This window comes from Tachypleus tridentatus, chromosome 10 (assembly GCF_004210375.1).
Source record: "Tachypleus tridentatus isolate NWPU-2018 chromosome 10, ASM421037v1, whole genome shotgun sequence".
Taxonomy (NCBI): Eukaryota; Metazoa; Arthropoda; class Merostomata; order Xiphosura; family Limulidae; genus Tachypleus; species Tachypleus tridentatus.
The window spans coordinates 127,827,716-127,899,804 of record NC_134834.1 but is presented as its reverse complement, the minus strand read 5'-3'; the positions used below and the strand labels follow the sequence as shown (position 1 = coordinate 127,899,804).

The window sequence follows — 72,089 nt, the reverse complement described above, 5'->3', positions numbered from 1 at the left end:
ACAACAGGAAACGTTTAATCAGGCCCCATTGAGTAACGGGGCCTGTGCCGTGTACCCTGCTGGTATCGAATCCTGACTTTTGACAGTAAGCTTCTGCTACTAGGAGGTTGGTTAAACGTTCTGAAGGTGAGGAGAGACACAGTAAGAATTAGAAAAATTAATGAGTTTGTAAGAAAGAAAGAAAATTACTAGAAGCTGGTAAAACCCAAATAAAGAAACTGAATCCAAGTGATCTTTAGAAGTCGCTAGTGCTGCTGGACATCTAATAACAATTAGTGTCACAGTTTCTACCAGACGAAGTTTGGCCAGAGAGTCATTGCTGGGAAGAAGTTTTAAAACGTTAGTCACGTATTACAACAGAACACCAGGTGGTCGTTATCTCGCGTGATTGAGTACTTACGATAGTTTCCGGTCCTCTTCAGATCGGTAAGTGAAGAGCTAATACCGGAGGTTAAATACTAAATTACTGACCGCTACCTGAAAGTTAAATGGTAGAGAAGTAGCCGCTTGTCACACGTTCTCAACAAAGTGTTTGTAACATTTATAAAAGAAGAAGATGTAAAGAGATCTTCATTCAGGTGCCTTCTTCATCACTGATGCAAAACCTCTTCACACAAACAAATGGGGCGAAAGGAGTTGTTGTTTTTACTGAATTTCGAGCAAAACTACTCGCAGGTTATCTGCGCTTGCCGTTCGTAATTTACATGTGACAAACTAGAAGGAACGCAGCTAGTTGAAACTGCTTAACGCCAACTCTTGGGCTACTCCTTTACTAATGAAAAAGTGAGATTGACCGATACAATCTAACGAGCCTCCACGACGAAAAGGGGCGAGTACATTCGGTGGCGGAATTCGAAGCCACGAACAGTTGATTGCAATTTGGGCGCCCTTACCACAAAATTACTTGCTTGCTGAAAGATTCCTGAATCCCCGAGCCCCACGAGGAAATAGTTATTTATCGAATTAATATCTCCCAAATACCTTCTGAATTTGAAATTACTTATTTTAGCTCAAAGATACACAATGGGCTAGCTAGTTTCTGTTCTCTATGAAGAATCGAACTCTGCATTTTAGCGTTGTGATTCAGTAAACGAACCGTTGATTCAGCGCGCGCGTGTGTGTGAGTGTGTGAGATGAAGAAAGATCACAGTATAGGATGAGTGGTAAACTCTTCCCTGCAGGCAGAACTCAGCCAGCAGGATGTTGGAGAAGAGGGTGGGTGGAACCAAGCTAATGAAATACCTCAACCGGATACTAAGTGGACAGTGCTATCAAGTATGGTATCCTTTTCACAACAGTATAAACACCACATAACCAAAATAACGTCAAATATGTTGAAACAATTGCTACAACTATCAAAGCAAACTGAACTAGCTCGAATACAAGTCGAGTTGCTAGTTACCTGATCTAAAAATATATTTATCGCAAAATATTTATGTCAATGTTATTTGACGTCAACCTGCCAACTCCAACATTTGGTAGAACAAGTTCATCAAGTAGATTTCTAGTTGAAACTTCACGCGTCCTTAACTCTAGAAAACAATTTTGTATGTCTTATGAAAATAACATTGATTATTTTTATACACACTACGCTAATAATTTATCTTAATAGTATGGAAGTACGCAATTTGATAAGAAAGTTATATATTACATTAAATAATTCATCTGCTCAGATTTTGAAGTATTATTTATAATACTAAACATAAGATGGCGCCAGTATCGACACTACAACAGTTCTACTTTTTCTTTCACGTGCCGGACCAAATAATGATGGATTACTCGACGTTTCGAGCCATAAAACTATACGATATCGGATTACAATGTCTCCAATGAAAAGATACGTTCCATAAATCACAATAACTAGCACTCTTTACTCGATAATGTGTTCTTTCACAAGTGAAAAGTTTTGTAATTATCTCAAAGCAAATGTTTTTTCTTCTCCAGCAACGTTCGTTACGGAAAAAAAAACACAATAAAAACAAGTTAAACAATATTTATTTTAAATAAAACTCCTCAAGCTTACTATCCTGTGAGCGACCTAAGCTAAACAATGTACTGGAACCAAGACTCTTACTGCTACAATCAACCTTGTTGTTTAACATTAAAACCAAGATTCTTACTGCTACAATCAACCTTGTTGTTTAACATTAAAACAAAGATTCTTACTGCTACAAGATACCTTGTTGTTTAACATTAACATTAAAACCAATATTCTTACTGCTACAAGCTACCTTGTTGTTTAACATTAAAACAAAGATTCTTACTGCTACAAGCTACCTTGTTATTTAACATTAAAATCAATATTCTTACTGCTACAAGCTACCTTGTTGTTTAACATTAACACCAAGATTCTTACTGCTACAAGCTACCTTGTTTTTAACATTAAAACCAATATTCTTACTGCTACAAGCTACCTTGATATTTAACATTAAAACCAAGACTCTTACTGGTACAAGCTACCTTGTTATTTAACATTAAAACCAATATTCTTACTGCTACAAGCTACCTTGTTGTTTAACATTAAAACCAAGATTCTTACTGCTACAAGCTACCTTGTTGTTTAACATTAAAACCAATATTCTTACTGCAACAAGCTACCTTGTTATTTAACATTAAAACCAAGACTCTTACTGCTACAAGCTACCTTGTTGTTTAACATTAAAACCAATATTCTTACTGCTAGAAGCTACCTTGTTGTTTAACATTAAAACCAATATTCTTACTGCTACAAGATACCTTGTTGTTTAACATTAACACCAAGATTCTTACTGCTACAAGCTACTTTGTTGTTTAACATTAAAACCAATATTCTTACTGCAAGACTCTTAACAAGCTACCTTGTTATTTAACATTAAAACCAAGACTCTTACTGCTACAAGCTACCTTGTTGTTTAACATTAAAACCAATATTCTTACTGCTACAAGCTACCTTGTTGTTTAACATTAAAACCAAGATTGTTACTGCTACAAGCTACCTTGTTGTTTAACATTAAAACCAAGACTCTTACTGCTACAAGCTACCTTGTTATTTAACATTAAAACCAAGATTCTTACTGCTACAAGCTACCTTGTTGTTTAACATTAAAACCAATATTCTTACTGCAACAAGCTACCTTGTTATTTAACATTAAAACCAAGACTCTTACTGCTACAAGCTACCTTGTTGTTTAACATTAAAACCAAGATTCTTACTGCTACAAGCTACCTTGTTGTTTAACATTAAAACCAATATTCTTACTGCAACAAGCTACCTTGTTATTTAACATTAAAACCAAGACTCTTACTGCTACAAAGCTACCTTGTTGTTTAACATTAAAACCAATTTTCTTACTGCTACAAGCTACCTTGTTGTTTAACATTAAAACCAAGATTGTTACTGCTACAAGCTACCTTGTTGTTTAACATTAACACCAAGATTCTTACTGCAACAAAATACCTTGTTGTTTAACATTAAAACCAATATTCTTACTGGTACAAGCTACCTAGTTATTTAACATTAAAACCAAGATTCTTACTGCTACAAGCTACCTTGTTGTTTAACATTAAAACCAAGACTCTTACTGCTACAAGCTACCTTGTTATTTAACATTAAAACCAAGATTTTACTGCAGATTCTTACAAAATACCTTGTTGTTTAACATTAAAACCAAGATTGTTACTGCTACAAGCTACCTTGTTGTTTAACATTAAAACCAAGATTGTTACTGCTACAAGCTACCTTGTTGTTTAACATTAAAACCAAGATTCTTACTGCTACAAACTACTTTGTTGTTTAACATTAAAACCAATATTCTTACTGCTACAAGCTACCTTGTTATTTAACATTAAAACCAAGATTGTTACTGCTACAAGCTACCTTGTTGTTTAACATTAAAACCAAGACTCTTACTGCTACAAGCTACCTTGTTATTTAACATTAAAACCAAGATTGTTACTGCTACAAGCTACCTTGTTGTTTAACATTAAAACCAATATTCTTACTGCAACAAGCTACCTTGTTATTTAAGATTAAAACCAAGACTCTTACTGCTACAAGCTACCTTGTTGTTTAACATTAAAACCAAGATTCTTACTGCTACAAGCTACTTTGTTGTTTAACATTAAAACCAATATTCTTACTGCAACAAGCTACCTTGTTATTTAGCATTAAAACCAAGACTCTTACTGCTACAAGCTACCTTGTTGCTTAACATTAAAACCAATTTTCTTACTGCTACAAGCTACCTTGTTATTTAACATTAAAACCAAGATTGTTACTGCTACAAGCTACCTTGTTGTTTAACATTAAAACCAAGACTCTTACTGCTACAAGCTACCTTGTTGTTTAACATTAAAACCAATATTCTTACTGCTAGAAGCTACCTTGTTGTTTAACATTAAAACCAATATTCTTACTGCTACAAGATACCTTGTTGTTTAACATTAACACCAAGATTCTTACTGCTACAAGCTACTTTGTTGTTTAACATTAAAACCAATATTCTTACTGCAACAAGCTACCTTGTTGTTTAACATTAAAACCAAGACTCTTACTGCTACAAGCTACCTTGTTTTTAACATTAAAACCAATATTCTTACTGCTACAAGCTACCTTGTTATTTAACATTAAAACCAAGATTGTTACTGCTACAAGCTACCTTGTTGTTTAACATTAAAACCAAGACTCTTACTGCTACAAGCTACCTTGTTATTTAACATTAAAACCAAGATTGTTACTGCTACAAGCTACCTTGTTGTTTAACATTAAAACCAATATTCTTACTGCAACAAGCTACCTTGTTATTTAAGATTAAAACCAAGACTCTTACTGCTACAAGCTACCTTGTTGTTTAACATTAAAACCAAGATTCTTACTGCTACAAGCTACTTTGTTGTTTAACATTAAAACCAATATTCTTACTACAACAAGCTACCTTGTTATTTAACATTAAAACCAAGATTCTTACTGCTACAAGCTACTTTGTTGTTTAACATTAAAACCAATATTCTTACTGCTACAAGCTACCTTGTTATTTAACATTAAAACCAAGATTGTTACTGCTACAAGCTACCTTGTTGTTTAACATTAAAACCAATATTCTTACTGCACTCTTACAAGCTACCTTGTTATTTAAGATTAAAACCAAGACTCTTACTGCTACAAGCTACCTTGTTGTTTAACATTAAAACCAAGATTCTTACTGCTACAAGCTACTTTGTTGTTTAACATTAAAACCAATATTCTTACTACAACAAGCTACCTTGTTATTTAGCATTAAAACCAAGACTCTCACTGCTACAAGCTACCTTGTTGCTTAACATTAAAACCAATATTCTTACTGCTACAAGCTACCTTGTTATTTAACATTAAAACCAAGATTGTTACTGCTACAAGCTACCTTGTTGTTTAACATTAAAACCAAGACTCTTACTGCTACAAGCTACCTTGTTATTTAACATTAAAACCAAGATTGTTACTGCTACAAGCTACCTTGTTGTTTAACATTAAAACCAATATTCTTACTGCAACAAGCTACCTTGTTATTTAAGATTAAAACCAAGACTCTTACTGCTACAAGCTACCTTGTTGTTTAACATTAACACCAAGATTCTTACTGCAACAAAATACCTTGTTGTTTAACATTAAAACCAATATTCTTACTGGTACAAGCTACCTAGTTATTTAACATTAAAACCAAGATTGTTACTGCTACAAGCTACCTTGTTGTTTAACATTAAAACCAAGACTCTTACTGCTACAAGCTACCTTGTTATTTAACATTAACACCAAGATTTTTACTGCAACAAAATACCTTGTTGTTTAACATTAAAACCAAGATTGTTACTGCTACAAGCTACCTTGTTGTTTAACATTAAAACCAAGATTCTTACTGCTACAAACTACTTTGTTGTTTAACATTAAAACCAATATTCTTACTGCAACAAGCTACCTTGTTATTTAGCATTAAAACCAAGACTCTTACTGCTACAAGCTACCTTGTTGTTTAACATTAAAACCAATATTCTTATTGCTACAAGCTACCTTGTTATTTAACATTAAAACCAAGATTGTTACTGCTACAAGCTACCTTGTTGTTTAACATTAAAACCAATATTCTTACTGCAACAAGCTACCTTGTTATTTAACATTAAAACCAAGATTCTTACTGCTACAAGCTACCTTGTTGTTTAACATTAAAACCAATATTCTTACTGCTACAAAGCTACCTTGTTGTTTAACATTAAAACCAAGATTCTTACTGCTACAAGCTACCTTGTTGTTTAACATTAAAACTAAGATTCTTACTGCTACAAGCTACCTTGTTGTTTAACATTAAAACCAATATTCTTACTGCTACAAGCTTTCTTGTCGTTTAACATTAAAACTAAAATTCTTACTGCTACAAGCTACCTTGTTATTTAACATTAAAACCAATATTCTTACTGCTACAAGCTACCTTGTTATTTAACATTAACACCAAGATTCTTACTGCTACAAGCTACCTTGTTGTTTAACATTAAAACCAATATTCTTAATGCAACAAGCTACCTTGTTATTTAACATGAAAACCAAGATTCTTACTGCTACAAGCTACCTTGATATTTAACATTAAAACCAAGACTCTTACTGGTACAAGCTACCTTGTTATTTAACATTAAAACCAATATTCTTACTGCTACAAGCTACCTTGTTGTTTAACATTAAAACCAAGATTCTTACTGCTACAAGCTACCTTGTTGTTTAACATTAAAACCAATATTCTTACTGCTACAAGCTACCCTCTTGATTAACATTAAAACCAAGACTCTTACTGCTACAAGCTACCTTGTTGTTTAACTTTAAAACCAAGACTCTTACTGCCACAAGCTACCTTGTTATTTAACATTAAAACCAATATTCTTACTGCTACAAGCTACCTTGTTGTTTAACATGAAAACCAAGATTCTTACTGCTACAAGCTACCTTGATATTTAACATTAAAACCAATATTCTTACTGCTACAAGCTACCTTGTTGTTTAACATTAAAACCAAGATTCTTACTGCTACAAGCTACCTTGTTGTTTAACATTAAAACCAATATTCTTACTGCTACAAGCTACCCTCTTGATTAACATTAAAACCAAGACTCTTACTGCTACAAGCTACCTTGTTATTTAACTTTAAAACCAAGACTCGTACTGCCACAAGCTACCTTGTTATTTAACATTAAAACCAATATTCTTACTGCTACAAGCTACCTTGTTGTTTAACATGAAAACCAAGATTCTTACTGCTACAAGCTACCTTGATATTTAACATTAAAACCAAGACTCTTACTGCTACAAGCTACCTTGTTATTTAACATTAAAACCAAGATTCTTACTGCTACAAGCTTTCTTGTTGTTTAACATTAAAACCAAGATTCTTACTGAGTCATTGGGACTCAGCACATGAAACAAACCAAAACTCAACATACTAAGAAACCAAATAAACACAGCCATAAAACTATGCTCACCAGATAAAATTAACGATGAATTAGACAAAATAAAACAATACTTCATCAACATCAATAAGTTTCCTCCACAAACCGTAGAAAACATTATACGCACACACCTAGACAGAAAGCAAAATCAACCAACTAAAGTAAATACAGCTCACGAATCAAAAAACCACAAAACCATATACTGCTGTATACCATATATTCCTAACATCAGCAAACAAATAACCAACATTTGGCAAAAATTAGTAACAAAATATGACATTCCAGTTAATACCAAATTTATTCAAAATCCCGGCACAAAACTGAGGTCTATACTATGTAAAAACTACACTGACAAACACCACACCAACATTATTTATAAAATACAATGTGATAACTGCCACGACTTCTTTATTGGAGAAACAAGTAGTAAAATGGAAACCAGATTCAAAGAACATAAAAAGTCACCTTCACACGGTTTCGAACATTGCAAGTCAAATAAACACAACATAACCATAGAAAACACTCAAATACTAAATAAAGAAACAAACATAAACAAACGCAAAATTAAAGAAGCCTTACTTATACAACTTAAACCCAAAATAAACCAATATAAAGGAACGCCTTTATACCTATATTAATATAATAAAATAAATAAAATTATATATTCAAACATCTAATACCGCCCTCTACATTTCGACACACAGTTACACAACCCCTTTCAAACATGTGGTCAGCTTCCGGTCAGTTACCTCTTTCTTTGTGAACCTGACGATGACCGAAGAAGGTCGAAACGTTGTTCGCTCTTCTATGTAAAATATTTTCTCAACCCAAACGAGCCGTTTTTGCATATAAGCTTCCTTGTTGTTTTACATTAAAACCAAGACTCTTACTGCAACATGCTTCCTTGTTATTTAACACTATAACAAAGACTCCTACCGTTAAAAATTACGTTGTACTTACCCCTAGAACCAAGATTCTTACCGTTAAAAAACACGTTGTACTTACCACCAGAACCAAGTATCTTTCCGTTAAAAATTATGGTGTACTTATCACTAGAACCAAGACTTTAACCGTTAGAAATCACGTTGTACTTATCACCAGAATTAAGATTCTTAACGTTAAAAACCACGTTGAACTTATCACTAAAATGAAGTCTCTAACCGTTAAAAACCACGTTGTACTTATCACTAGAACCAAGGCTCTTACCGTTAAAAACCACGTTGTACTTATCACTAGAATCAAGACTCTAACCGTTAAAAACCACGTTGTACTTATCACTAGAATCAAACTTCCTACCGCTGACAGTTGTCTTCAATGAAGGAAGATTTTTCAAATATTGTATATGATTACAATTCGGCTAATTCGTCAAGTTATCTCGTTCAACTAAGATATTACAGAAGCAGGGCAACAGATAAGCCTTAACTCTCAGAACCAAGATAACTAGAAAATATCACTGTGGCTAAAGTTCTGATGCGACTAGACGATCAAGTAGACAGAATCAAAAGGAAAAAATACTAAAACAAACGGGTGGAAAAAGTGGTTACATTAAAATGGATAGATAAGACGATAGCAAGCGATAAACATACACAAGGAAGATAAAACAGAAAATATGCAGATCATGTGTGGTTTAAATATATCCACGTTTTCAAATTAAACACTCTCTACGAGCTAATTAAACCCTATGTAATACTTAACTACACCGTACAATTTTCTATCACAACTGCAGGCTTACTGTGACATTACTCATATTCAAGATACTAAACAACGTAGTATGTATATCATTTTATGTAACATAGATTGTAAGTCATAGACAGCTAGGAGAAACCAAAGTTTTATCAAATAAATATTTTAATTTTAAAATATTCTTGCGTGAAAGCAACAAAATCGTGAGTGTTTCGAGATTATTTGTTTTAATACTGTTTATTTCTGTGAGGTTCCGTTACGATAGTTTTCAACTGGTTTCTATACGACCATACGTGTTATGCAAATATTAAATAACTCTATGAAGAAATAACTGGGTTTTCACGAACGAAATTATATAAAAATATGGCCAGTAACAGTTACTTGTAAACTTACCATCAAATTAAATGAACCGAACTTTACCAATAAAACGGATAACGTTACTTTCAGACTAAGAGGATTTAAATAAAAAAATAAATTTAAATAAATAATTATCAGAAGCATCCATCAACGTGTGATAAGCAGATATACTGAAACAATTAACACTGACAAACTGGAGAATAAAGAAGGGTGGTGTACAACCAAATGTTTCCAAACTTCCAGGTATTATGAAGACAGGGATGAAAATGGATGAAATATGTGGAAAAGGGCGTGAGTTTTCTTCAAGGAAGCGACGTACTAGATCAGTAGACTGAAACACGAAGTCAGAAGTTTACAGGCCCCACAGAAGTACTAGCACTGCAGTGAAGTTTCACATTGTAAAAATATGCCTAACGCATACCAAATATAGTATGTTATAAAACAATTCGTTTTTATTTTGTTTTCCAGATATTCGCACCAACCTAGTTAAGGGCTACCTGCACGAGAATTTATCAATTCTAAACTGATAGACAAGAGAGCAGATAGTCAACAGCACCCACCGCCAATTTTAGGCTACTTTTGACTGAACGAATATCGTATTTGACTTTCACCCTTATCATCCACAAACTGGCATGCGGACCACACTCAGTTCCTGTTGTCAAACGTACCCTATTACTGACGAGAAGGTGACTGTCACTTGGTCTACGTGATGCACTGACACGTGCTCTATATGATGTACCGACGAGTAATCACGTTACACACAAGACCTATATCGAAGTACAAACTTCAACATCTGCGTTCCATGGAATATTCTTATCTTTGCTAACATACCCGAAAATTATATAAATAACTGTTAGCTTACGAACCTTTATAGACTGTTCGTTTATAAAATTTACACAATAGCTGCAAGATAACCATTCAGTCATGAACACCAAGATAATCATTCAGGTACTAATTCCAAGATAACCAATCAGATACTAACACCAAGATAATCATTCAGGTACTCATTCTCAGATAACCAACCAGGTACTAATTCCCAGATAACCAATCAGGTACTAATTCCCAGATAACCATTCAGGTACTAACTCCAATACAACCATTCAGGTACTAACTTTTAGATAATGTATTTTTCATTGTATAAGATAATCCTGGACTTTTTGACCAAAGAGTATTTCTTTGGTTTTTGGTATATAGGATGGGCTCTATTGTAAAGCAGGCCTAAGATGTTACATTTGTAAATAAATTCTAAGAAGTTACACTTAAACTGTGTCTGATGTAATCAATATAACCACAGGTGTGTCTATTTTATAATCTTCACATGTCAGAGAGAGTTTGATACAGCATAACCTAAATCACAAACATGTAACAAACAGCTTTACAATGTTTTAATGACATTTCAACTCCTTTTGCAGACACTACACCTTAATATACAGCGATCTATTTTAAAAAAACATGTTTAAACTATTAGTGTACGTTACAGAAACCAATCAATATGTTAGTATGAAAGATGAGATTCATAGACCTCACCTAAAAATGTCTTCATTAACTGTAACTAACATGTCAGATAAAGAACGTCTGGTTACGGAGAACTGATTCAATTACAAATACGTTATTGTAACACAGTAGGTGGTATGACGTCCAGTTATAAAAGCAATCATAAGTAAAAGGAACAACGTAGTTTGGGTTAAAAGTGCTATCAATCGGACATTTCTTATCGGAACTCTATCTTTGAACTTGTGTGAAAAACGAGGGTGAAACCAGACATTGTTTTAAGTTTGTTTGTTTGTTGTTTTTGAATTTTGCGCAAAGCTACACGGGGGCTATCTGCGCTAGCCGTCCCTAATTTAGCAATGTAAGAATAGATGCCAGGCAGTTAGTCATCGCTACCAACTACCATCTCTTGGGCTACTCTTTTTACCAACGAATAGTGGGATTGACCATCACATTATAACGCCCCCACAGCTGAAAGGGCGAGCATGTTTGGTGCTACGAGGATTCGACCCCGCGACCCTCAGATTACGAGTCGAACGCCTTAACCCCCATGGCCATGCCGAGCCTATTGTTTTAAAAGTAAACACCGTACACCGGAAAATACGGTAATCATTTATATTACTAAGTTATTTTACGGTAATTTCAGGGTCAGTACTCTTAAACTCCATTTTTAACTCAAGTTCTATACATTTCACTTACAAAAAGGCCCTAAGCCTTTTGTTTCATCCGTAATATATATTTGGGATAACTTTTATTTAGGGTTCATTTCCTAGTAACTATCACAACTGCTAGTTAAAAAACAAAGTAGTAATAGGAGTAAAACACTACTTTCCTTTTCTAGAGCTTTCCTGATGGAAAACAGTTCGTGATGTCCACAACGAAAGGTTCTCCCGTTGACAAAACAAACAAATTTGAACTTGTTTCTACCGGAGTTCTCAATTTTCTAGACTTATCAGTTCCACGTAGTTTCTCTCTTTCGTATAAACTTGAAGTAATTTTAGTTTAAATAACATATTCGCTATTTCTTCAGAAATAAACTTTCCTGGTTATCTATGGGCTTTTTAAACATCAACTGATGTGGTTAGATGGAAACTACCACCACGATGTTTTTCTAACTTTCTTGTACTTCTTCACAAAAACAATTATTTTTACCAACTACCAATTCGTAACTGATGTATATGAAACCTAACTTAACTTATTTAATAAGTTGTTAGATTCATAATCCAAAATTATCAGAAGTAATCCAAAAGAAAATAGATAACGCACGAACCACTCCCTTAATGATCTAATGGTGTTCATCCCGCTGTGAAAATAAACGTGGAACCTGAACTATTAGGTTAATTAACCGGCCATTGAATTATAATAATTTCAAAGAAATTTAACTCCTCATTAATAAAGGTCAAACTGACAGAACAAGACTGGACTTCTTGAAGTATATACGTGTGGTAAACTTATACTAAAACATAGGTAGCGCTTCTAACTAGAGTTCATTTCGACTCTTCGTTCACTGGTTAAGAAAGAAACAGTCAAAAAGTTCGAGCTATGGAGTCCTTTTATTAACTACTTGCTGATATATCACAGGTAATATGCTGCATGTAAATTAATATAGCTAGTTTGTACCTTGCTAACAACAAAACATGAATGAAAGGATACGCACGTGCCTTCAAGTCAAATATTTGCTTTAATTGGAATCTTTAAGCTACAACTCGAACTAATCGTTAGAAACTTACCTTTAGGGCTATTTTTCTTATTACACGTAAAATTCCATTAGACGTAACCCTCATTAATGTGATGTTTCTTTCACGCAATCCTCTCACCTATACACCCAGTAATTCCAAACAAAATTACTTGTGGCCTAATAAGACACGGTATCTCTTAACGGAACAACTAGTAACCTAGTAACGTAGGAAAATGTACACACCTAATTCTAATATCACGCCTACATCGTGGACTCGAAATAGGACAATTACTGGGACTTCCACTTCCGGCGTACGAAAGGAAGTAATTCTAAGAATCCACGCGCGGAAGCAATGGAGAAAATATATAATAACGTGTCAATCGTACAACTATATCCAACGCCGACGGGGTTTTTCGTATAATACCAGGATTCATCATGTCGGCTGGGATACGACATAGTAGTGGTTCATTACATAACAACTGGTGTCATATGGACATTATCATGCACGTGAATTTTAATTATTATAAATTCTTTTAATGTCTTATGAACATAGGATTTTAAAACTAAGAATAATAATTACACCTGTTTACCTCTTGTTCGTGACTTCAACAAACAAGGACAACTGAATAACAACATTCCGTCACTATGTAATAACGTTAATTATAAGAGGAACAGTGGTTCACCCGGACTCAACAAGGTTAAAGCCATTAACAATTCCATTTAATTTTATCCAATCAAGAAGCACATTGTTTTCATATTGATTAACAAACTAAATTAGCTTTTCTAATAAAATTTTTATAAAGATTTTAATTGAAACTGTTTGGTATCAGACAAATGTTTGCTGAGTATTTTCTCCTAGAAACAAATCTCATCATTTTTCGTATTTTGTGGTCAGAACATATTTGCTTTTTAGTCTACTGGTATGTTTTTGTAAGGATATTCTAGTATAATACGTTTTTCTGTTGGTTTGTTGTCAGAACATACTAGTTTTCGTAAGGATATTCTAGTATAACATGTTTTTTTTCTTTAGTCTTTTATTGACAAAATATGTTAAGTGTATTCTGGTATAATAGATGTTGTTTTTACATGTTAGTATTAACTTACAATCAGTGTAAGCTCTGTACTTAGAGAGAACTAAACTTAATCTGGCAAACTAATTAACCTGATCACATCTACTCTTTTCCAGTTGAAAAGGTTTCATTCACAGAACTCTGATAAAATACGATATTGATTAGGGAGCAAACTGTTAAAATATGATATTTATTAGAGAGTTAACTGGTAATATATGATATTCATTAGGGAATCAACTGTCAAAATATGATATTTATTAGTGAATCAACTACAAAATATGGTACTGATTAGGGAACCGATAGATAAAATATGATATTGATTAGAGAACGAACTGTTAAAATATGATATTCCTTAGAAGGCATCTGATAAAATATAATGTTAATCACAGAGTCAACTGGTAGAATATGGTATTGATTACAGAACTAGCTGTTAAAATACGATAATCCTTAGAAAGCCATATGATAAAATATAATGTTAATTACAGAGTCAACTGGTAGAATATGGTATTGATTAGAGAACGAACTGTTAAAATATGATAATCCTTAGAAGGCATCTGATAAAATATAATGTTAATCACAGAGTCAACTGGTAGAATATGGTATTGATTACAGAACTAGCTGTTAAAATACGATAATCCTTAGAAAGCCATATGATAAAATATAATGTTAATCACAGAGACAACTGGTAGAATATGGTATTGATTACAGAACTAGCTGTTAAAATAAGATAATCCTTAGAAAGCCATATGATAAAATATAATGTTAATTACAGAGTCAACTGGTAGAATATGGTATTGATTAGAGAACGAACTTTAAAATATGATGTTCCTTAGAGAGCCATCTGATAAAATATAATGTTAATTACGGAGTCAACTGGTAGAATACAGTATTGATTAAGGAACCAACTGGAAATATTTGATATTGGTTAAGGAACCATCTGGTAAAATAATAGTGCTATCTCCTTTGTGGCTGTTTCAAACGTTTAAACAAAGTTTAGAGTCCTACAGGATGACTGTAAGAAATTATCTCTGTTTCTACTGAGAATCTTCTACAAGGTAATAAGTCCGGAACAACAGTTAATTTTGAAGTCTAAAGGGTTCTGATACACACCGACTGTCTCATTCTTGTAGCTCAGAAACATTTTTCTTGATTACACACTAAAACACTCAAAGCTGATGTAATTAACAAACCGCGTTTTTCCTTTGACGTATCACTATAATAATTCAAACATGGCGACTCACCAACTCCACCTGCTTATTTTTCTTGTTCTTCACTGGTTTCGGCTTCTGTCCAATTTTTTCTACATTTCTGTATCTACAAGGAGTAAAGTAAATTGTATATATACATGTGTGTGTTTGTGTGTAAGAGAGACTTCAGGTTTTATTAAATATTAACTTCCTATAATAGAGGGCGCTGAGAAAACCAGAGTGATGCACTTAAAAGTTAAAAAAAAAGAAAACAAAGAAGGAGCAGGAATATTGAAATCTATCTATAAATAAGTAAGTATGAAATACATGAAAATAACCATGATTGTTCTAGTTGTAAGGGTAAAGCATTTCTATCTAAGCTATATAAAGAACTAGTGAAAAAAAATATTAATTATATTTTTTTTCGCTAGGATGACTGGAACTGAATTGTTTATTTCACATATATTATTAAGTACCAATTAATTACGAGGAGGGGGTTAGTGAGGGAAATACAACATTATAATCGAATTTCGGATTTCTTTGAAACTTGATAATAGTTTCTCAGCATGAAAGAGAGTGGAACATATCTGTGTTTTTAATAAAGTGCTATTATATTTTTCATCAGTTGAAGGTCTGGCCGACACAGTCGGTGTTTATCTACCAATAAGAACGCAGTCTTTATCTTTATCTACCAATAAGAACGCCGTCTTGTAATTAGTACCGGAAAACTCCATCTTTCCATCACACATTAGGTTTATTCTACTGTTTACTTATATCTATACAAGTCTACAAATAACCAACAGGTCTAAAATTTATGATGGGTTCACTGTCAAGCACAAAACCATATAACGGGCTATGTTCAGGTCACCGTGGGTAAAGAAACTCCATTTCTAGCATTACGAGCCCAACGACTTATCGCTGAACAATCGAAGATGGCACAAATTATTTTGATAAAATGCACTTTCCCTTAATACGTTAAGTGCGGGTTACAGTTTGTATTCGCCTTTAATCCCGCAATAGCTAAATTAAAATAAATGTGTACAATAATTTGTCAGTATTACGTAGTTCTCATGACACATTGTAGGCTTACTGATTTCGGTTTTCAAGTCGTAAGTTCTTCAGATACTTTCCTACAAACTGCGCATTTTTAACACTTAACAAATTATTTAGCAAGCACTAAAATAAGCGTGTGTATTTGTGTTTTTCTTATAGCAAAGCCACATCGGGCTATCTGCTCAGCCCACCGAGGGGAATCGAACCCCTGATTTTAGCGTTGTAATCCGGAGACATACCGCTGTACTAGCGGGGACCTAAAATAAGCAACTTCAGGTTTGTTAGTTAGAAAAACCATGACGGATTAAAATAACATGTCACGAAAATAACTCCACATAGAACTCATGTTACAATCATCAGTTTGACATACTTTGAAAGTTTCTCATATTAGAAATAATTTGAAAACTGAGACCACAGATGGATCACTATTGTTAAAAGGTTTTGCGTGTATATATTTACAACATGGTGAATATAAACAGGTTACATAAACCTACCTTTTGTGTGTATATATTTACAACATGGTGAGTATAAACAAGTTACATACACCTACCGTCTGGTAAAGATTCCATCAACCAATTCCATTCCCTTATCACATTCTTCAACTTCCCTTTCGGTATAGTTAAGGTCGCTAGGCAACGATTGGACATTCACTAACGAACGACTCTCCTCTAGAGGGCGACACAGTCATCTTAATTATGTAAAGTTTAAACAACTAAAAAACAATATCTAGCTAAAGAATCATAAAATTTAAAGTAAAAAAATCTTTCATCACTTTATGTCACAAAATCAACAAGTGTGTTCTTGTGGTGTTTGTTATAAATACCCTATTGGAAACAAAATCTTGAACTAGTATCGGACACTAGGTGTTCGAAATAAGTTCTTCCTTGTAAGTACACCTGCTTGGTTGTATTCGTTTTTGTTGTTGTGGGTTGCGTAAGTACACCTGTTTGGTTCTATTCTTTGTTGTTGTTGTGTAAGTACATCTGTTTGGTTGTACTCCTTGTTGTTGTTGTGGGTTGTTAAGTACACCTGTTTGGTTGTACTCCTTGTTGTTGTTGTGGGTTGTGTAAGTACACCTGTTTGGTTCTATTCTTTGTTGTTGTTGTGGGTTGTGTAAGTACACCTGTTTGGTTGTATTCCTTGTTGTTGTTGTGGGTTGTGTAAGTACACCTGTTTGGTTGTACTCCTTGTTGTTGTTGTGGGTTGTGTAAGTACACCTGTTTGGTTCTATTCTTTGTTGTTGTTGTGGATTGTGTAAGTACATCTGTTTGGTTATATTCCTTGTTGTTCTTTGGGTTGTGTAAGTACACCTGTTTGGTTGTATTCCTTGTTGTTGTTGTGGGTTGTGTAAGTACACCTGTTTGGTTGTATTCCTTGTTTTTGTGGGTTATGTAAGTACACATGTTTGGTTGTACTCCTTGTTTTTGTTGTGGGTTGCATAAGTACATATGTTTGGTTGTATTCCTTGTTGTTGTAGGTTGTGTATGTTCCAGAAACTTTCAACGGATTCAATAAAAATGGGATTATCTCTTGTATGTTTCACGAGCTCGAACGTACAGCACTCATATCTCTACGTATAGCAAAAATGAAATGAATTCATAAATAATTTGAAGTTTCACTTTATTCTTCCCACACCAATTTTATGGATTCCAAATAGAATTACCGCGTGGTTGTTGAGGTCAGAATACTCCTGTTTATTATACATGCTATTACTGACTGGTTGTACACAGTAAATATTCAATTTTCATTTCTTGTTTATATACGAATAAAACAAAGTATGCAGCGATAACGATATTACAGATGTCACTATAGTTACAAAGCAGCGGACTTTTCCATCGTCAGAGAAAACAAGTATTTGGTGTTTTTAAACTGTACGATAGATACCCCTGGTTAAACATTACTCAAGCAGCCAGGCTGAGAAGCCTCTCCAACCAGCCCCCACCCCTCAAGGCTCAGGTCAGACAGAGCCATCGATAATCTATAATTAATCACTTATGAGAAGTCAACCAGTTAGCATTGCCCGCCGCTTACAAGGCTACCTTCATCCGTAAATAGAGGCTGACTGTTACATCTATAACGCGACCATGACTGAAAAAGTAGAGTATGTTCAAAAGCACGTCGACGATCGAACGTTAGCCGCTAACTAAACTCTCAAACCCGGTCCACAGACACCAAGAGTCGTTTGTCTCTCCTGCAGACATAAAAGTTGCCACCCTTACAAGGGAAACGGATTATTCGTTTTCGTGATGAGTGCTGGGATTCTTTATAACACTTGCAAGTTGTTTGTTATTATAACTAGAGGGTCACTCAGTAGACGACATATACACACACACAAAACGTGTCTAACGTGACAAGGCAATAAAGAAAATTATTTCTACACAAGTCCACCAAGTTCCAATATTGACTCATTTATACAGCACAAAGAGTATGAAAAGTTGACAGTATTAACAGATAGATTTTTATTTGTATTTCCTGATCCTCCAAAATATATTCACTGCTAAGTTGGGTCATAGTCTAAATGTTTACCGAATATTGTCAACATCCATTCAGCCGTTCTCGAGAAATCTCGCTGACAAACACAAGCAAAAATGTTAACTCCCATTAGCGGAGGTCAACAATTCTGAACTTGTTTCTCAGGTTATAGTACCTGCATTGTTGCTCTTTGTAATAAAATGTTGAAGTTGTCCCTCGAGTTATTAAACCCTGAACATTTTCGACTTCTTAAACAAACAAACAAAAAAGAGTGAGGGCGGCATGTTTGACTAAGAAGCACAATCAAACTGAAAAGAAAGTCACGGGTTCCCCATGTAAATTGAAGTAACAGTCACCATGGGGCGAAAGTTATATACGTCACAGTGATGACAGAAATTGCAAGTATTATTAAGCCTTGGTTTTACATCTATCTGCCTAATAATAGCTTTGTATCAACATTCCCTATCTATCCTATCCAGTTTTGTTTTCAAGTATTCCATTTACACTGGGTTTTTATAATAGCACGAGTGTGGTACAACTTTTGATACATATCTTAACAAAACACAGTAAGGCAGTAATGTAGGCTAGTATATTATAAAGTCTGTTATCCTGGGTTTGAGGTTTCTAAAAACACAGTTGTAGATCTTTACCAGGACATTAATTCCTCTATCTTCAACAGTTAGACCTATACTCACATAAGTTACATGTTTCAATACCTTCACACATTGATGCGTATTCTAAACATACAATTATTTTTCTCAAGCACCAAAAAAAGCATTCGTTCAAATATCACGCAGAGAGACGAAACTCACTGAAACCTACGTTTAAGGTATGTGCGCAAGCCCGAATTTTGACCTTGATTAATATGATAATCAAACGAGGTTTAACCTATTAGTAAACACACTATTCTAATCATTACATCAAAATATAGATAAGACAGTTGTTTCTGGAATTTGATCCAAAAAACAGATGTCATTTGAGAAATAAAATTTCTTGTACGTTCATATCTCACTTAAGGTATCACATGCACCTGTCTGGGAGAAGGGTACTCGTAATGTTTCAGGATTATTTAATTCATTTATGAAAATGGATCAATAACATTAAATTAGATAATTTAACTGAAATGTGAATCCGTTGTATCATTTTTATTACCATCTTAATTTCCAGAATCAAACAGTTAGATCAGCTTATCCTTCTATAGGGTATACACTGAGATGTCTTATACATGAGTGACATATTTCAAAAGCAAGTAAGGGTAAGTATCGTTTTAATGGGACTGGGGCCTATTTTCCTTATCACAAATAGTACGTTTTGTTTTTTCTTTTATCTTCACCGTCTTAATCTACAACTATTTTAGTTTCCCAGTAGGACAGCGGCAAGTTCACAGATTAATAACGCAAAAACAGAGGTCACTTCTCTCTGGAGAACACAGAAGATAGCCAGTGTGGCTTTGCTCTAAAAGAAACAACCAGACATTTTAAGCAATACGTTAGTGACGCATGGTTTCATCCTTAAACTTATTACAATATATTTCCCTACATATGTAAAGTTTTCTTTACTTCAGAACTTTCTGTGTATACCATTTTTTCAGTCTACGCACAGAACTATCCACATACATACATACAACGTTTTTAAGTCAACATATGCAAGTTATTATCCAACAATTGTCTAAGTATACCTCTTTTTTACTTTCTTTTTTACGTATGTACAATTGTTCCGAAAATTTCTAGGTATACGTTTTTCTATATACAGTTTTTGTGTTGTTGTTTTTTCAGAAATTCTCACACGTATCGGTTTTTGTTTTGTTTTTAACTCTCTGTGCACATGCAGTTTTGTTATTCCAATGCTCAGATGTATAACGTTTTCACTTTCCTCAACCTTGGGTTTGGTTTCACCCATAGCTTCCGCTTCGCTATTTTCATCACTCCCACTAATTCTGTGGAGCTTATATTGATTTTATAATTTTCTCTTTTGTTTTTCTTTTTCTGAGATTGGTGAGATAGACTTTCTGGGTTGTTACAAAGTGATATACGAAGAACATAAGCGTTTATTTGATCGTCCTAGTTAGGTTTAAACCCACCGGTTCTGAGGTAGATATAACCTAGTAAAAGGTACTACTTGACGTTAATTATGTGGTATTTTAACAACTGGTCCACTTGCTACGAATTGCTTTTCTAAGCTAACGGGCTGACGTTACGTTAAATCTTTTATTTTCAAAACATTAACTAACGAGAACAAATACATCAAATCAACTTTACATACGTAGAGCCTCAAACTTCTAAAAATACGATTACAGGGGAGGAGGTCTTAAAAAGAAACAGTAACCTACCTGGTACTACGTCTCGGAGCTCTTTCTCTAAGGGTAGCTGATGATTAGAGGTCGCTACTTCGCCAGGAGGTAACGACAGAGAAATAGTGGTCGAGGTAACACTATCTGCCTCCTTTGTCTAAATAAAAATCACACAAATTATAACAAAAACTCCTTTCTCCTACACAATAACAGATACTTCCACGGTACGAATTATTTTCTGTCTCTCACACGTTGAATTTCATATTCAGAAATATCAATATTTTTCAAATAGCTATCAAGACCAACATAGACATTTACCGAAGTACAGATGTAAAATTATTCACTACGATAAAAATTCATGTTTAAAGGGTAGCACATTTAATGATACATGAACATCATACTACGATAAAATTCATGTTTAAAGGGTAGCACATTTAATGATACATGGAATATTTTTATTCAATGTAAAGTGTAAATTTGTTTAAATCAACTTGTGGACACGCTAGACAGATACATTTACGGCTAGTGGAGAAAACTAATTGTCTGTTACTTTCAGTAAAATAAAAACAAAAATCAATCAATAGACTACAATAGAAACGTTCTACAAATGCAGGATAGTTGATTAAGAGAAAACTGTATTTGTTATTACTTAATTTATACGCACTAAGCCTAAATTAGGTGAAATGAGACAAGTGTGTTTGGTTTTAAGCCTTTTGCTACTAATTATTTCAAAGTCATATCAAGGTACTAAAACAAACTATAATGATCGCAGAGTTAAAAAAAAACACAAAAATTAAAAAAATAATTGAGAACCAGTTAATTATTTTTAAAACAAATGTAAATGAAACAGTTTGTGTTTGCAGTGAACAAAAGACAGCAGAGGATAGACGATGACCTTTTGACATAATCGTTCGTCAGATACAATTAACTCAGTATTTAACTGGTGGCAATAGATATGGAGAAAAAATCGTGGATGTATTACTGTTATCATATATTCTTCTAATTACTGAAAATCCCTATAGGGCTAAATAAAGAATTCTGTGTTTAAAAATATAATAGGCCTAATAGTAATGTCTTATGACAAATGTAACAATAATTATGTTTCAACAGCTTGTAAAAGGAGTTCTCACCCTTGTTGTAACAAATGCTTATATACATACAGTGTTCCGTTCACTACTGTGTATGAGTGTTTTATATATTATATATAAGCGTTATATTGTTATGGTAATACAAATTTCAAAATTATACGTTTATACACAACAAAGAATTCCATTCCGTCTCAAAACGTGTTTTCTTACATTTCACTGGATTTTTTTTTTATCACAGCACACCTTCCACATTTCGATCTCTTATCTCTCCCAATAAGCCATACAAACCAGCCAGACTTTAACCCAAAAACAGCTGATTTAATGTCAGTACACTAAGCATTTCAGCAACGAAATTACTGATGATTTGGTGTTGTACGAGTTTAAAATGTTGTAACGTAGCTATCACGTTACAGGAAAACACCTTATTTGTAACTACTAAGTAAAACCAATTATTCACTACACGTAAATCGCTGGTTGCTACTAAAACTGATTTTTTGTTCTAAGTGTTTACTAGTTTAAAGTGCTATCTGGTGATGACGGATATATATAACTAGAAAACGAATTACTTCAGTAGGTTTTGAAAAAATATCTTCATACTCTAAAAGGCCTTTTGAACGAGGCCTAAGACAGGAAAGTTAGTGTATCTTAAACTGATTCATCGAAAGAAAATATACAGAGTTACGCCAAACGTTACGTAAGTCGACCTAAAAGTTACTATAGCATTACGATAATGGCACATGGGTGTGACCTCATTCGTAATTTTTTGAAAATAAAAATATATAACATCACTTTTCGTGATATATGATATTCAAACTTAATGACAATTATTAATAAATATTGTATGGAAAGACAATAAATAGTGACGTCGATTTTCACAAATGTTATGACATTTCAGAAAGGATATTCTACTCAAATTCAAAAACTAACAATATTTGAGAATTACTACAGAAAACCACAAAATAATCTTAAAGAAATACCGTTTCTATTTAAGCGTGTTACTTCAATCACAACGTTCCAGTTCAAGATAATATGAACACACTTTAACAGAATGCTAATTAGGGAAAAGAATGAATGTATTGCTACTTCAAATTGAAGAGGAAATTTCGCTTTTCACTCTTCTAGTGATGGTAACTATTGACTTGTGCTTCAATACAGTGCTCAAACATGTGTGTGGCAGTTTATTGGTGACTGAAATAATTTATTTTACTTGTTATCCCCCTGGTGGTCTATTTGTAATAAGCTGTTTTAATTTTTTTTTCTCCTATTTTTAAGATGTGTTCCCATGGGGTCAGCGGTACGTTTACGAACTTCCATTGTTATAATTCACATTTTGATTCCCACAGATAGCCCATTGTTTTAGATTTTGACGAATGGAACATGTATTTATAATTTTAAGGTCACATAAAAACTTGCGAGAGGTTTTGTTAGTTCTTAGACTACACAATGGACTGTCTACGCCTTGTCAATAACGGTTATCGAATGCCGATTTTTAGCGACATAAACCCTTAGGCTTACCGCTGAACCACCATGGGCTCAACTTCTCTACGTACTTTCCTTGATTCTACAGAGTATGTCTTCCTCTCTGTTGTTGTAGTTCGTAATCTACCTGTCTTTGATTGTCTTTTACACGTTCTAGCTTTAGTTGTATTATATTTCTATGAGACTTAGCTTAAACAAAACACATTAAGTAGCTCAACAAAAACAGCCTTTAAAACTAACCTAAAATAATAGCGGTAATTTGTTTGGTAGGAACTGTGAGCGCGTAGTAGACATATGGACTGAAATTAAGTTATGTTTCTGAATTTTTAAAACGTCCTTTGTCAGACTTGACATTTTGTGATCTTTATATGAAGCAGCATCATTAGTTTTTATGTAGATGATGGTGAGAGTTGTAAATAAACTTATCTCTACAGGTTGTGAGAAATAGATTAACTAACTGGATAGAAGAGTGGCTTATAGAAGAAAGTAGAGGGTTCTTATACATGGGGTTCAGTCAAAATGGATTAATGTCACAAGTGGTTCAACTTCAGGGCTCAGTCTTAGGACTGTTGCTCTTTTTGATTTACATCAATGACATGTATAAAAAAATGGTCAATAAATTACTTAAGTTTACAGATGATATCAAGGTCTTGGGTGTTGCTGGTTGTGAAGAGGATGTTACTGATTTACAAAAGGATTTAGATCATTTAGTGAGTTGGACAAATAAATGGTAGATGGGTTTTAATTATGATGGTAAATGTAAGATATTGTATGGATGTTATCATAATTTGAATTATAAGTATAGTTTGTGTCATGAAAGAAAAGGATCTTGGTGTAATGGTTGATCAGTGATGTTGTTGTTAGTGATAGAGAAAATAGTATTTTATGTTGTATCAGCAGAAATACTGAATATAAATAAAAATAGATTATAATTTCATTGCATAGATCACTGATTAGGCCACATTTGGACTACTGTGTTCAGTCCTGGGCCCCTTACCTTGAATTATTGTAAATGGTTTAGAAGAGAGTAACTAGAATGGTACCTGGAATGGAGAGATTGTCTTGTGAGGAGAAGTTAAGATCCTTAAAACTGTTTTATCTTAAACAAAGAAGAGTTAGAAGGGATCTGATTGAAGTGTTTAAGATTGTAAATGAATTGATAATGTTGATGCATCAACGTTTTTCTTACATACTAGCAGGAATGAAAAAACTAGGGGACACACACATAAATTTAAGCAAGATAGAAGCTGTCTGCAACTAAACCAGTTTTATTTTTTAAATAAGGTGGTTGGCTTATAGAATGGGTCATTTTCAGATGATGTGGAGGCGGTAAATTTGAGTGACTTTAAAAGAAAACTTGATAAATATATGAATTATAAGGGTTATATTTAAATTTTTTATTTAATAGCTTTTAGTTTGACTTAGAGAGTGGGAAAGCCGATATGGATCGACGGGTCCTTTGTTTTCCCTAAACATTATATTATGTCATCCATCAAAACAGGTACGTATTGTAAATTACATTAATAATAATAGATACTCTTACGTTATATGTAAGATATATCAAACTCCGACGGCAATTAGTTTCATCACTAATGAAGACAGATTAATTTTGAAAGGGTTTCTTGGTCATGTTAGTTGTTGTACAAGAAGTATAACCCTTTACACACTACTTTACTAACCTTCAAGTTCATGTTTGTTTGTTGGTCAGTTAGGTGCTGTACAAGAAGTATAACCCTTTACACACTACTTTATTAACCTTCAAGTTCATGTTTGTTTGTTGGTCAGTTAGGTGCTGTACAAGAAGTATAACCCTTTACACACTACTTTACTAACCTTCAAGTTCATGTTTGTTTGTTGGTCAGTTAGGTGCTGTACAAGAAATATAACCCTTTACACACTAATTTACTAACCTTCAAGTTCATGTTTGTTTGTTGGTCAGTTAGGTGCTGTACAAGAAGTATAACCCTTTACACACTACTTTACTAACCTTCAAGTTCATGTTTGTTTGTTGGTCAGTTAGGTGCTGTACAAGAAATATAACCCTTTACACACTACTTTACTAACCTTCAAGTTCATGTTTGTTTGTTGGTCAGTTAGGTGCTGTACAAGAAATATAACCCTTTACACACTACTTTACTAACCTTCAAGTTCATGTTTGTTTGTTGGTCAGTTAAGTGCTGTACAAGAAGTATAACCCTTTACACACTACTTTACTAACCTTCAAGTTCATGTTTGTTTGTTAGTCAGTTAGGTGCTGTACAAGAAGTATAACCCTTTACACACTACTTTACTATCAATAAAATTATTTTATTTATCCTGTATCAACTACCACCGTATCATTTCCTCACCCCACTATAAAAGCATGTTTCTACCCTCATACTGTTCACTGTTTCACCCCACAATAAAATCATGTTTCTACACTTACACGGTTTCACACCAACGTAAAAGCTTGTTTCAGCACTCACGTTGTTCACTGTATCACCCCGCTATAAAAGCGTGTTTCTACACTTACGTTGTTCGTTGTTTCACCCCACAATAAAAGCGTGTTTCTACACTTAGTTGTTCACTGTTCCACCCAACTATAAAAGCATGTTTTTAGACTTACCTTGTTCAGCGTTTAACAACTCGATGAAAGCATGTCTCTAAAGTTTGTTTTTGTTTTTAATTTCGCTCAAAGCTACACGAGGGCTTTCTGCGCTAGCCGTCCCTAATTTAGCAGTGTAAGACTAGAGGGAAGGCAGCTAGTCATCACCACCCACCGCCAACTCTTGGGCTAATCTTTTACCAACGAATAGTGGGATTGACCGTCACATAATAACGCCCCCACGGCTGGGAGGACAAGCATGTTTGGTGCGACCCTCGGATTACGAGTCGAATGCCTTAACACGCTTGGCCATGCCGAGCCGTCTCTAAAGTTACTCACCGCACAATAAAAGTATCTTTTTTACCATCGTTGTTCATTTGTTGCGCCCCACAATAAAAGCATGTTTCTACATTTAGACTGTTCACTGTTACACCCAACTATATAAGCGTGTTTCCAAACTTACTCACCCCAGAATAAAACATTTTTTAAACTTACTTGTTTACTGTTTTATCCAACTATGAATGCATGTTTCTAAACTTACGTTATTCACTGTTTCACCCCACTATAAAAGCATGTTTATATGTCTACGTTGTTCACTGTTTCACCCCAATAGGAAAGCATGTTTCTATGCTTACGTTGTTCACTGTTTCACCACACGATGAAAGCTGTCTCTAAAGTTACTCACCCCCACAATAAAAGCATCTTTTTAAACGTACTTTTTCATTGTTTTACCCCACAATAAAAGCATGTTTCTACACTTACTCACCCCACAATAAAATCATGTTTCTAAACTTACTCACTCCATAATAAAAACGTGTTTCTAAACTTACGTTGTTCACTCTTTCACTGTGTTGGTCCTTCCGTTGGCTCCACCTGAATTTTATGTACGTTCCGGACTGCTTCCGGAAGCTGTTATGTCGAGGTTTGACCTCACAGCGGCCGGAAGAGCTTGCCGTAGAATGTAGCAAGCTGCTTTGTACAAAGGCCAGAGGATCCATGACCGCGTGTTTTACCCTTGGCCCTTTCTAAGGACTTGATCTTACTTACTCTCTGTTTAGTAGTTCCTTTTATATAAGTTCGCAAAGAAAACACTTGGGAGTTAGTGATTACAAGGCTTTATGTGGACAAGTTCTTTATACCCTGGCGAACAATAAGATGGGGGTTTTAAAACTGGTTCTGCGATATTTTTACAAGTTTATTGGTTTATTACAATATTGGGAAGGTACACACAAAAAACAATGATAGCCACCAGTCACACAAAGTCACTTAAACAGCGAGTCTAAACCAACCTTATACTATCGCGTCCATTTTGTACAGTTGATACTGTAACATTCATATGGGCTCGTCAACCTAAATTAACTGTTTATGTTATGATAAATTGTTACTTATGTGATAAGTGAACCCTCGACCTCATTGATAGTATCATAGCAACCACATTACCTGAACATTGCAATCTGATAATTATATTATTTGCAGACAATAACTGTTAAGAAACCAGTGTGAGGGCGTTCCAGTCTTTATCAGAATATCCCATACAGAGATACAGCTGCATGTCTAATAGTATTTCAACCGGCAAATACGTCAATAGAAATATAAATCGTCATAAAAATTTGTGAATGTTTCAACATAGTCTAGAGTAGTTTAGTTTACAGGCAATTAAAACCCAACTAATCCCAGCACTTGTTACACTGTAGCTTAGTTTTTGACAGTAAAAACCCAACTAATCCCAGCACTGTTATTCTGTAGATTAGTTTATTCACAATGAAAACCCAACTAACCTCAGCACTTGTTACACTGTAGCTAAGCTTAGTTTACTGACTGTTAAAACCTAACTAATCCCAGCACTTGTTACACTGTAGCTTTGACTATGGTCAGTTAAAGCCGAACTAATTCCAGCACCTGTCACACTGTAGCCCAGTTTATGGACAGTTAAAGCTCAACTAATCCCAGCACCTGCTACATCGTAGCCCAGTTTATTAACAATTAAAACCCAACTAATCCCAGCACTTGTTGTACTGTAGCTTAGTTTATTGACAATTAAAACCCAATTAGTCCCAGCAGCTGTTAAACAGATAGAAACCTCCTAGGCCGTGGTCACGTACTCCATCTTACTTCCACACAGAGGTGTATCTGCACCTTGTGTTTGGAGTTTGTAGATGTTGCCCAGCATGTGGGAACTGATCCACAGACAGAGAGAGAATAATATTCACGCTTATAAACAGTGACCCAAAAGAAGATATCCAGTTGTATATGGATTTTGTCTTCTGGGTAGTACTCAAGGGCAATGTGTAAGGTAGGAAATTACGGAATGTTGAGAAAATGGAAGGATACATCACAGACGCTCTTACGTAACTTGATGGACAGACAGACTATGTCAGTAAGTTTGAATAACTGTATTGTTTGAAAAGTATCGGATTTCACTTTGATACCTGCGGGATTAACTTTCCCATAATTACATGCCACGTGTAAAATGCTGTAAAAGACATTATCAAGTAAACACCTAGTTTTGATCGTATTTATTCTTCTATTGATCTACCCATTTCTTATTTTCATTTCATATCTTACTATTTTTCTTATGTTTTATTGGTTAGGCGTGTGTTTGGTGTTGACACCTGTCTGCTACGTTTATCAGAAGCCACCTATTTCAAGGTTGTTTGATACTACGTCGACTGATTCACATTGAAGGCGGTATATTAACTTCCTCGTAACATTGTCCCAATCTCCTCCTTACAATAAAGAGTTTAACACTATTTATTAAGGTTAGCGTACATAGGTCAGTATGACAGATGTCATTTTTTTATGTCGTTGTTACATCACTGGAATATTATCAAAATCTACCAGGCAGGCTAGAAGACGTCAACCATTGGTGCTTATGGTTCCGCGTTTACTACTGTTGTTATTTAATAGAAGATAATCTGGCCAACTTTGAGTTGAATAGCAAGTATATTCCTGCTATTGTGACAGTTCGGTTTAGGACATGAAATAACTTGACTGGCAGGTAAAGTCCCTATTTTAGAAGTGACAAACTAGATGGAAAAGCAGTTAGTCAACATCGTTCACCGCCAACTCTTGGGCTACTCTAATCGAATTGTGGAATTGGACAACACATTATAACGGTGAAGGGATACGAACCCGCGACCATGTACGTCTTGAAGTCTACATGCACTTGAAAAGGTCAAAAGATTTTTCAAACAAAATAAAAAAAAAGGCGGAAGTTTAGATAATATGATTCCTACATATGAATGATAGGGTTAGAGAGGTCAGAATATGAAGAATAGGTTATAAAAGGTAATGCAGTGTAAAGAAGTCAAAGTATCACAGTTATCAGATAAATTCCCACGTAATACAGTTGCACCAGTTAAAGATACGTCCAAAGTAGTACATATATGTAAGTAGAATACGTTACAACACTTCAGCCACACTACATCTGTAACACAAGGTACCGAATAGCCCTTCAGTTAATACCATTGCTCGCACTATTGCTTGAATAAAAAGAAAACAAACTGGTGTAATTTCGATGAGTACAAAATTGCACAAACACTTGTTAATGAAATCAACATTAGTTATATTGTGCTAGATGAGTGAAACAAGAAATAACAGAAGAAACCTCTTAGTAAAACTCATCTGTCATGTTAGAAATATCCCTTTAGCGTATGGAAAAGGTACAAAAATTCTGGTTAACATAACAACAACCATGAAGTTAGCAGACGTGATTTTTCTATAAGAAACTACACATCCGTTATTTCGCTAACAGCATGCATATTTGCATGGAGACAGACACTAGTTTACTCTTACCATTGTTTCAAAACTGCACAATACAGATAACTTTATACGCAACGTTTGTGATACTAATCATAGAAGACTATATATATAGTCAAACTTTTCAAACGTTTTTTTTTCCTCTATCATTAGTCAGATCCACCTCGTTGGTTCATCGTATTGTTTGTACGAAAGGCCTTCTAGGAAAAAACCTGTGCAACTTACAAGATATATCTGGCGTTCTGTTTTTTACATGCCACCGATATGCGATTCGCTATAAAAACATTTTAAAACAATATAAGAAAATATCTCTAGCATGGCCTGATTTTATAACAACTACAAAGCCTAATGGTTTCTACTACTTTGTCACCTTTCGACATTAAAACCACTTTGAAACACATTTGTTCAGAAATGTACAATATTGTTGAGCAGACTCTATAGAAACTATACAATACTATTCAACAGATATCTCTGTACCGAAATTACACAATACTGTTCAACAGATACCTATATATTGAAACTATACAACATTGTTCAACAGATATCTATATATGGAAACTATACAATATTGTTCAACAGATACCTATGTATCGAAACTATACAATATTGTTCAACAGATACCGCTGTATCGGAACTATACAATATTGTTTAACAGATACCTATATACTAAAACTATAGAATATTGTTCAACAGATATCTCTGTATTGAAATTATACAGTTGTATTCAACAGATACCTCTGTACTGAAACTATACAGTATTGTTCAACAGATACCTATGTACTGAAACTATACAGTATTGTTCAACAGATACCTCTGTACTGAAACTATACGGTATTGTTCAACAGATACCTCTGTACTGAAACTATACGGTATTGTTCAACAGATACCTCTGTACTGAAACTATACGGTATTGTTCAACAGATACCTCTGTACTGAAACTATACGGTATTGTTCAATAGATACCTCTGTACTGAAACTATACGGTATTGTTCAACAGATACCTCTGTACTGAAACTATATGGTATTGTTCAACAGATACCTCTGTACTGAAACTCTAAAATATTGTTCAACAGATACCTATATACTGACACTATACAATATTGTTCTTCTGATAATCATTATACTACAATAATGAGAAGACGAACTTTACTTTGTCACAACTGACAGGTAATATTTAATGCCTATCAGTTATTTAACCTCCGAATGAACCAATAGCTTATAACAAAAACAAACATTTAAGAAGTGCGAGTACAGAACAACTAATGAACGAATCAACCACAAACAACTTCACTAAAGGGTGTGCTTGGAACACCATGATTTTCATTATTAGATCGTCAAGAAATTATGTTCTTTTCAAAGTGTTTTCTAGCAGAAAGGTGTAAAAGTTAGCCTGAAAATGAAATATATTACTGTGGTACGAACAATCTAGAAACTTGTACGAAATGAAACTTACCTTTCCACCAATCTTATTGTTGTCTCTCGTATCACAACTAATTTATGTAACTATATTATAGCATCAAGTAGTAGGGCTTGTTTTGTTGTCCACTTTACTTTTTAAATGGCTATATATATAAGGGTAGATACTCTCAGTTTCATCTGAACCCTACTATGCTTCTGTAACTTATGATTCTCGGTCAGCCGAAGTGAAGCAATGTTGTCAAAAACTATCCTTCCTTTCTTGTGAATAAACCCTGTTGTGATCATGGACTCTACACTCGCCAGAATATAATACTGTAGTTTCAAGTAGTGCTAAAGAAAAGCATGACACGTGCCTCCTATTAGGAAACACTACAGTAAGTTTGAGATATTGATTCTACAGTACAGGGGGATTTGCTGTGGGATTACAGCTTTCAGGTCATCTCCACTTCCGAGTTCCTATACCGAAGACTGATTACAACTGGTTGTATGTTTTTAAAGCATCGTTACGTTAATTCAACTTTTAACAATCTGCTGCTAATAAGGTTGAACTTCCCCAAGTAAACATTCTTCATCGTATCTTACGTAATCAATACTAATTATACGTCACAATTCGCTGCTATAAATTAGGCTACTATATTTTAAAAACTAACTGTTGATAGAACAGATATGATGTGTTTGTCTGCATGTGACATCACTGGAAAGAAAAGTTACAAAAAGAAATAAAAATAATTGTCAATTATCCAGAATAGTATTTCTACCAACATTCATGAGGAGACGTTTACTTGATTGGACAAAGAAACACACGTGATACGTCTACGCTTCGAAAATCCAATAAATTTAAAGGTAGAGCGCGAAAAAACAAAAACAAATTTTTTCTACCAAATATTTATTTTCTACGAAAAATGCCCCAACAGATAGCTCGTTTAACGTTACTACGATGTCACAATTGTTGAGCGGTAACCAAGAGCTACATCGCGCGTGAGGTTTACGTTCTTATAAAAGGTCCAACATGTATTCTCACTGTATATTTTCCAGTCACTAGAGAATGCTTATTTAAGGTAGTAAACAAATGATAAACGATAAAATCATTGTGAAACAAGCACGTAGAGCTCACGTTCTTAAAACATATTACACGTAATCTCGTTATACACTTTCCAGCCACTCGAGGGCGCCACTAAACCTACAATTTACTTCTTTCTGTTTACGTTTTACTAAACCCCTCAGTTTTGCATAAATCTTGAAGGCAACATTCTAAATTGAAATTAATCTCTTGAAACAACACAGAGAACAAAACTGAAAATCTAAATACGTTGTGTCGTGTATACTGCATTATCAAAACATTGTGTAATATTTAGCATACATACTAATATCGTTTATTTGTCTTTAAGCACAAAGCTACACCATGGACTACTTGTGTTGTACCCACCACAGGTATCAAAACATGGTTTCTATAGCTGTGTATATATAACAAAATATTGTTTTTCATTCGTTTCTTTTTAGTTATCTCTCATATTAAATGTAACTGGACTTACAATGGTACAAGCGTCATAAGAGGCCTACAAACAGGCCTAGGGACGTAGACAAAAATTTTTAAAATTTTCCCAACAAGTGACACATTTTGATGATATATGAAGATCTTTACACACACATTTTATGTCGAATGTGGTTAGGGTTATGTTCAATAGCAGAATTTTCTCTGGCGGAACACATTAATCAATGTGTTATCCGGATAATTTCGCCGGACCTAATTTCGAACCTTGTTTTGTTGGTTTTATTTTAAACTTCGCACAAAGCTACACTATCTGCATGAGCCGTCCCTAGTACAGCAGTGTAATACTAGAGAGAAGACGGTCATCATCACCCACCGCCAGTTCTTTTACCAACGAACAGTGTGACTGAATGTCACATTACAACGCACTTACGGATGAATGGGCGAGCATGTTTGGTGTGACGGGGACTTGAACCCGCGACCTACGTTACTTTTACAATGTTAACGCTTATCTTGTACAGTATTTTCAATAAAACACAGAAAAGTACTACACTACAGTTGTGGTTGTCTTGTGATCAACGTTTATCTTGTAAAGTATCTTTAGCCAAACACATAAAAGTACTACACTGCAGTTGTGGTTGTCTTGTGATCAATGTTTATCTTGTAAAGTATCTTTAGCCAAACACAGAAAAGTACTATACTACAGTTGTGGTTGTCTTGTGATCAATGTTTATCTTGTAAAGTATCTTTAACCAAACACAGAAAAGTACTACACTACAGTTGTGGTTGTCTTGTGATCAATTTATCTTGTAAAGTATCTTTAGCCAAACACAGAAAAGTACTAAACTACAGTTGTGGTTGTCTTGTGATCAACGTTTATCTTGTAAAGTATCTTTAGCCAAACACAGAAAAGTACTAAACTACAGTTGTGGTTGTCTTGTGATCAACGTTTATCTTGTAAAGTATCTTTAACGAAACACAGAAAAGTACTAAACTACAGTTGTGGTTGTCTTGTGATCAACGTTTATCTTGTAAAGTATCTTTAACGAAACACAGAAAAGTACTAAACTACAGTTGTGGTTGTCTTGTGATCAACGTTTATCTTGTAAAGTATCTTTAGCCAAACACAGAAAAGTACTAAACTACAGTTGTGGTTGTCTTGTGATCAACGTTTATCTTGTAAAGTATCTTTAACGAAACACAGAAAAGTACTAAACTACAGTTGTGGTTGTCTTGTGATCAACGTTTATCTTGTAAAGTATCTTTAGCCAAACACAGAAAAAGTACTAAACTACAGTTGTGGTTGTCTTGTGATCAACGTTTATCTTGTAAAGTATCTTTAACGAAACACAGAAAAGTACTAAACTACAGTTGTGGTTGTCTTGTGATCAACGTTTATCTTGTAAAGTATCTTTAACGAAACACAGAAAAGTACTAAACTACAGTTGTGGTTGTCTTGTGATCAACGTTTATCTTGTAAAGTATCTTTAACGAAACACAGAAAAGTACTACACTACAGTTGTGGTTGTCTTGTGATCAACGTTTATCTTGTAAAGTATCTTTAACGAAACACAGATAAATTAAATGAGAAACTAAATAAACATAATAATAAGCTACTTCTTACTTGTCTAACAATTATTTTTACCTTCGAATCTAATTACTCGTTGTTCTGCTTTTCTTAAGTAAGTCTTGTTAGCGTGATTAATTAATTATACAAACAGGTCGTTCCTCTATTTCTAAATATCTATAACAAACAGAAGGACGTGAAATTATATCGGTTGTTAATAGGCCATAATCGGGAAATGTATAACAAACGTAAGATCACGTGATACATAAACTATTCACCATACCTACTCTGAATTGTTCACGGATTAATAACCAAAATAGTTGTAAGAAACGTGAAATAATAATGAATAAATATCTGTGAGAAGCTGGGCGAAAGTAGAAACATATCAGTTTACGTCAAACTGAGCTTCAGAGAATCACTTACGTCAACAAATTACATCATTGTAAAAAAAATAGATGCGTTTTTTATTTCTATAAAATTTTATTTAAAATATTAATGCTCTACTTGCTGGAAAAAAATATTTGTTTTAATTAACTGATGTCTAAGTGGCAGTGAGGCTATCAACTACCCTTAATATTTTAATTAAGTGATGTCTTAGTGGCAGTGAGGCTATCAACTACCCTTAAACCAAGATTTGTGGTTCAAAAATTACATCAACCAGAAATCATTGATTTCGATAACATTATCTATACCTTAACTTCGGTCTATAGACATTCACTTTAGTTCTACTGTATTTAATGTGGTACAAAACCTTTCTGACTCACTCAGGTCTGATTTGTAAAATTTCTTGGTTCTTTTCTTAGTATCATAAATATAGGATATCTACATATTATTAGGAGACAAAGAAACATTTGTATCATAAATATAGGGTATTTATATCATCTTGGGAGATTGGTTGGTTGATTCGGTGTTTTATGGCACAAAGAAGCTAGACTATCTTTGCCAAACATCCAGTAAAAAGATAAAATTAAAGTAAAATTAGGAAATTTAAAAAAGGAAATTAAAGTAAAATAAAACAAAGTTAAAAAAGGATAAAAACCAATGTTTATATCTAGTCTACAGCATTAAGAGAAAAACTACAGTAATACAAGTTGTAAAGGACTTTCTGTAGCATAACTAATTATCATTACTCGCCAGGAAGACTAACAGGTAAGTACAAAAACAACCGTTAGTTACCTAAAGTTGGCCTTTCCAGTCCTGGTTCTGAGTTTTTTGACGTTATGGCCATTTTCAAAAAGGGTGTGTATGTTTTCTTATAGCAAAGCCATATCGGGCTATCTGCTAAGCTCACCGAGAGGAATAGAACCCCTAATTGTAGCGTTGTAACTTCGTAGACAAACTGCTGTACTAGCGGAGAGCTTTTCAAAAAGTATAGTAATAAAAGTTTTAAAAGACTTGTAGGAAAATTTTAATAATAACTCACCAGGATGACTAACGGGTAGTTCAAACAGCAGCGTTAGTCACCTGAAGTTGGCCTTTCCAGTTCTGGTTTCGAGTTATTTGATTTTACATTTTCTAATTTCAAATCAAACTAGATGGACTGTGATTCTTAAAAGGGAATCTCATTAAAAAAAGGTCTAATGTATAAATTAAAAAACTTAAATGGCATTAAAACGGCTGATGGCCTTTAAAAAACTAAAAACATTTCCAAGATGGACAGTGTTACCATCACCAATAACACTGTCTAACGTTATGGACAAACCTTGGGACAGGATAGAGTTAAAATGGCGCCGTCGTTGAGAGTCACAACGACGGCAAGACCTGAGAATCACACAAACTACACACATTGGTATATCAATTCCAGATAAAATAAAACAATGAGTTTAAAAACTGTGACCAATGCGTAGTCCAGTTAGAACAACTTCCTCTTTCCGAATCTTATGGAAGCAAGACGGCCAAAGTCCAATATGGGGTTTTATTTGGGAAAGCTTATTGTCACGCTGCTCATTCCAAGTCGATTTCCAACTGACACGGAGCCGAATCTTGAATACAAGACCATAGTCCATGTATGGAACAGGCACAGCGGTGATAGTGCCAGAGCAGATAGATTTAACTGCAGTGTCGGCGAGCTCGTTCCCACGAATACCAACACGGCGCGGTATCCAGAAAAACTGGATAGAAATAGACGTTAAAGATAATTGGGCCAGTCGGTTTTGAATATCGACGAGAACAGGGTGTGAACCAACATAAAGCGATTCCAGGGCCGGTAGAGAACTAAGCGAGTCAGTATGAATAGTGCAGTTTGAGTATTGCTTAGCTTCTATGTGATTCAGGGCAAAAGAAATGGCGTACAGTTCAGCAGTGAACACAGAAGTTGTAGAGGGGATCCTGTGTGCAACCACCGAACCACAACAAACCATGACAGAACCCACACAGTCACCTGATTTCGGACCATCTGTATAAATAGGAGTGGAAGGATGGTTTGAAAGATGTTCAGCAAATAACAGACAGTATTTCCAATCAGGAGGGTCTGTTTTTCTCAGATGACTTAAAGAAAGGTCACATTCGGGGACTGTAAGAAGCGACGGTGGGATGGACTGACCAGTGGAAACAGCAGTGTTATCCAAGGACAGACCCAATACATCTAACTGTCTCTGGATATGAAGGCCAAAAGAAGCAATGGCAGGTCGTATATTCTGAAAAAGTATGGCTCACCAAGGAAGGAAAACACAATCCCAGGTTGGATGCTTTGGTAAGGAACGAAGTTTCAAAGCATATAGTAAAGACAGTCACAAACAGCGGAGGTGCAAATAAGATTCATGAGACTCTACATATAAGCTCTAAACTGGGGAAGTGCAGAACCAAAGTCCTTGATGATGAACGGGGTCCAACATCTTTAAGGCTGAAATCTATAGTAGAGTTTTGAATGAATAAGAGCACGATATATCTTTAGCATAGAACATCGATCAACTACCCAGGTGGTGGAAGAGTGGACACGGAGGATGTTCAGTGCTCTTGCACATTTGACCCGTAGCTGCTTGATGTGTGGTATAAAGGTCAGCTTACGGTCAAAGATAAGCCCCAAGTATTTGTCTCAGGAACCACAGGCAGTACATCTTTGCCGATACGGAGTTCAGGATCAGGGTGAATACCCCATCGGCGGCAAAAGTGCATGCAAACGGTTTTAGAGAGAGAGAAGTTAAACGCCTGAGAGCAGTCTGTAGCTGCTGCTTAATATACATCGTGTTTGATGGCTGACAGGAGATGTGAAAGTCATCGACATAAAGCCCCTTTGCAATAGTAACAGTGATGACACTAATTTTTACACTTAAACGTGTGACACTCAAAAACACAGCCCTCAGAGATTCCAAGTTCTTGTAGAAAAAAACATAAAAGTGTCGAACCCACACGTACTTGGAATCTCCTGTGCATTAAAAATTTTTAATAAAAATGGGCAATTGGCCACGTAACCGATATATATGGATGCCTCACAAAATGCCACACCTCCATATTATATCATAAGCCTTCTCAATGTCAAAGAAAACTGATAAAAGATGTCATTTAAGAAAGGCTTCTCTGATGGACGTTTCAAGTCGAATCAGGTGGCCCATTGTGGAGCACTGTCGTCGGAACCCACACTGGGTGGACGAGAGGAGATTGTTTGATTCGAGGAACCAAATGAGACGAGCATTAACCATCCTCTCTAAAATCTTACAGAGAGAGCTCATCAAAGCAATTGGATGGTAGTTTGAAGGAATCTTGCTATTCTTCCCAGGCTTAGAGAAAGGTAGGACAGTAGCCTGGTGCCAGACATCAAGAATAACATTCTCCTGCCAGATCCTGTTAAAAACAAGCAGAAGAATAGCAAGAGAAGCAGGAGATAGATGGCGCAGCATTTCATAGTGTACATCATCTGGTCCAACCGATGTACTGCCAGTCTGAGTTCTGCCAGTGTAAAAGGGCGAGTATAGTCATAAACACAATCAGCTCGAAAGAACAGAGGTAGAAGGTAGAAGAAGAAGCAGAAGTGCTAGATACCCGGCAAAAGATTTCACTTAAAGTATCAACGATGCTTCAGGTATCAGCTACTTCTTGATTATCAGAGAGAAAGAACGAGATAGGGGACGGAATTATACTTCCCACTGACCTTTCGAATTTTGTCCCATATGACTTTTGAACTGGTGGTAGAAGATATGTTGGTTGTAAACTTAATCCAAGATTCCTTCTAACTTCGATATCTTACCCACTGAGCATGTGAACGGGTCTGCTGGAAAGTAATGAGGTGCAAGAATGTGGGATACCTACGAAAAGTATCCCAGGCCCGTTTTTGAGCCTTTCATGCCATGTGGCAGAGAGGAATCCACCAAGGACGAGGATATCGTGGAAAACATGTCGAGGTTTTAGGAATACACTGAGCAGCTGCTTGTATATTACAGTTGGTTACTGCTGCCACACAGTTGTCTATTGAAGGCTGGCAGACGATGGCAGGATCAAGTTCTGCGAGAGCAGTGAAAGAGGGCCAGTTTCCCTGATCCAGATTCCGCCGGGACACGCGGGTCGGGTGGCATCGACCACAGCCAATATATCTCAAAATTATAGAAAACTGATCATTGCCTCGTGGATTATTGCCAACCCTCCATAGAAAATGGAAAAAATAATGAAGGGGAGCAAATTGAGAGATCAATAGCAGTAAAGGACTGACTAGGTGTATGGAAATAAGTAGAAGAACTAGTATTGAAAAGAGAAAGGTTGTGATGAGAGAGCATACCCTTTACAGAGCGACCCCTTCTATCAGTATCAGCACTTCCCCAGAAGGGATGATGTCCATTAAGGTCCCCCAGGATTAGAAAGAAAGATGGCAGATGTTCAATGAGAGTATCAAGGTCTGATAGATCATAAGTCTCTCCAGGCGACAGGCAGAGAGAACGAACGTATGGCCGTACTCTGCAATTGAGATAACCTGCCTTGATGTTGGCAGGCGGACGTGGTGACCTAAATGTGATAATGAGGATATTGGTCGGTTCCATTTTTACGAGTGGAGATACGCCTCACTGCAGAAACTCCTTGGGTGGAGAAACCAGCGAAAATCTCCAACTCTGGGATGTTTTTCAAATCCCTCTCAACGATAACTCCTTGTGACGAATTCAAAGTACCATGAGGTGTAACCTTTATAGGTATATCACCAATTGCCTTTGAATGCATGGGGAGTTCAATGTGTTGAGATATGGATGTTTCCACCAATATGTTACCAGATCAAAGCTTCTTTACTGACTTTGGAGAGCCAGCAAGTCCCTTTAGTTCCTTCTAAATGAAAAAGGGAGACATTTTGATCATTGCTTTCAGGTTTGTCTGAAAGTGAATGCAATATAAGAAAATGAGGTAGGTAGAGATAGTGAGGATTGTTGCTCAGGATCTTCAAGGCGTGGTCGTTTACCTATAGATTGTTTTTTTCATTATTTTATTAGGATTTTTAATCGGAGTATCCATAATGAAACAAGGAAAATTTCGGTGCCTACTGACCCCACCCACCATGGAGCCGTAAGAGGGCACTGCAGCAACGCCAGGGTTTCATGAGCACTATACCCTAACACCAGCATCAGACACAATGTCCGCAACACCAGTTGAGAATATCCAACACTAGTACTTGGTTAACCCTAGCCCAAGCGGACCAGCCGATTGACTCAAGGGGGGCCACCCCAAGGGCGCCCGTCTACAGGAATTCAAGTCCAAAGTGGTGTGTTAGGCTTGGACCCCTCAACCATCAGGATTCTCTCCTCCCCTTCACGGGTCGCCACGCACGGCAAACACGTGGGTGAATGTTTAGATCGCAGAGGAGGTAAATTGAAAGAACAGAACCTTCTCTAGGAGGTCTCCTCATCACGTACTTGAATCCGCACCGAGGGGATCTTAGGAGATAAAGAAACATTTGTGTCATAAATATAGTATATTTATATCATCTTAGGAGATAAAGAAAGATTTATATCATAAATAAAAGATAGCTATATCATCTTACGCGACAAACATACGTCATCTCACGAGATAAAGAAGCACATGCATCAAAAAGAGGATATCTGTATCTTCTTAAAAGATAAAGAAACATCTGTGTCATAAATAGAGAATAGCTATATCTTTTGAGGTGACAAAGTTATACTGCGGTCATTTGTCTGGTAGCTTGTTACATCGTGATCATTTATGTGTTAGCTAGTTTTACCGTGGTCATTTGTGTGGCAGCTAGTTACACCGTGATCATTTGTCTGGTACCTAGTTACAGCGTGGTTATTTGTCTTGTGGCTAGTTGTATCGGTAACTAAGCTAAAAATGAATTTTATGAATTTATGCTGAATTCATCATTTGTGGTTTATTTCTCTTTCCTTACACAGTAGGTCAGTAACGAACTGGAGACCAAGTGTGTATGGTAGTCTTAAGTTGTGTTTACTTACTTAATAGTTGAAATATTACAGTGGTAGATTTTTGTTTGTTTGTTTTGAATTTCGCGCAAAGCTATTCGAGGGCTGTCATCATCACCCGGTATTCCCAGGTGGTCACCCTCACAGGTACTAACCGGGCCCGACGTTGGTTAGCTTCGGGGATCGGACGAAAAGTAGATTTTTGTAAGTCTTGTATAAATTCCTGATGTAAAACTACCAAACCCTCACCTTGATCTCAAATGGCTTTGAATATCCATCACGGTATGGATTCTTGTGGACAACACCATCTAGAAAATAAGAAGAAAAAGATGAGCGGTTAAAATTTAAATTATCGATATACGAGTTTAAAACAACATATGATGTTATAGAATTAATTATTTATAACCGAAAGGCGTGGACACGTATACATTGAGCCTACAGTTTTATATACGAAACTTCAGGTTTTAAAAATGTTTCACAAAACCGTAAAAGAAAAATAATATCCATGAACTTTTCTCACCGACCTCTTTGTACATGTGTGTTTATACAAAATGCCTATTTAATTACTACCTAAAAGATACTTTCGTTCAGAAAATCGATAGTGCACATTCTTTTATATTTTTCTCCAGAAGAGTCAGCGCCATCTTTTAATTTAAATGCAAATAACAGACCATTAAAAATGAGTGGAAAAATAGATTGGTCCTTTCATTAATTTCCATATATAGTAGGTATTTCACCTTACATTAACTTAAAAACGATTCCCTTGAGCAATGTCTGCGCATGGCTACCATAGCCTCAGATTTTATTTTCTAAAGCTAATGACTAGAAAAGCCAGCAACAAAGTACAGAAACAACATATACACCTAAATAAACTGTCCAATACCATTTAGACAGTTGTGAACTATTATTGTATGATGGTGTGCCCTTTATTTCAGTGTCACGATCACGTGCAACAAGAGGAGAAGGGGGAGTCCAATATGTCACAAAGCCAGAAACCACAAGTGCAAGTTTAAACACCTTTTAACCAAAACCCAACAGTTCAAGATATTTTAAACAACTAGGATGAGGAACTGAAAGCGTATTTAAAATGGCAGCATAATGTTCAAATATACAATTTTCTTACTTACAATTTATTATATAGTCCACTTAAGCGCAAAGAATTTAACAAAATATAAGACAGGTGTTCCAGGTCAAACATTTACTTTAATAGGTAATGTTTCGTTTGACAGACCAGTTGGATATAGTTGTCTTTGTTTCCTAATCTATCAAAAGAGAGTCGACTTAGAGAAAACAACTTTTCTGTTGCTACTAAGCAACAATTCAGATTTAGTTTCATCTGTGAAAACCTATAAAATATATATATCAGGTTTGGCTTTATTTGTTTACGTTGGTTTGACTGACGTTCATCGTAATTTTGAAGTGTAACTGACATTTTTTTAAACTAAACTTTAAGCTGAATAGACAAGAGTGAACTTTCTAGCGACCTTGGATACTTGACCTGTCAGTCTGATATAAGTTCTGTACATCTGCACAGGTACTATTCGTTAATTATGTAAACCTTTACTTACTAATTATATAGTTCTTTCAGAACTGGTCTGGCCAGGTGGTTAGGGCGTTCGACTCGTAATCTGAGGATCGCTGCTTTGAACCCCTACATGCTCGGTCTTTCAGCCATGGTGGGTGGGGGTGAAGGGTAATATGACGGACAGTCCCATTATTCTTTGGTAAAAGAATAGCTCAAGAGTTGGCGGTTGATGGTGATGACTAGCTACCTTACCTCTACTCTTACATGGGCCTGGCATGGCCAAGCGTGTAAAGGCGTGCAACTCGTAATCTGAGGATCGCGGGTTCGCATCCCCGTTGCGCCAAACATGCTCGCCCTTTCAGCCGTGGGGACGTTATAATGTTACAATCAATTCCACTATTCGTTGGTAAAAGAGTAGCCCAAGAGGTGGCGGTGGGTGGTGATGACTAGCAGCTTTCCCTCAAGTCTTACACTGCTAAATTAGGGACGGCTAGCACAGATCGCCCTCGTGTTGCTTTGCGCGAACATTCAAAAGAAACAAATAAATCTTTTCGAATAGTTGTGTTTAAATATATATATGGAAAAAGGAATATATATATATATATATATATATATATAAGTGGGAAAAAACGAATAGAAATAAAAAAGGAATAGAAGTAAAAAAAATAAAAAATGGATAAAGGAAAAATAAAAAGGGCAAATCAAGACAATGCGTGTATATTTCCCTGAGAAGGCCAGAGTACTGTGGAATACTCTGGCCCAAAAGCGCTACAACAACATCACATTCTTACTAGTAGCCGACATGAAAGCTAGGGATGGAGAAAGAGGTCTTGTGCACCTGACCCTCCTGGGTATTTAAGAAATAATCATACCCAACTACCCACAAAGAAGAAGCGAACAGTTGTGTTCAACAGCAAGATGTTTGTGTTACAGAAATCACTTTAGTTCTGCCGTTGTTTGTGTGAACAGTGACGTAACATTAGAGAAATAGCTATTCGTTTTTGAAAGATACTTTGGTAAACAAATAGTTCAAAGTTAGAAGAATATTTCCAGCAGTCTCTGAAGGATTGGTGTTTATGTCAAGGTTTGACATCTGGATATTTGAATCTCTTGAGGTTTAGAAAAAAAAAATGTTCCAGAACTACTTCGTTTGTGGTAGGCCTAATGACTAGAAACTAACCGGGAAGGAAATGTAAAAATAGAAAACATTATTACTCGATATAGTTCCAACAGTACAGTATTTTATGGTGAATAACATTGTTTTTACTACTTTATATCATGTAAAATCGTGGAAATAAAATGATTTATATACATATTAGTCTATTAAATATTGTTATTGACACGTGGGAATCCGTTCTTGAGTGAATTATTATAATTTGTTGCATTAATGGTGAGCGAACATTCGAACTGCTAATACAAAATTTGGCTCGCTAACCCTAGCCACACTTGCCCCATATGGCAGAGGAAGCGTGACTAAAAAACTATATTATTTATATGTGCTTTGTTTCTTTTCACTTATAAAATAAGTTTGACACCCTCCACTCCCCCATTCTTCTCCACGACATAATGAACAACCGCTCCCTAAGATGCAGGCACGTTTTAAGAGGAGTGTTTGTCAATCATGGAATACATTCACTTAAGGTGGTTTAGCTACAGGCACGTAAGTTGATAATATTTTTCAGGTATAAACAGGGGCCACGTCTTTCATGTTAAGTGTGCGTGTTTGTTATAAATGTTACATACGGTATAAACATGTGAGCTTGGCTCTATTTATAGAACGAACTGATAGAAAACAAGAAAACAGAATATTGGTTGGAAAGTTAGGTATTCTGTTGTAACAAAGCTGTAATATTGACACGAACGTTCACATAGTGGCCTGATATTATTAATAAGTTAGCAGCAGCAGTTTGTGCCCATAGACTAATTATCATAATACGGAGGTGTATTCAAATTTAAAAATCCTGCCTTCTTGTCAGATATGTTTAGAAATAAATATATAATAAAAAATGTTTAAAGACCTGAGGGACGTGATGATCAAACATTCAAATAGATAAAATATATCGATTTATACATCCAAAAACGATTCTTGCAACACTTCTAATAGTAGGTGATAACCTGGTAAACACGATAGCTTGGTATCACTATATTTAATTTTTTTATTTTGAATTTAAACAGAATAGTTTGTGATGAATTAAAGCCGAAGTTGATTGTTTGTTTTTTGAATTTCGCACAAAGCTACTCGAGGGCTATCAATGCTAGCCATCGCTAATTTAGTAGTGTAAGACTAAAGGGAAGGCAGCTAGTCATCACCACCCACCGCCAACTCTTGGGCTACTCTTTTACCAACGAAAAGTGGGATTGATAGTAACATTATAACGCCCCCACAGTTGAAAGGGCGAGCATGTTTGGCGCGAAGGGGATGCGACCCCGCGACCCTCAGATGACGAGTCGCACGCCTTAACACGCTTGGCCATGCCGGGCCCAGCCGAAGTTGAATTTGTTTTTCACCTGAGAGTTTTTTTTTTTTTTATTTAAATGGATTTCCCGTATTTTTATGTGTTACGTAACCCTAAGACATATTGGAAGATGATCCATTGATGAGAATGTCTTGATTACATGGGATTGAAAAATGTGTTACCTGTAAGGATGCCAACGTATGAAACAGCCGGAAGAACCAGACACCGCACTACATTCTCTTTCTTAGCAGAACTGTGGGAAGTGGCTTTGAAAATGAGAGTGAACGGATGAAAAGTGTTTATTTTTATTAATCGATGCTACTTCTAATTCACCACTGACGCTTGATGCTGCTCGACGTGGGATTCTTATACGTATCGTAAAATTACCAAGATTTTACGCAACTGCTGACCGTGGTTACTAGGTGCTCGCGAAGCAAACGTTTATTTCAACGTTCGCTACTTCTACTTCTTTTGGCGCGCTTAGTTTTTGGTTTTTCTACTTTCCTTGACAGCGACTTCATCCTAAAGGGTAGGTACGAAAATTTTGTTTTCCAAGTTTAGTTATTTTTCCATTTTTGCGTGGCACGTTTCACAACGTGAACTGCATTTTTTTTTCACGCATATCAGTTATATTTCAGCTCTATTGCATCCCATCAGATCAAGAACAGAGCTTTTTGAGAAATTCAATTAGAAAAGTTAAACGAGCACATCACATTTCTTCAGTGACACAAATTAGTAAAGCGCCTACTCATTTCTACTCATTTTTTTTACAATGTTCTTTACTAGTTTAGTAGTCATAATAACGTATTGCTTTACCATGACAACTGGACAAGCCACATCAATAGTAACTACTCGAATTAGAATTAACTGGTAAGTGACGCGGAACTAAGTTAACTGGTTTTTAGTTTGACCAGTAGAAATAACGAGTGGGATTGAGATCAATATATTCTTGAAGATACAAAAAAATATTCTACACAAGCGGGGGTTGGGGGGTCAGTATGTTGTCCATATTTTACATAAACGGGGGAGATATCAATATGTTCACTTTAACTCGGCAGAAAAGATCACCAATTTGCTAACACACACACAAAAGTCACACGGTGACGAAACTATACTTAAATGACCCCTCCCTTACATTTATATGTATATCAAACACTGAAAATCTTCAACTTACACGTGGTATAGATTAATATAAGAAATATTGTATTAGTACTTTAATTTTATGTGAAAATAAACTATCAACTGGAGAGAAACAGGATATACACTGAGAGAAGAAAATGTCACTCACCATAACTACGATGTCGCACGTGAAATCTTTTCAGTTTCTTCTTCCACGTGCCCTCATTCCCTGCAAAAGGTAAAACCACGCGAAAATTATACTATACGCAAACAGTTGGTCACACACAAACGACCTCTCTTTTTTTTTTTTCCTAACGGAAATAAATAGTAAAATAGGTAAAAAAAACTAGAAAATCGAATATTTGTAGAAATATTTGTTTAATCTGTTAACGATTTTGTTGATGCATCTTTTGATTTTGTTAATTGATTTATGAATAATTTGACCTCAAACAAATGACACTTGTTTATGGTTCTGCTACATCCACCAACTGATTAACATTTTTATGGTTCGGCTCTATTTAACAACTAATTAACACTTGTTTATGACTCGGTTATATCTACCAGCTAATTAACACCTATTTTTATGATTCGGATATATCCATCAACTAATTAACACTTGTTTATGGTTCGGCTGTATCTACACACGCAAATGTAGGTATTCAGTAAACGAACTGTCATAGTGAGAAATACACAACTTTATTGTTACCAATACTTTGTTCTTGTACCAAATGAAAAACAAACACACGTTTGACGTTCTGTGATTGCTTATGGAACAAGGACTACAACCGAGACAGGCAAAGTACGTCATCACATAACAACTCCAGCAACCAACTCATACGACAATCTATTTACTTAGCACTAACTGAATGCTTACCAGAAAATGGTGTTTTTGCGTGTTCAGTAAGAAGCTATTTTTACCAATAGAAATAGAGATATTTTTAGAAAATGACACGTCAGGAAATTTACGGTTGTCTTTATGCGTGAAAAAGTAGCACATTAAAATGTTGAAAAATAAATTTTATTTTGGAAAAATTTGTAGTTTGTAGAGACAATTGTTAAGAATAGAAAAGCCTTACAGGCATATTATTACCCAACTAGAAAACAATTTCGTTAATTTTCGTGCCTTTGGCTTAAATTTTCCTTATTCTATTATTTTTACGCACGACGTTTAAGCTACTCTTCCTTGCAAAAATTATGTGTTATCTCATTAGATCCTTGTGTATTTGAAAAAAAACAACAACTTACGTGGTCTGAAAAATAAATTTCTGTAGATGTAATGTTATTCAATAAAGCTACTCTAAAGTGAAAAATAATATTACTAACAATATACAGAGTATGAAACGGTTACAAGCGTTCAGTGTATGACACAGTTTAATAGTTGAAAAAAGAAACCCAGAAATGAAGAATGAAGTTCGCACTGAAGATAAAAGCAGTGAAAAGGTGTTTATGAAATGAACAAAGCTAAGTTATTGTAAAGCAACGTAAATGTTAAATTGTAACGAAGGAAAAATTTGCTGGTTATGCAGATTTTTTTTTTTTTTTTTGGAATTTCGCACAAAGCTACTCGAGGGCTATCTGTGCTAGCCGTCCCTAATTTAGCAGTGTAAGACCAGAGGGAAGGCAGTTAGTCATCACCACCCACCGCCAACTCTTGGGCTACTCTTTTACCAACGAATAGTGGGATTCACCGTAACGTTATAACGGCCCCACGGTTGAAAGGGCGAGCATGTTTGGTGCGATAGGGATTCGAACCCAAACAATAATGCGTGTTAGATTTAAATAAGTCGAGAAAAGCTATAACAATTGAATTTTGTGTAATATTATATTTTTGAGGAAATTACACACGAGTTAACTGTTGTTTGTGTAAAGTATTTTGCAAATTAAATAACAAATTGAAATCGAAGACACTCGTCACGTGATCGCAGTGACACTGTGCCAACGTGTACCAAATCGTTGGATTTAAAAGGATGACTAAGCAAAACATAGGTAAGGTTTTTCTTAATCGAAAAGCCAAATACCAATATGGATTTCTCGAACAAAATTTTTCCAAAGATATGAGATTCGTAGTGTTTGATCGAGAAATATTCCGAATCAGATAAAGGCTATTATAGTATTGTTTATTCATACGAAGTTGTGAATTTGCGCACTAAAGCCCGGAAAGAGCGTGTTGCCTTCTGAGTTACCATATCAAAATAATAATAATGGCTTGTCTATCAACTATGTTCTCAAATTACTATGCTGTTTAATAAACCCGATAGTTACAAATAACTTTAAAAACCGAACAAAATAATCAGACTGCGGCATCACAGATCTCTGTCTGCGTTTGTTTTAAAGTGTGTTGAACCGAAAACCGAGAAATCCCTTTAGTTTATCTCCCTGACTTCGTGTTTATTTTTACTGTTACGTGTTTTGGTTGTTGTTAAGCGCAAAGCTACAACATAAGCTATCTGTGCTCTGCTCACCAGGAGTATTGAAATACAAATGACTGTGCTTTTTTTTAATCTCGTGCAAAGTTACACCAGGGCTATCTGCGTTGGCCATCCATAATTAATCAGTGTAAAGCTAGATGGAAGGTTACTAGTCATCACCACCCACCGCCAACTTTTTTACCAACGAACACTGGGATTAATCGTCACATTATAACGGCCACACAGCTGAAAGACCGATCATGTTTGATGTGACAGGGATTCGAAGCCGCGACCCTCGGATTATGAGTCATGAGCCCAAAGCACCTCGCCACGCCGGTCCTCTGTTAATCCTAAAACGTGAAATATTTTAGACTTTTCAAAATAAGATCATTAGTAATATTCTTTCATTAAAATCTACAGAAACATTTTCTCGCATTTCTCTAAATTGTATTACGTGTTTTTGAAGTCTGTCATTGTTTAAGTTATAGAAGTTTCTCAGTTATCACGTGAACATGTATTGTAATCACTGGCTGTTTGACATTTTCTGTCACGTTAAACACAAATTCGTAATGCTTATTCGACACGGCACGTGCTGTATGAAGAGCTCGATTATCGTGTTTAACGAGCGCACGCGCAATTAAGTGTATCTCGAAAAAAGATGTGAGTGATATGTTCATCCACGAGGCCACTTGCTATTGAATAAAAAAAAATCATTAATAATAACAATTTCATTGTTATAAAAATAACCATATTTTGGAATAACTAAATTTCTTTCCACGGTCAGTGGTGAAGTCCTAAAAATGGTAGGTACACTCCTAGGTAAAGTGAAGATGTAATTAATAGAACCTAACTTGATTCAACAGTAACATTTTAATTCTCCATAAGTTGTATGTCAGCAGGTTTCGATACTTCGTAGCTTTACCACGATAAAAGCGATATATATATTTTTGGCAACTGGCCGAGGCAGTATGACTCTGTATCTCAAAGTATTTTAAACGAAATAAATTTATAATGGTGTATATTCTTCACTAACCAACTGATGTATGTTTTATACAGCCATCTAATACAGCTGTACCTTTCACTACAAACTGATATACATATTATACATTTATTTCATGTGGTTATATCTTTCACGACAAACTGATATACATATTATACGTTTATTTCATGTGGTTATACCTACCTGAAAAATAAACTATGAATTATGTTATAAGAGGAACACGTCAGTATACTGCTATCTGTTTATTATTTGTAATCATTCAGCTGAAGAATATTCTATTAAGATATAAAGATAAGAAGGAGAAATGACAATAAAATACAAGGTTTGTTTACTAGCGCCGTACAAGGTATATTTATTAGTAACTACATCATGAAGTGTGGCAACATGTCAGTAAGTGTAAGAACCACGTGATGAAGTGTAATACAACGTATAAAAAATAAGAGATTCGTCAAAACTGTGACAACTACGTGATAAAGTGTAGCAACTAAATCAAGAAGTGTAACAACTAGATGATTACGTGTAAAATCTGATTAAGAAAATTGTAACAACAACGTGAACAACTACAACAACAACGTGAACAACTACAACAACAACGTGAACAACTACAACAACAACTACATGATTAAAATAAGAACCCTAGCTTTTTCTTCTTCTCTAGTCACGAACGCTAAACGTTTTTTTCAGCCGGGGCATATTGGCTCGTAGAACGGTTCTGTATTTTTTTTTTTTTCAAGTATAAACGTTTAGCTCATAGGTCCGTCATTTCTTGACCGATTTAAAATCTAGTTACAGTTATGGACTCAGGAGGTCAAACAATTTCGACTGATGTATTTGATCATGCTCTATATCTCATAGATTAATTTATTATAATCCCGGCTAAAGTAATTTCAAGTGTTGCAGCTATTGAGGGCTCCCTCTTGTTTAACATTATATTCTAATCAGTGGCATAATCATTTTGCTACAGGGTATTTCTAGTAAGCAACACGTTAGATAATATGTGCTAACATCACGTAGAAGACAAGAATATAACAAACACGGGTTCAGTAACGGTCATTCCAGTTAGCTTGTTTGTCTGTTTGGGAATTTCGCACAAAGCTACTCGAGGGCTATCTGTGCTAGCCGTCCCTAATTTAGCAGTGTAAGACATCACCACCCACCGCCAACTCTTGGACTACTCTTATACCAACGAATAGTGGGATTGACCGTAACATTATACACCCCCACGGCTGGGAGGGCGAGCAAGTTTAGCGCGACGCGGGCGCAAACCCGCGACCCTCAGATTACGAGTCGCACGCCTTACGCGCTTGGCCATGCCAGTTAGCACTTGCAAGTTATGTTACGTGGCGTCATCTAGTGTTTAGAGCTACTTACCAGTGAAACATGATCGAGTCAGGAACGTGAAGCTATTGTCATAACCACAGGTTAAGTAATTACTTTTTGATCAGAACATAAATAATATTACATTTCGTCTTGTAGCGATGAATTATATGAAATATGTACCTGCTCCCAACTCCCACTCTAACTACACCTTATCCAGCCTGGGTCGTGATAACCCGTACCAACACCTAATGTGACCGGAACGTAAACAAATCCTTCAAGCGGAAGTTCAGCGTAACAAAGGTGTGTTCGTGCCGAATGACGTAAGCATCTCGCCCACGGATTGGTTGTGGCTGTGTCGCTTCAGACGTGCACAGTTTGATTTCCTTGAAACGGTACACAAAACGTTGTTTACTGTTTTTAAAGCACCCTACACAGTTTAATAGTTTAGAAGACTGTTGTTCCAGTGGCCATATTGAAATAAGAAATCATGTAGTTGTTTGTTGAATTTTACCCAAAGCTACATAAAGGCTATCTGTACTAGCTGTCCCTAATTCAGAAGTGACAGACTGGAGGGTAGGCAGCAAGTTAACACTACCCACCGCCACAACTTGGGCTACTTTTTACTAAAGAATAGTGGAATTGACCTTAACTTTATAACGTCCCCACGGCTAAAAGGTTTTGTTTGTTTGATTTGTTTTGCATTACGCGCAAAGCTACATGAGGGCTATCTGCGCTAGCCGTCCCTAATTTAGCAGTGTAAGACTAGAGGGAAAGCAGCTAGTCATCACCATCCACCGCCAACTCTTGAGCTACTCTTTTACCAACGAATAGTGGGATTGACCGTCACATTATAACGCTTTCACGGCTGAAAAAGCGAGTATGTTTGGTGTGACGGGGAATCGAACCCGCGGCCCTCGGATTAAGAATCTGAAAGGGGGCCCGGCTGAAAGAACGAGTATGTTCAGAGTAAAAACCCAGACTAACATGGCACGATATTAACGGCAAAATCACTGCGCAAGCACTAAGGTATACATACATATACACACATATATATATAAGGCTTAATTTACAATTTTAATTAACAGATTTGTTTACACTTTATTTATATAAATTATATTATTATTATATTAACATTGGACAACAGCGTACAGACCTTGAACAGTTACTGGCACAGCGACATGTCTGCGGAAACGCACCGCTAAACACCGGGTGTTGATACCCGTGGTCGGCAAAGCACAGATGGCCCATTGTAAATTTTGTGCTCAATTCCTAATAAACAAACAAACAAAACCTAAATGTTATATGGAACCTAAAGCTATAAGAAATTAATGTCATGTCCCGATAACTTCACCTACATGTAAAAATAAAATTTCAATTCCTTGCAGTGGATATGCTGCACATACCATATATGTGTTGTTATGCGCTTGAAACTAAGTGCAAATTGATATTGCAGAACTACACTACCAGTGGCCGAGAGATATCCTAAAGTACACAACCACTGTCAAGCAGTAAAAAAACAAGTTACTTATTTAACTGCACAAAGTGAAAAACATTACTCTTGAGAAGGGTCAGGTGCTATGTAGCCTTCTTTCTCCCACGTGCGAAAATATGATAATTGTTATGGATTAAGTTTAGTGCATGTACGGTGTGGTTGGAGGTAAAATTTCATATGTACAGCGGGACTGAGACTTAACATGTTAGAAATATGATGTGTTTTAAAAATAGAAGTAAAAATTGTTTCACTGAAACAACGAATAAACAGCTGCTGAAAACAAAACAGTAGATAAATGTAGGAACTGGAAAAGACAGTTCCTGAAAAAAACAAAACACTGGATAAATGTAGTAACTGGAAAAGACAGTTCCTGAAAAAAACAAAACACTGGCTAAATACAGTAATTTGAAAAGACATCTGTGGGAAAACAAAATAATCGACTTATAAATAAAACACCAACATCACAAATCAGTCTATATTTCTATTTGTTATGGTACTTATATTTAAAAATATTTAATTATTCTACATTTTTCAGCCAGATGCTAATGTAGCTTTCCTACGAGAAATTCCAGCATTAAGTTTATCAAAGACAGCAATTATAGCTGATTGTAAGAACAAACAATCTGTTTGTTTGTTTTATAGTAAGTCCTTAAATCGATCTACCGCTATCTGACCTTGTGGGTAGGGCACTCAACTCACAATCTGCAGGATATACCTATTCATCTTCCATGTGAACGTGATAAAAATACGGTTATTCTACTACTAGGTGATAAAACAGTAGCCCGAGACTTGGTGGTGAGTGGTATTGACGAACTTACCTATATTCTAGTCTATCACTTGTAAATTACGTACGGCTAACAGATAGCCGTCTTCTAGTTATGGGTGAAATAAAAAAGTTTAAACAATGTTTGAAAAGTATAGAGAAGTTTCAACAAGTTTAAATATTGTTTGAAAGGTGCACAGAAGTTTTAATAACCTTAAATAATGTTTCAAATGTAAAAAGAAGTATTTAAAATGTTTAAATAATGCTTGAAAGGTAGAGAAAAATTTTAATAAGTTCAAGTAGTGTTTGAAAAATACATAGCAGTATTTGAAAAGTTTAAATAAAGTTTAGAACCTAAGACGAGTTTTAAAAATTTCAGTTAATGGTTCAGAGGTAAAGCGAAGTTTTCAAAACTTTAAATAACGTTTGAAAGGTGCAGAGAAGTCTAAATAAAGTTTTAAAGGTGCAGAGAAGTTTAAAAGTTTAAATAATATTTGAGAAGTACAGAGAAGTTTTAAAAACTAAATAATGTTTGAAAGGTACAACGAAGTATTTTAAAAGTTAAATAACGTTTGAAAGGTACAGAAAAAGTTAGAAAGTTTGAATAATGTTTGAAATGTACAGAAATGTTTCAAAAAGGTTAAATAATGTTTCAAAGGTGCAGACAAGATTTAAATAGTTTAAATAATGTTTGAAAGGTGCAGACACGATTTAAATAGTTTAAAGAATGTTTGGAAGAAAGAGAGACGTTTTAATAAGATTAAATATTGTTTGAAAGTAACAGAAAAGTTTTAGGAATTTTAAAGTATTTGAAAGGTACAGAGAAGTTTTAATAAGCTTAAATAATGTTTGAAAAGTACAAAGTAGTATTTAAAAAGATTAAATAATGCTTGTAAGGTACACAAAAGTTTTAAAATCTAAATAATGTTTGGAAGATACAGAGAAGTTTTAAAAAATTCAAATAATGTCTGTTTAGTAAGAGAAGTTTCAAAAAGTTTAAATAGAATTTGAAAGGTACAGAGAAGTTTTAAAAAGGTTAAGTAACGTTTCTAAAGTACAGAGAAGTATTTGAAAATTTAAATAATATTTGAAAGTTACAGAAAAGTTTTAAAAAGTTTAAGCAATGTTTGAAAAGTATAGAGAAGTTTCAACAAGTTTAAATGTTGTTTGAAAGGTGCACAGAAGTTTTAATAACCTTAAATAACGTTTCAAATGTAAAAAAAAGTATTTAAAATGTTTAAATAATGCTTGAAAGGTAGAGAAAAGTTTTAATAAGTTCAAGTAATGTTTGAAAAGTACATGGAAGTATTTGAAAAGTTTAAATAAAGTTTGGAACCTAAGACGAGTTTTAAAAATTTCAATTAATGGTTCAGAGGTAAAGAGAAGTTTTCAAAACTTTAAATAACGTTTTAAAGGTGCAGAGAAGTTTAAAAAGTTTAAATAATATTTGAAAGGTACAGAGAACTTTTAAAAACTAAATAATGTTTGAAAGGTACAAAGAAGTATTTTTAAAGTTAAATAACGTTTTAAAGGTACAGAAACAAGTTAGAAAGTTTGAATAAAGTTTGAAATGTACAGAAATGTTTCATAAAGGTTAAATAATGTTTCAAAGGTGCAGACAAGATTTAAATAGTTTAAATAATGTTTGAAATGTACAGAGAAGTTTAAATAATATTTCAAAGGTACAGAGAAGTTTTCAAAGATTAAATTATGTTTGAAAGTTGCAAAGAAGTTTCATGAAGTTTAAACCATGTTTGAAAGCTACGCAGAACTTTCAAAAAGTTTAATAATGTTAGAAAGGAACAAAGAAGTTTTAATAAGTGTAAATAATAAAAAGTACAGAAAATTTTAAATTTCAAATAATGTTTGAAAAGTAAGATAAGTTGTAATAAGTTTTAAAAATGTTTGATAGGTACAGAGTAGTTTTAAAAAGTTTTAATAATATTTCAAAGGTCTACAGAAGTTTCAAAAAGTTTACATAATGTTTGAGAAGTACCTAGAAGTATTTGACAAGTTTAAATAAAGTTTCGAACGTACGAAGAAGTTTTAAAAATTTCAAATAATATTTGAGAGGTAAAGAGAAATTTTCATGAGTTTAAATAATGGTTGAAAGGACAGAGAAGTTGTAATAAGTTTAAATAATATCTGAAAAGTAAAGATGTGTTATAACAACTTTTAGAAATGTTTGATAAGTACAGAGACGTTTAAAAAGTACAAATAATGTCTGATAGGGCCAGAGAAGTTTCAGAAAGATTAAATAATGTTTAAAGGTACAGAGAAGATATAAAAAGTGTTAAATAATGATCGAAAACTTTAAAGAAGTTTTAAAAAGTGTTAATAATGTTTCAAAGGTGCAGAGAAGTTTTAAAAAGTTTAAATAATGTTTGAAAGGTAGAGAAAAGTATTTAAAACGTTTAAATAACGAAAGATACTGAAAAATTTTAAAGTTTAAATAATGTTTGAAAGTTTCGAAGAAGTTTATAAACTTTTAATAATGTTTGAAAGATACAGAGAAGTTTTAAAAAGTTTATACAATATTTCGAAGGTTCAGAGAAGATTAAAAATTTCAATAATGTTTGAAAATACAGAGAAGCTTTAACAAGTTCAAATAATATATGATAGGTACAGGGAACGTTTTAAAACTTTAAATAAAGTGTGAAACGTACAGAGACGTTTTGAAAAATTGAAATAATGTCTGATAGGTACAGAGAAGTTTTTAAAAATTCAAATAATGTTGTGCCCGGCATGGCCTAGCGCGTTAAGGCGTGCGCTTCGTAATCTGAGGGTCGCGGGTTCGCGCCCGAGTCGCGACAAACATGCTCGCCCTCCCAGCCGTGGGGGCGTTATAATGTGACGGTCAATCCCACTATTCGTTGGTAAAAGAGTAGCCCAAGAGTTGGCGGTGAGTGGTGATGACTAGCTGCCTTTCCTCTAGTCTTACACTGCTAAATTAGGGACGGCTAGCACAGATAGCCCTCGAGTAGCTTTGTGCGAAATTCCAAGAACAACAACATCAAATAATGTCCGATAGGTAAAGAGAAATTTTGAAAAGGTTAAATAATGTTTCAGTAGTGCAAAGAAGTTTTAAAAAGTTTAAACAATGTTTGACGGGCAGAGAGAACTTTAAAAAAAGTTTAAATAATGTTTGAAGGGTAGAAAGAAGTATTTAAAGAGAAGAAATAATGCTTGTAAGGTACAGAAAAGTTGTAATAAGTTTAAATAATGTTTCAAAGCTGCAGATAAATTTTAAAAAGCTTAAATAGTGTACGAAACACGCAGAGAAATTTTGGAAAGTTTAAATAATGTTTCAAAGGTACCGAAAAGTATTTAAACATTTAAATAACGAAAGATACTGTGAAGTATTTTTAAATAATGTTTGATAGGTACATAAATGTTTCAAAAGGTTAAATAATGTTTCAAAGGTGCAGAAAAGTTTTAAAAAGTTTAAATAATGTTTGAAAGGAAATATGTTTGATAGGTACAAAGAAATTTTAAAACTTTAATTAATGTTTGAAAGGTACAGAGACGTTTTGTAAAGATTAAATAATGTTTGAAACATACAGAGAAATTTTAAAAAATAAATAATGTTTGAAAGGTGCAGAGAAGTTTTAATAAGTTAAATAATGTTTGATAGGTACAGAGACGTTCAAACAATGTTTGAAAGGTACAGTGAAGTTTTACTGAGCTTAAATAATGTTTTAAAAGTACAGAAAAGTTTTAATAAGTTTAAATTAATGTTTGAAAGCACATAGAAATTTAAATAAAGTTTGAAAGGTACAGAGAAGTTTTAATTAGTTTAAATAATGTTTATAAGGTACACAGAAGTTTTAATAACCTTAAATAATGTTTGAAAGGCATAAAGAAGTATTTAAAAAGTTTAAATAATGCTTGAAAGGTACAGTTTTAATAAGTTCAATTTATGTTTGAAAATTACATAGAAGTATTTGGGAAGGTTAAATAAAGTTTGGAACGTACAAAGAAGTTTTAAAAATTTCAAATAATATTTGATAGGTAAAGAGAAATTTTCATAAGTTTAAATAATGTTTGAGAGGTACAGAAAAAAATTAAAAAGTTTGAATAATGTTTGAAAGGAACAGAGAAGTTTTAAAAAGTTAAAATTATGTTTGAAAGGTACAGAGAAGTTTTAAAAATTTTAAATAATATTTGAAAGGTACACAGAAGTATTTAAAGCGTTTAAATAGTAAAAGGTACAGAAAAGTTTTAAAATTTAAATAATGTTTGAAAGATATAGAGAAGTTTCAAAAAGTTCAAATAACATTTGAAAGGCACATAGAAGTTTAAATAAAGTTTTAAAGGTACAGAGAAGTTTTAATAAGTTTAAATGGTGTTTGAAAAGTACAGAGAAGTTTTAATAATTTTAATTAATGTTTAAAATGTACAGAGAAGATTTAATAACCTTAAATAATATTTGAAAGGTACAGATTTGTTTTAATAAGTTTCACAATTTTTTTTTATAAGTACAGAGACGTTTAAAAAGTACAAATAATGTCTGATAGGGCCAGAGAAGTTTCATAAAGATTAAATAATGTTTAAGGGTACAGAGAAGTTTTAAAAAGATTAAATAATGATCGAAAAGTACAGAGAAGTATTTAAAACGTTTAAATAATGAAAGTTACAGAAAAGTTTTGAAGTTTGAGTAATGTTTGAAAGGTACAGAGTAGTTTTGAAAAAATACAATGTTTGAAAAGTACGAAGACGTTTTAGGAGTTTAAATAATGTTTGAAATGTACAGAGAAGTATTTAAAACGTTTAAATAAAGCTTGTAAGGTACAGAGAAGTATTTAAAACGTTTAAATAATGTTTGTAAGGTAGAAAGTTGTTTTAAAAAGTTTAATACGAAGCAGCTTCAAGTTTTAATAAAGATGTGAATAAAGGGTTATCTATACATACAGTCCCTAACACTAAATACTCATCAGAGGGAAGTTAGTCATTCACCTGCACCAATCGCCAACACTTGGACTACTCTTGCTTAACAAAATAGTTGGATTGTTACTGTTGCAGTGCATCTGTCTTAAAGTGCTGTGCTAGTCTAGACCACGAAATGAGGCAAATTTGAAGTCGACCAGAATTAGGAATTAACGTAGTAAATAACGTACCTAGTTTAGTATTTCGGTGTAAGTAAGAAATGTGAACAAAATTTGTAGCATAACTAGTAGACACTATCTTATCAGTATATTTGTGGTTAGTGGATATGCTGAAACTAACAAAGATGAAAGAACTCTACAAGTTTCAATTAGTTTCGGTGAATGCAAGTTCAAGCCGTTGGCTTAAATAGAAACACGGGTGATTTTGTCTCATTAATCTGTTACCTGCTAAATAATTTGTTATTTTGAACACACATCTACGTTGTTAATGGCTGTATAGAGAAACGCCGTCTATATCGTATGAATATATATTTTATATTGATGGCAGGGTTATCTATTGCTGTTCCTAATTTCGTTCCACAGTGGCACAGCGTTATGTCTGAGGGCTTCTAACGCTAGGAACTGGGTTTCGATATTCGTGATGGGCAGAACACAAATAGCCCATTGTTGTAGCTTTGTGCTTAACTTCAAACAAAAACTAACCAGAAGGAAGAGACCCGTCCAACATCGCCTTACCATACACACTATCACACATTAAGGGGTTGACTCACACTCTTTATAACATACCCAGGTTAAGCATTACTCGTGCCTATTTGTTGTGATGCGGTCATTGACACGTATAACGCTCTCACAAGTTCGTTAATATATGGTACGCAAAATAGGGTAATACGTTTTACGATGTCGCAAGATAACGAAAAGCATGTATGTATGGAGAACAAAAGAGAAATATAACAAGAAAAATACTGGTTTTATAAAAATTAAAGTTTATTGTAGTTGTTTTTAAAACCAAGTTCCGTTTTTATCGCAAATAGAGCGTTAATAATAATAAAAAAACAATTTTTTTTACTTATGAGACTCAACTTCAGGAAATGTGTAAATAGAATCGCTGTAGACAAAGTTTTGTTCGTATATTCGTAAAATAACTTATTAAAGTCACTTCAACATTAATTTTATATTTCTAACTAACTGCTGTAGACAGAGAGTCATGTTAAACATGTGGTTTTCTGCAGTTTCAACTGAACACACGTGCCGACAGAGAATTATGTTAAACATGTGATTTATTCTAGTCTCAACTAAACACATATGACGTTAGAGTATCATGTTAAACATGTGACTTATTCCAGTCTCAACTAAACATACATGCCGATAGAAATCATGTTAAACGTGTGATTTCCTCCAGTATTGATTAAACACACTTCTTATATCTAAGTAAAGCCTTGTAGTAAGTCACAGTGATCTAGACAAAAATGGTTCACCTCTAACTGGAGGAACAAATCAGATATCTTAATGGACTGATAGCGATGATGGTTCTTTATTATCCTACAGCTATCTATAACAACACAAACAAATCTTGTATCCAAAGTAAGCAGAGCCGATACAGGATTGTTTATAACCTAAACCTAATAAAAAACTTACACCTAAAGTAACAAACCAACACATGAGTGTCTATAAGCTAAACCTAACAAATTCTCACATCTAAAGTAACAAAACCTACATAGGAGTGTCTATAACCTAAACTTCAATATGACAAAACTTACACTTAAATAAGCATAACCTACACAGGAATGTCGGTCCGGTATAGACAGGTGGTTAAGACATTCCACTCGTAATCCGAGGGTCGTGGATTCGAATCACCATCACACAAAACATGCTTGCCCTTTCAACCGTGGAGGCATTATAATGTTACAGTCAATCCCACTATTCGTTGGTAAAAGAGTAGCCCAAGAGTTGGCGGTAGGTGGTGATGACTAGCTGCCTTTCCTCTAGTCTTACTCTGCTAAATTAGGGACGGTTAGCGCAGATAGCTCTCGAGTAGCTTTGCGCGAAATTCAAACAAAACCAAATCCTCAAGTCTTATACTGCTAAATTAGGGACAGCTAGCGCAGATAGACGTTGTGTAGCTTTGCGCGAAATTCAAACCAAACCACATGTGTCTATAACCTAAACCTAATAAAAAACTTGCACCTAAAGTAGCAGAACCTACACAGCAATGTCTATAACTTAAACCTAAATATAACAAAACTTACACCTAAGGTAGCAATACCTAAACAGGAGTGTCTATAACCTAAACCTAAATATAACAAATATTTACACCTAAGGAAAGCACTGGATGTGGCATTTAAAGTGTAATCCACATGTTATACAGTATTTCATTGTTATCAATAGTTTCAACTAAAGTAATGAAAACGGCGTATTACACTTAAAATAACAAAAATAAGTTACATAAACTTATAGTCTTCACCAATCAATACGTGAACATGTATTAACCATAACATGCTCCAAGAACCTACACCTCAAATAACCAAAACCTGGAATTGAAATTAACTACACAAAAACGCACAACACAATCAAAACTTAATGTATGAAAATGTTAACTCTTACTTAGTAATATAACCACATCCTCTATTTAATCGAACAGCCTAACCCTGATAAAGATGGCGAAAAAATGCATATTGGTATCAACCACTACACTTTCCGCTATCCTTGAGCGAGTGACTCAGCAATAAGTCTGAAGGTTTGTAACGTTAAGAACCGGGTTTCGATACCGTTTAGAGGGCATCACAGAAAACTGAGTAAGAATAAGTATAATATGTAAATAAATTACACTTCACAATATAACAGTCATTGTTCACAGACACTGATAATATAACCAGCCGTTAAGCCTGACGTGACCCAGTCACCCTAGTATTAAGCCAAAAGCCTTGTTAGCACGGGATATACCATATGTAGTGTGGTTAACATATTTTCCTTTTTCTTCACTCATAGGAACTGTACCTTATTTGTACTAACCTGCACTTTTCCTTCTCAAAATCACACTGACCGCTGCTTGAAGGCCCTCTAGCGGTCCATGCTGAACAACTGTGGACATTGTTACGGTAAGAAAATTTTCAGGAAGTTTTTTCAGAATACGTTCATTTTCATTGTCTACTTCAGGACGAACTTCGTAAAAAATAATTTCTTTACTTCCCGCTAGGTTGGCGCACCGTGGGACAATACGAGTAACTCAAACACAATCAACCAGTCGAGTTATTTATGAGGAACAGAAATAAACTAGCTACTTCTAGCTGGACAGACTCAAGTAAAATAGATCTGGCCACAGTACAATCCACCGATTTTCTCTGAGAAAGCAGCGAAGCGAATCCAACGTTTTTCTCAGCTGAGAAACGACAAGTACTATATATAATACTTCTTAAAAACGAAATCCTCGTGTTCGAACTTCCAGTTTAACAAGAAACTTTAGAGCTAGGTTTGCCATCATAACCAGGAAGAAGGGTTTTAACGGAAGAGCTAAGCTCACAATAACACAACAAGGTAGAGGCTTAACATCTGCCCCTATTCACTCCCCTTCCCCCAGCGAAGAAATTGCGAACTTGAACTCGACTACCAAGTTTCACATATATACAGACGGGGTCGGGAGAGTTGCTTCTCACAGCCAATAACCCAGGTACCCCACTTCCCCGTGGGCAGACAGATAGCCTATCAATGGAGAACAAGTTCACCTTTAGGCTTACGGCTATAGTCTGTAAGTTTGGCTTGCCACGTTTACGTCAATAATCGAATTCTTATCAAAAGATTTATTCAGGTAAACCTCAGTAACAGAAGGTTTCAAATGTTGAAATAAGAAATTTGCTGCTCCTAGAATATCCGGTGAACCCATAGAGTTGTACTCAACACAACCAGTTAAACCTTGTAATAGTTTGTAATACTCGTACTCAACACAACCAGTTAAACCTTGTAATAGTTTTTAACACTTGTACTCAACACAACCAGTTAAACCTTGTAATAGTTTTTAACACTTGTACTCAACACAAACAGTTAAACCTTTTAATAGTTTTTAACACTTGTACTCAACACAAACAGTTAAACCTTTTAATAGTTTTTAACACTTGTACTCAACACAAACAGTTAAACCTTTTAATAGTTTTTAACACTTGTACTCAACACAACCAGTTAAACCTTGTAATAGTTTTTAACACTTGTACTCAACACAAACAGTTAAACCTTTTAATAGTTTTTAACACTTGTACTCAACACAAACAGTTAAACCTTTTAATAGTTTTTAACACTTGTACTCAACACAAACAGTTAAACCTTTTAATAGTTTTTAACACTTGTACTCAACACAAACAGTTAAACCTTTTAATAGTTTTTAACACTTGTACTCAACACAACCAGTTAAACCTTGTAATAGTTTTTAACACTTGTACTCAACACAAACAGTTAAACCTTTTAATAGTTTTTAACACTTGTACTCAACACAACCAGTTAAACCTTGTAATAGTTTTTAACACTTGTACTCAACACAAACAGTTAAACCTTTTAATAGTTTTTAACACTTGTACTCAACACAAACAGTTAAACCTTTTAATAGTTTTTAACACTTGTACTCAACACAACCAGTTAAACCTTGTAATAGTTTTAACACTTGTACTCAACACAAACAGTTAAACCTTTTAATAGTTTTAACACTTGTACTCAACACAAACAGTTAAACCTTTTAATAGTTTTTAACACTTGTACTCAACACAACCAGTTAAACCTTTTAGTAGTTTTTAGCACTTGTACTCAACACAACCAGTTAAACCTTTTAGTAGTTTTTAACACTTGTACTCAACACAACCAGTTAAACCTTTTAGTAGTTTTTAACACTTGTACTCAACACAACCAGTTAAACCTTGTAATAGTTTTTAACACTTGTACTCAACACAACCAGTTAAACCTTGTAATAGTTTTTAACACTTGTACTCAACACAACCAGTTAAACCTTTTAGTAGTTTTTAACACTTGTACTCAACACAACCAGTTAAACCTTGTAATAGTTTTTAACACTTGTACTCAACACAACCAGTTAAACCTTGTAATAGTTTTTAACACTTGTACTCAACACAACCAGTTAAACCTTTTAGTAGTTTTTAACACTTGTACTCAACACAACCAGTTAAACCTTGTAATAGTTTTTAACACTTGTACTCAACACAACCAGTTAAACCTTGTAATAGTTTTTAACACTTGTACTCAACACAACCAGTTAAACCTTTTAGTAGTTTTTAACACTTGTACTCAACACAACCAGTTAAACCTTTTAATAGTTTATACACTTGTATTCAACACAACCAGTTAAACCTTTTAATAGTTTATACTGTTCTAGTTAACCAGTTAAGCCTTTTAACAGTTTATACCGTTCTAGTTAATACGACGTGATAATGCTTTTCATGGTTAGCAGTTGTGCTCACAAATAATTAGCTAATCTTCCAAAAAACTTTCAATTTCACTGGAGTAACAGAAAGGAAATTCTAAATTAGCACGTTAATGAATTCAGTCATTCTATATTTGATATCGGACTATCCATTTATCTACACTTTTTAACAACTTGTTACAGGGTAGTTCTTAGATTGTTATTGTTTCGTTCTTTTAACAGGTGTTTTATATTTTCATTCATTTCTTAAAACTATAGTTATGTTTATCTCTAGTTGTTTCTGTTCCTCAGGACAACTGGTTTGCACGTGAAAACGCTTTGCTTCAGAACACCTAGAGTGAGAACCAAGGGCTTCTTCCCTCCCTCACTTTATTTTTATTCTTTTTAGCTCAGAGCTACTCAAGGGCTATCTGCGCTAGCCGCCCCTAGTTTAGTAGTGTAAGACTAGAGGGAAGGCAGCTAGTCATCACCACCTACCGCCAACTCTGGGATACTCTTTTACCAACGAATAGTGGGATTGACCGTCACATTATAACGCCCCCACTGCTGAAAGGGCGAGAATATATGATGTGATATGGATTCGAACCCGCGACCCTCAGATTACGAGTCGAGGGCCTTAACCACCTGGCCATGCCGGGCCTACCCTCACTTTGAGTAACCGGTTTTTTCTGGGGACTATCTGTAACCAATCTCACGTCGTTTATACGCTGTACAACAGGGCGCGTTTCAGAAAACATGATGAGCTACATAGAGCAAATCTCTGTGAAATGTTTTAAGAACACGACGAGGAAGAAATCGGAATGTAATATAACATAAAGAGATATTTTAAAGTCATTTGTTCGTTTATTTATAAACGTTGTGACAACTCGAAAATAAAAGTGTCTAAATCAAGGCTATTAGCATTCAAAGCAATGCGTTAAAGTTATATATAGACCCACCTAACAAGTTATTGACCTGAGAATTAACACGTCGTTCTCGGTTGACTACAACGTTAAAAGTAATAATTAAAAGAAAGAGAAAAAAAAACCCGTTAAAACATTTGAAATGAAGGGATTATAATTAAAGCATGAATAAATTATGGATCACATTATACAATATATAATATTAAGAAAGATTTATCGTATTATTCGTATCTGTAACTACAATCGTTTTCTCCATGAAAGTTAAGATACGCTTTGTAAAGTAAGAAGATGAAATGTGATCCTCGATTAAACGGCCAAGTCAGTGCCCTGAAAATCGGTGATTACGTAGTGTGTAGAAATTCAATATTAGACGCACATGGAGGTGAGAAGGCTTAAACCACTAAATAAACCGCCAAAGCTGAGAAATAAAAACCAGTAAGAGCTGTTATCGGTCTTTAGAGTTTCAGTTTAAGGTTTAGGCTCAGAACAGGAAGGGGGCGGCAGACATTTTGATTGGTTTATATTTACCAGACTACATATATGTTAAGGTTTAAAACAACGAAGTTTTGTAAACAGACAAGTAATTTGAAGTGTGGCAGCTGAAGATAAAGTAAATAAATATAAAGTAGTCAAACGTGATCGTTTAATGTCCATATGTACACACGTTCCTAATGAGTTGGTTTCTTAGTTAATTTCCATCATATCTATCTACCTTCGCATTTCAAACCTAATCGTCCACGGAGATATGTTGGAACCAATTAGACAAAATCGGTTGTCCTTACTAAAACATTATGAGCATAATTCCTTGTATAGATTGGCACAGTGGTTATGGCACTCGACGTTCAATACGCGTGTTCGATTCCCCGTCATCTAATGTGCTCGCTCTCTCAGCAATGTGTGTGTGTAGTGGTGTTATAATGTGAAATGTAAATCCTACTCTTCGTTGGTAAAGGACCAGCTCAAGTGTGTTAGTTTTCAAGGTCACTGCATCCAAAATTTATTTGTTCCATTCTCCAAGGCGGCCTACTAGCAGTGTCATTACTAATATGATAAACAATAAATAGCCCAGCATGGCCAGGTGGTTAAAGGTACTCGACTCGTAATCTGAGAGCCGCGGGTTCGAATCCCCGTCCACCCTTTCAGCCGTGGGAGCATTATAATGTGACCGTCAATCCTACTATTCATTGGTAAAAGAGTAGCCCAAGAGTTGACGGTGAGTGGTGATGACTAGCTGCTTTCCCTCTAGTCTTACACTGCTAAATTAGGGACGGCTAGCGCAGATAGTCCTCGTGTGAGAAATTCAAAACAAACCCAAACAAACTAAACATATAATAATGGCAGGAAATAATTTGTTTTTCATTCAATCAAATATACCTTCCGTACTTCTCATAGCAACAGTAACTGTCAAAAGAGAAACCAAAACTTCCACCATATCACCAAGTTAATGTCAACAAATAACTAGATCAAAACTTCCACCATATCACCAAGTTAATACCCATAACTTGGATATGGTGTTTGGTACTGTCTATCTCCATATTGTAATATATCACTAATAATTCCAGAATAACTAAAGCTGATACATCAGCTGTCACTTTATTTGAAAGAGAATTCACTGTTTGATAGCTGAATGACAACAGGTAATGTTATCAAAAACTGGTGCATGGATTGTCCTCTTACGTGATTCAGTGACAAAGTCGTCTTGATTCAGTAGTCAACAACTTGGTGAAATATATTTATAAGTGCACATATTTAGCACTCTTATTGCCGTATCCTTCTATGAATATCATATTACGTCATGATTTTAACTCTATTGTATAAGTTAGTTTTCAGCTAACGATTTTCTTTGAAAACGTCGAGAATCAATCAACAGGTTTGTTTGATGTAACTTGGTGTTACTGGAAGAATTCTAGACTAGAAGGGGGTAATAAATGAGAAGAAATATTTATTTACTTAAAAATAACTTCGGAAACTATTTTGATGATATGCCTAGTGTGATGTAGCGCCCTCTGTTGAAGAGTGAAAAACGAACAAATAAAGAAAAAAAATTAAACACAATAACTTCGTATTTATTTATCCGAAAACTCTGAGTTTCTGAGTCCTTTGAGATCTGTTTGATTTGTTTGGCGATTCTTTGACATAATTCATGTCCTACAACTTTATGAGTGTTACTACTTTAAAAATAAACCTTTTTAACTTTGTTTTTAGTCGGACTCCTTTAACATTAGTTTTCTTGAGATATTTTTCATGGAAGACATTATAGTGTGACAAATTATAGTTTGTCACATACTTATATAAAAGACATGCTGTTTATGGCAATAATACTCTGTTTACTTTCACTGTTTCTTAACATTGAAATGTTAACAATGTTTTCAAGACATCCGGCTTGTTAGAACAGTACTGTGTATCTCTCCATCAACTGGCTACTTTTCCAACCCATATAGTTGTATCACGAGCTTGAAATGCATCTTTTCGAACGGGAATGCTGCGATTCAAGTTTCTTCAGTAATTCTTCTTATTGAAACAACCGTCAACTTAAGCTGTGGTTGGATGCTTCTAAACCTTTGAATCGCCAATATCAAATAATTTTTATTATTCTTATAACTGTACTATACACAGTGACTTTTTTGGGTTCAGAGTTCTTTTTCGTAACAATAGCCTTCGCCGTGTCAGCTCACATTGAATACAATGAATGAAGGTTTCGTTCTTCCAAATGTCATGCACATGGTGTAACAACCTCGCTGTATATTACTTTTGAAAAGAGTAGTTAGTAACCTTTCCAACCACGAACCAAGTTATGGAGGTATTTCATAAGTGCGAGTTACTTGTACCTGAGAACCACATGATTATAGGCCTAGAACTTTATCAATATTTACGATGAATTCAGTTGGCCTTCATAATGGCAAATAACCCTCTCAACACGTACAAAAATATTACACAGTTGAACTGACTACAAGCTATAGAATTTAAGCAGAATAAACATACATATAATAAACAAACATATAATTTGATTGAATTTCCAATATTCCAGTTACATTTCACAAAATCATTTTTCTACAAAAACATCCCCAGAAACACACGGTAGCACACCGGTTTGAAATTAAAACAGAAATCTAGTCCTAACGAATTTCCTGTCCGTCTGAATCAGTAAGTTTCAAACATCGTCCAGCTACACTGCACACTGTTAGTTTCAGTCTGTCTTTAGTTTGACGTCTGTGTCCTATATGAGCATAGAAGATATGTAGAAACTGTATTAACATTTTATAGTGACGTATAAGCAGTAGAGATATCACGACAAGGCTACTGTTGCAGTTACAAAAAGCTGACTTTCCCAGCACTTGAGAAAGATACTTTAAGAGAAAAGAATTTGTCAAAAACGTAACTTCTCCTGTTTTCCTTTGACCCCTAATGTGCTTTCATCTTGAACACTGAAAAGGTTTTATTTCCTTCCATGAGTACACCACATAACAATCACAACTCAGAATTGAAAACGGTCATGAAAAGATACAAAAGAGAGACAGATATTAACAAACATTGGTTTGGTTTGGTTTGAAATTTGCGCAAAGCTACACGAGGGCTATCTGCGCTAGCCGTCCCTAAGTTAGCAATGTAAGACTAGAGGGAAGGCAGCTAGTCATCACCACCCACCGCCAACTCTTGGGCTACTCTTTTACCAATGAATAGTGGGATTGACCATAACGTTATAACGCCACCACGGCTGAAAGGGAAAGCATGTTTGGTGTGACGGGGAATTACAAATCGAGTGCCTTAACCGCCTGGCCATACCGAGCCTAACAAACATTGGAAAAGAAATACAAATATTCGCTTTGTCCATTAAAAATATTGATGTTATAACAAAAACGCGTTCTTTTAGTTAAAGCGTGTAATTTGGCTTAATAACTAGTTTTCCAATTTTAAAATCTTAAACGGCATTCAAAATAAAATGGTAAGTGTTTAATAGAGTAGAAATCACGGATATCGATATAATCTCAATGACAAATACATTCTAACAGAAATAGTTGAAAAGAATAATTACAGGTTGTGAACACAGTTACAGTTCTAGTTAGAATAATTCTTATCCTTTACCACCCACAGCTTTTTCCACTTATATTAAAAAATGAACAAACTAGAATCAAACAATGATCTAATAAGAATCTTTCCCTAACCCGGATGCAGTGATATTCTGGACATTTGTATATATATACGCAGATTAAAAATTTTAGTCTAAATATAGTATATTAGTGGTAATCCATAAATATAAATACTTTTAATACTTTTAACTTACAGATAAAGCTATTTATGTTCAAATTATGCAGTTATTCTATATATGGAGCTTCAAAACTAAGCATAAGTTAGGGCAAAGGTTTAAATACGTGACTTAAAGAAAGCAAATTTGTTGAAAATAGGTTTTAACGTAAAAATTTGTCACATATCTTTCCTATAAAAAATATACACAAACATTACTTGTTTATTCCTTCTGTAATATTTCGATAATTTATTTGATATTTATATTATAGAGACTTGTACGCCTAAATTATCTGAATTCAGAGTGTATAAATAATAAACATCACAATTACTTTTAAACATTTTACTTACAAAGAGTTTAGCACAAACCAAGTACGTTGTTTCCCAATGTGGGCACGAGAAATGTACACTGTGGTGTCATCTGTTGATGCAAAATACAACTATTACGCGTTATAAAATGATTTACACCTTCAAGGAAAATTATTAAACGCAGCTATATACACTATTATATTGTTGTTACTTTTCTTAGCCAAATTGTAATGGAGATATTTTGATTTTAATTAGCTAAATTATATATGTAACCCTAAGATAACCTAAGAAAGTCGAAACGTTGTTTTGCACTTTATTTTAATTGAAGTGTTAATACCCATACCAGCTGTCTTGAGAATATAAATGAGTCGACTGGAGATACATAAAACATGACGAACTCTGGTGACAAAAAAAAAAAAAGAGAAAAAAAAAGATGGCACCATAAACTCTTGTAACCAAACTGTTAAAGGATATTGTATAACGTGATATATCTTGGAAAGGGCTTTCAAATGACTTGTCACACATTTACCACTATATCAATGCAGGAACTAATTCCAAGTCATTAATTTTATCTCGGATTTTTTGGGGGAAATTTGGTTCTACAGTTCTGGACAATCATTTAGTTTGTAACGTAGATGAACAAGGTTCATTATAATAACCAATATGTTCCACCACTTATTAACAGTATGATACCTGGCCACTTACAGAAGACTACTACGAGACAATATTGTGGCCAAACGATGGTTCCTATTAGGAGTTAAGTAAAAAAATGTCATGAATAGAAAAAAACTAAATTAATATTTGTCAAGTGAGTAATTACCTAGTTCTGCAACAGCTGGTATGACAAGCAAGATAAAGGATAATAAATAAAATTGAAATTAGTAGATGGTAACCCTAATGGGGACCTAACTGATTCTTCAAACTGTGTAGATTTCATTTGTCCAAATGGAATGTTGATGGCTCATATACTGAGTTTAGATTTGATGGAAAACACCCACAGTTTGACTGGACCAAAATAAATCAATCATGTCCATCACGTATTAGTGTCTACCTGATTCAGGAAATAATAATGAATATCTAACGTAAAGCATGGAAATGTGGTCCTGAAAATTAGGTTTTTTGGTTCACTGTACAACTTTAGGGTGGACAGATTCAAGACATAATGTGAAATTAACAGTGGTTCCTATTCATTTAAACTAAGAGGTGGTAAAATCCAACTTCTATCTGTACATAATTCATCACTACACTAAAGTTAGTATGTTCGTATACCACAAGCAGTAGTACACAATAACATATTATTGATGCATACAGTATAGGTTAACTTAATAGCTATAGGATGGCGCTACTGTTCTCTCCTACAGGCAGTGTCGTGACTTTTATAAGTTGGATTCGACATTATCTTGTTGGAAAACAACGTGTTTATAATGACGTTGCGAGCCTTCAGACACGGATTATTTTCGGTTCAGACAAATTTCATTATTTGAGGTTGATAAAGTTAGGTTTCATAACAGGAAGTATACATTCACTTTAAACGGCAGTGAACACTATTTCAAGTCACAGGCACTGAAAGTGGAAAATGAAAGTTGGGAATACATGACATGGACAAACAGGTTTTATAATGAACTAAACACATTACAGGAAATAACATAAATGAACCAGGAAGTGAAATCTGAAAGAACAAATTCATAAACACAGATATACAATTATACCAGTTATAAGGTTTATTTTCTTTGTTTATCGTTAAGCGCAAAGCCACACAATGGACTACCTGTGCAGTGCCTACCGCGAATATCGAAACTTGGTATCAGACTTACCGCTAGGGGCCAAGATATAAATAAAACAAAAAGTGAAATATCATGAAAAACATAGTTTAACGACACATACAAAACACAATGAAATTATAAAGGACGAAACATTTCTAACATTAAATATTTCAAAAAGTAAATACTTCTAACTTGATCATATTGGCCACCCTCTTTATAGTTGTTTTCTGGTCCAAAGTGACACAACAGACTATCTGCTCGCCATCTATCGCGGATAATCGAACCTCCGATTTTAACGTTGTAAGTCCGTAAACGCACCGCTAAGCTACTAGGGGATCCATAGCAATTACTTGTTTTTATCAATATTTTAATGTATTATGTAGTGAATACTAAGGATTTCCAATAAAACGTACAGTTGTAACCAAGATGACACTAGTTTTAAAATCACATTTCTAAGTTTCTAAAATACACTCGACAAAATATTTGAGTTAACAATTTTCACTGTTTTTTGGGTAATTAAGCACAAAGCTACGCAATGGGCTATTTGTGTTCTACCCACCACGGGTATCGATATCCGGTCTATAGCAGCGTGAGTCCACAGACGTGCAAGTGTACCACTGGGGGACCAAAATATTCACTGGCTGACTGTAATTGGCTAACTAGTAGCCTATACTTTTACACACATTTTTTTAATGTCATTCATTCTTTACCAGTGGCGGATTTAAGGTTGTGTGAGCACAGAAGCTAAAATTTTTGTAGGCCCTACATCCCATGTAATTTTTACATAGAATAAAATTATCAATCGGCCCCCATTAAGACCATGGGCCGTTGAGTTGACCTCCCTCCAGTCTTTACCTAAATACGCCACTGTTCTTTGCAGATAATAATGCGTCAAGTGAAAATTATATCAAAAAGCCAAGGCGCCTATCGTTGGGTCCTACCATAACAAAACTTATCATATTTGTTTGATTGCTTGTAGCCACTTCTTTCGTCTTCGTCGTGAAAATTTAGTTTGTGATTTTTTAAGGAATAATTCCGTTTGCTTTTATTCTTCTGGTCATTTTATAACATTATTATACGCCATTCTTTTTCCTGTGCCATCTCCATCTCAGAAATTAGGCACCAGAGCCGAACCACAATATACTACGTTAGAATATAATCTTGTAATAGCTGCAAACTAACACAAATGATAGTTAAAAAAAGATAACAAATAAAGATTTAAATGCATGTATTGATAAATTATTTTAAACTTCGTTTTATTAATGTTACCTGATTCAATATAAAGTTTCTGCTATCTTTTATGTGTTTGCTTGTAACATGTTGTCTGATGGCTAAGCCTTTTGAAAACTGGTACATTGGTAGGACTGAGGACGCTATGGTAAGTTTTATTACATCAGTGTAAGTTAATTAAGCTAACTTGTGGCATCACAATATATTTCAAACAATACTAAATTAACTATAAGCTCGCTGTGTAAGTAATACTGGCCTACCTTTCACTTTTCCTAGTCTTCTATCTTATTATTTTCTTTACTAATTAATTTTTCAATACATTTAATGCACGTTTTACTTAGGTACATGTTTCACAATGTATAGTACCTGAGAAATATCAAGAGTACAGTACTGCCACAAGGCGGACAAAATATTACTTTGAATTTCGCGAAAAGCTACTCGAGGGCTATCTGCCCTAGTCGTCCCTAATTTAGCAGTGTAAGACTGCAGATAGTTATCACCACCCACCGCCAACTCTTGGGCTACACTTTTACCAACGAATATTGGGATTGACTGTAACATTATAACGCCCCACGGCTGAAAGGGCGAGCATGTTTGATGCGACCGGGATTCGAACCCGCGACCCTAAGATTACGAGTCGAATGCCTTAACACACTTGGCCATGCTAGGCCCACGGACAAAATCGTTTATTAATCTGTAAAATTTTCAGAAAATAATAATGCTAGAAAATATTTATCATATTACATGATAACGATTGTAGCTACTGCTATCTAGTGCTAATTATTTAAAGCGTATATTAAGG

The 72,089-nt window shown here is 34.7% G+C and overlaps 1 protein-coding gene across 2 annotated transcripts; it reads right to left on the bottom strand.

Annotated features, from left to right (window-relative positions):
• Nucleotides 1-14,687: 14,687 nt before the first annotated feature.
• Nucleotides 14,688-50,531, bottom strand: LOC143228212 (uncharacterized). 2 transcript variants are annotated; one of them, XR_013015259.1, is made up of 5 exons: nt 50,336-50,531; nt 45,726-45,785; nt 40,706-40,764; nt 20,764-20,881; nt 16,612-16,630 (listed from the first exon to the last, which is right to left on the bottom strand). XR_013015259.1 is itself a non-coding variant. In XM_076459518.1 (4 exons), exons 1-4 carry the CDS (start codon nt 26,871-26,873, stop codon nt 14,946-14,948), a joined length of 495 nt encoding a protein of 164 aa, XP_076315633.1. In that variant the 5' UTR covers nt 26,874-26,989; the 3' UTR covers nt 14,688-14,945. The 2 variants fall into 2 exon arrangements, 1 of the variants encoding a protein (XP_076315633.1); XM_076459518.1 differs by lacking the exons at nt 40,706-40,764; nt 45,726-45,785; nt 50,336-50,531 and adding exons at nt 14,688-15,036; nt 26,706-26,989 and having other exon boundaries at nt 16,513-16,630.
• Between the last annotated feature and the right edge of the window lie 21,558 nt (nt 50,532-72,089).

Bases quoted from the DNA above. Each gene is read 5' to 3' on its own strand.
- LOC143228212 (XM_076459518.1), bottom strand. From the start codon at position 26,873: ATGGATCCTCTGGCCTTTGTACAAAGCAGCTTGCTACATTCTACGGCA. The intron at 20,882-26,705 runs GTAAGTTTAGAA...ATTTTTATTTAG, and splicing joins ACAGTGAAAGAGTGAACAAC to ACAAAGGAGGCAGATAGTGT. The intron at 16,631-20,763 runs GTAGGTTACTGT...GTCGCCCTCTAG, and splicing joins GCTCCGAGACGTAGTACCAG to AGGAGAGTCGTTCGTTAGTG.